Consider the following 72089-nt stretch of genomic DNA (forward strand, 5'->3'; position numbering starts at 1 on the left):
TCTTTACATTAAAAGAGACATTATTTGGTTACTTGTGACAACTTTCTGGATTCCAAATGCAAAATTTGCCAACTTGCATAATCCACGGATTGAATAATTACCCAAGCCTCCTTGACTTTCTAATAATGTTATGCATAATTTTTCTTTTTTCCTACTATGTTATTATCAATGTACAATTTTTAGCAATAATATTGCATTTATATAATTTTTAAAATGATTCAGATATATTTTTATCTCTTTTCCCTTTTTCATTTTCTTCTTTGTCTTTCTTTTACTCATTTTTATCCACTTTCTATTTAGTTACTCTTCTAATTACAATACGTTAAAAAATCGTGGGTCAAGATATTATATCTATTATATTAAATCAATTGATAAATAAAATTCCTCTTTTAAAACTAAAAAAAGACTAAACCTGTCCTCATTCTCATATGAATTCCACCAAAAGCGCTTTCATGTGTCCTATAGTCATATGCACTTAGGAGCAAGAGACGTAGCCTAATGGCCACAACTCCACTCCACTCCAGTCTATCCCACTCCACTCCACCCTACTCCATTTTGCACCATTAAAATGTACTCGGCTCAAATTCAATCTACCTCAATCTGCCACTCCACTTCACTTTAATCTACCCCAGTCTCCCCAAATTTACTTGAAGCTACCCTACTCCACTCCAATCTACCACACCCCACCCCACCCCACTCCAATCTATGACACTTTACTCCAAATTACCTCCACTCCCCTGCAGTCTACCTCAATCCACTCCATTCTACCCCGATCTACCCCACTCTAATCCACCCCAATCTACCACACTTAATTTAGCCCCAACCTATCCCAATCTACCTTGATCCACCCTAATCCACCCCAATGTACACCCACCCCACTCCACTCCAATATACCCCAACCTATCCAACTACACTCCAACCCATCCCACTTCATCCCAATCTTCCCCAGTCTACCACACTCACAGAAGTCCCCACTTTACTACACTCCAAGCTACCCCACTACGTACTACCCCACTTCACTGCAAATGTACCCAGCTCCACATATCACCCCAATCCATCCCACTCCATTCCAATCTCAACTCCAATCCATCTAACTCCAATTCACTTCAATATTGCTCACAGCAGTCCACTCCAATCTACTCCATTGGACTCCACCCTAATATACCAGACTCTACTCCAATTTAGCCCAATGTACCTCTCTCCAATCTACACTGATGAACACCACTCCACTCCAATCTATCCCAGTCTACTCCACTCCAGTCTACCTCACTCCACTCCAATCCATCCCACTCCAATCCACTCTAATATTCCGCACAGCAGTCCACTCCAATCTACCCCATTGGACTTCAACCTAAACTACCCCACTCTACTCCAATTTAGCCCAATGTACCTCACGCCAATCTACCCCAATCTACACCACTCCACTTCAATCTATCCCAGTCTACTCCACTTCACTTCAATCTACTACCTTCCACTCCATCCTCCCCCAATCTACCCCACTCCACTGCAGTCTACCACACTCCACTCCTCTCCAATCTACCCCAGTCTACCAAACTCCACTTCAATCTTCCACTCTTAACTTTAATCTGCCCCACTCTACTCAAATCTATCCAAATCTGCTGCACTCCACTCCAATCTATGCTCATCCAATATACCACAATCTACCCCACTCCACTACAGTCCACCTCAATTTACCTTACTCCGCACCAATCAACCCCATTCCAATCTACTCCAAATTACCTCACTCCACTTGACCCCATCTACCTTACTCCACTCTAATACCCCAATCTACCCTACTTCACTCCAATCTACCCCACTCCAGTCTGCCCCACTCCACTCCAATCTACCCCACTCCACTCAACTCCAGTACATCCCAATGTACCCCACTGCACTCCAATCTACCCTAATCTACACCACTCCTCTCAAATCCATGCCAAGTGTACCCACTTCTCTCCACTCTAATCTATCCCAACCTACCACACTCAGTTCTACCCCACTGCACTCCAGTCTAGTCTACCCCAACCCACCCCACTCTGCCGCAATCTACCCCACTCAATTCCAATCTACCCTGCTCAACTCCAATCCAATATTACCCAATCTATCCTTTTCCACTCCAATCTATCCTGCTCCACCCCAATCTACCCCACTCCAATCTATGTCGCTCCACTCTGCTATAACCCACTCCCCTCTGATGTAGCAGAAATAGCATTAGGGGTGCAATATAATCGCATGTAGATCGCACTCGCATGTAATCTTTTGTTGTTTTATTATAGAGTCTAGAATCATGAAACGTGTTAATAATGAAACGTGATGTATTTTAGGCAATTGAAAAGTAACATGGAGAATCAACGTAGAAGGTGAATGTAACTAGCAGAAGACATTAACGTGAAAAACGTGTGATGTGAAATCGACAATTGTTCATGTACTAAATTTGGTTATTGTGTCATTTTACATGCAGGTAAATGGCATTGATTGTCTTTTCTATGCAAATTCGTAAAGCTTATACGATATTTTCTTATGTTAGCTGGATTTGTAGGCCTGAAATTCACTTCCCTGGAAACTCTGGCTTTATAATTAAAAGTTTGAATTTCACGTGTGCCTTGGAATTTGTTCTTTCTCACATTTTGTGTTGCAGGTGAAAGAAGTGCTCTTGTTAGCTAGAATAATGTATTTGTTTTATTAGTTAGGCAAGGAGAGAAGAAGCTATAATCGTGTGGCATGAGCCGATAAAGGAAGGTCATTGTGCTTCACATAGGAGAAGGCCTGGGAAACAAGGACAAAATGTATCAAGGAAAGAACTCCATTGTCCCGTGGAAAAACACCTTCAGGATCATACCTAGAGCAGATACTGTGACTTGCAATAGATTCTGGGAATGTAACCTACTAATAATGTATTGTTGGAAGTAGGAAGAGGGCTCACTTCTCTTTTGAATTCGGAGAGAGAGCATCTTAGAACAAGCTCTGTCTATGTAGCTTTTGCTACATGGCCCATTGACTGTGGAGCGAGTTCTTAGGAATACTCCACATGCTGACACATTTTATCCTCCTTCCTGAAAATGCTTAAGTAGGATGTCATTTTAGTGTTAGTGTAGGGATAGATTTAATGATGTTCACTCACCAACCCTCGATGCGAGGAAAATTGGACTCATACTCTGATCTTTTGCATCCTACTTCTTGAACTAATTGTATTACTTATGTTGCATCATCTAAACCGGATACATAGATTTAGCTTCAAGGTAATTCCGATGTCTCGAGGTGCCTTATATTCATTTATTTTTGGGTTTGTAATAGACAAACTAACCTCACCTAGTGGTCTGTGGTTACTATGTGTCACAGAGGATTATTGACAAACTGACTTCATGACTTTTCTCCCCTTTACACTTTCATGCTGCGTAAAAAAAGGGCCATCGGATAGATCTAGAACTAATGGGCCTGGCCCTTTCACCTCCAACCTACCGTACTTCAATAAACCCCACGCCACTCCAATCTTTCCCATTCCAATCCAATCTAGCACGCTCCACCCCACTCTACCCCATTCCAATGTACCTCACTCCACTCCAATCTCCACTACACATCTACCCCATTACACTCCACTCCAATACATCCCACTTTACACCAGCCCAATCAACTCCACTCCACTCCAGTCTACCCAATATACCCCCCACTCCACTCTACCCCAATCTGCACCATTCCACTCCAATCTACCCTACTCCAATCTACCCCAATCCACTTCACTCCAATCTCCACTACACTCCATCTACCCCATTTCACGCCACTCCAATATGCCCAATTTCCCTCCACTCCATTCTAATCTGCTCCACTCTTCTCCAACCTCCAATGAACCCCACTCCATTCCAACCTCTTCTACCCCCACATCACCAAATTACAATTTACTGCTCTCCACTCCACTCTCTCCAATCTACCCTATTCTAATCCAATCTACCCCACTTTACTCCAATCTACCTCACTCCACTCCATTACAATCTACTGAAATCAACTCCAATCTACCCCACACCATTCCATTCTACCCTACTCCACTGCAGTCTAATCCAATCCATCCCAATTTACCCAACTCCACTTCACTTTTCTGTAAACTGCCCCACCATACTTCACCCCACCCCAAACCACCCGTCTTCAATCAACCCCACTCCACTCTATTCCACTCCAATCCACTCTAATCTACCCCACTCCACTCCAATCTACCCACTCCACGCTACCCTGATCAACCCTACTCCACTCTACCCTAGTCTACCCCACTCCACTCCAATATACCCCAATTAATACCACTCCAATCCACCCCACTCCACTCAACCCACTCCACTCCAATGTACCCCACTCTACCCCAATCTACCCACTCCACTCCAATCTATCCCACATCCACTCTAATCTACCTAAATCTACGCCAATCCCATTCCAATCTACCCCTCTCCATACCAATCTATCCCAATCTACCCCACTCCATTCCATTATCTCTACCCCACTCTACTCCAATCTGCTCTTTTGTTATTATTCACTGAACTCTTTGCTGTTGCCCCTCGCTGTTAACCCTCTTAATTACCCTTCGATCTTATCCTTTTCTGAAGCTGTTGCCCTGTGTGAAAGCAGGGGCGTAACACAGGCCCCCGCAGATCCCGCGGTGCGGGGGGGCCCAAGCTCCAGGGGCCCCCCTCGTCACTGCACTCTGGCCAGAGAGCTCCAGATTGAGCCTGGAGGGGACCCCTCTTTGTACCGTGCAGGGAGGCCCCCTCAATTTTCGTTACGACAGTGTGTGAAAGTCCTCTCAGTTGCCTCTCGCTGTTGTCCACTGACAGTTATCCTTCAATCTTATCCCTAGCTTAACCTGTTTTCTCTCCGGGGAACCCCTCTTTGTTTCCTCTACATTCGCTTTGATGCTCATGGTTGCCCCTTGATCGTACCCTTTACCTTACCCTGGTAATCAATTACAGCTTGCTGAACCCTTCACTATTACCTCTCACTGATACTTTTTACTGACTTATTGTTATGACCCCCACACTTAAACCCTTGTTGTTACCAATCACTAGTAGTGCTTACAGATACAGCTTATCTTACCCCTTACTAAACCCTTTGTCCCCTCGCAGATCTCCTCACTGCTACCCCTTGCATATAATTCTTTATTGAATCCCTTGTTGATTCCCTGTTGCTCCCGGTGGGACACTTCACAATTAGCTGGCACTGACACTGTTTGCTTCTCCTAGTTGCCCCTTGATCTTATCCCTTGCATAACTCCTGCTGCCCTTCTCTGAACTCTTGCTACCTGTTGCTGTTACCTCCTGGTGAACCGCTCGCTGTTACCCCTTGCTGGCATCTTGTTGCTACCCTAACTCCTTTTTAGGTCTCGCCTGCGTTGCAATGCAGCTGCTCGCTTGCGAGATCTATAGTCGTTGATTTTCTGTCTGTCTTCTTTAGAAGTGGGGTAGGTGAACATCCTGTCTCCCTTAGACCTCACCCACCCGACGTTTGTTGCTCGTCGTGTGTGCTGCGTCTCTAGCGTCCCCGCCCTCCCTGCTCCAGCCACTCTAAAAAAGCACCCCTGCACTCGCTCCTCGGCTCTACCCACCCTCACCCCGGGCACTCTCTCTCCCGATGCAGGGTTAAACAAGTTTGATGGATCCGCGTGCTGCCACCTCTGCAGTCATTCGTTGCCTCCTTTGTCTCCTCACAAACACCTATTTTCTGCCTGGAGAGGCCATTTCTTCCCTCTCAGGCTGCCCATCAGCGCAGCGGCTGTCGGTTTCATTCTGTCTCTCACCTTCATGCCTGCGATGGCTAAGCCCCTTCACCCCCTCCCGTGTAGCGCGGCACCGCTTTAAGGACACTGCGCTTGGTTTCTTTATCTATTTTTTAACTTTAATACTAAGCGCAGCGCCCGCTTCAAGGACACCGCGCTCAGTGTTAAAGTTAAAAAAATAAACCGAGCGCGGGCCGCCCTGGTTTTTAGGTCTCGCTGAGACAGCGAAAGCTGTCTCTTTGAGACATTTTGTAAGTGGGTTTTCAAAAGTGCTACCCACATGATTTTGCTGGCCTAGAGCTCGAGTGCACGATGGCGTGCACGTACACAGCTGCTCCTCTGCTTCTTGCATTCCCCCCTCCCTTCTTACCCAGCCCTTTGATGCTCTGCTCGCATTTCCCTCCTCCCTGGGCATGAAGGGAGACAGAGCCATCCTGCTTGATTAATGGCTTTACATTCACATGTGTTCCCGCAGTAAACATGCCCGAGGCGCCAGCCGAGCACAAGGCACACGGAGACATTCTCTTTACCCTCGTTAGTCCCTGTATCTCTATTTTTTCCCTTAGTTCTTTCTGTTCTTTAAAACTGTCCCCTTCTCTTCTCAATTCGCCCCAGTTATCCTCCCGGCGCTGATATATACATAGCCTTTCCCTGCTTGCTTTCTGGTATCCCTGCTTCCGCCCGCCACTTTCAAAAAAAATATTTCACCAAGTCAAACGCATTTGTTACATCTTTATTTAATGGACCGCAAAGTTATTGGCCACTCTGTGTAACATGATAGCAGCGCCATTACTAAGGCTGCAGGAGCCAAACTGTGCTGAGTTTTTTTCCTGACACTTTTTTTTTAACTATTGCATGCCTTTCGCTTGCGCGTGGAATGCATTTAGTACTAGTGTCTTTAACTTAATGTTTTTGGGGGGAGATTACGATTATTTTATTAACGTGTGGTATGCATTTTTTTTTATTTAACGTTCCGTGCTCTCTGATGCATTTCCTGTTGCTGACCAGACCGAGAGTTGGTTGCGGTGTCAATGATGTGGCTACAAATGTACATGGCGGTGGTAGTGTACAGAAAGGTACCTTTGTGAGGCTTGTTTGTGTTTGCTCCCGAGCTGCGTCATTCGATGTAAACCCCAGCCAAGGCACAGTTGTGCTCAGTGAAAGAATAGCCACCCCCCATCTCCTCCCCGATCCATTAAGCAACCCTGCTCCTCCTTTTGTTGGCCTTGCTGTGCTTTCACTTCTGCTCTTTTCGTTTAGAGCTGCTGCCCTGGGGCAGTGACACAGATGTCCCTCGGAGACAGAGGCATGGTTTCATCTTCAGAGCCTGTCTGTGCTGCTCTGTCCCACTCCGTTATTAGCACTGTTTTCCTCAAGAGATCATGACCCCCACCTTTTGTCCTGCACAGACCACTACTACACTATTCCCTGATGCTCCCGTGGCCCATCGTGAAATATTGCCACATTTTACATCTGCACAATGGTAATAGCTCATTCTCTCACTTGTATCGGGGTATGCAAATAGCGGGACGTCTTTGCGTTTGCAGTTTCTTTATTTTACAACTAGAGGAACACTGGAGGGGCACTAATCGTGAGCCACCTAAGAAGTTGGAAACTGGTAATGCACCCTTGGGAGGTTTTGAAGAAGGCCGCAGCAGAGCTCTTGATTCTCGGACGTTGTTAGTCAGAGAAGAAACATCACACATGGGTCCCAGTGCCCCCACCAATGGTAGTTGGGTCCACCTCCAGTAAAAGGTGTCGCAATGGTTCAAAGACTTCTCCTCCCATCTTTTATTGCAGAACTGTCCCCAGTGCCAAGCCAAGTAAGAACAAGCATTGGCATAGCCAATAGGTCTCGCTTTTGGGACCTTATAAGTGTTTAGCCATGCAACAGTTGCATAACTAAATACTTATAAGGTCCCAAAAGCGAGACCTATTGGCTATGCCAATGCTTGTTTAGGTTGGTTCGGGTTCCTGATGGTGAGGGAGAAGGAGAAGCTACCTCAAATACAGATTTCCAGTGTTCCAAGATTAAAGGCCCCGGTGCTTTGTTCGAATACCACAAGATTAGTTTCCTAGGAGATGGATGTCCATTGCTATAGGCACCGGGGGCCAGGAATTAGGATTGTGTTTTTTTCATCTTGATCACGCAAACCGGTGCTCATGCTCCACAATTAAAGCGTCCGTTTACAAAACCCGGCAGGAAAGCTGAAGAGCGGATTGCTACATGGAATTTATTTTTCTCTTCGCTCGTTTCCATTTACACAGCCCTCCCATTGGCCCTGCTCCCCCACCCACAAACATGCAATACGGGAAGAAATCAGGAGGAAGCACGACAGAAAAAGCTGTAACAGCAACCCCATGGCGTCCGCACTGTACGTCCTCGGGATGTCCCTGGAGCGGGGATTTCCAGGCCACAACCTTGCTGTGTCTTGCCTTGTTTTAAAAGGGAATTCTGGGAGTCCTATTCATGTAGTATAGTCGTTATCGGTGAGGGCCCAAGGCATGCATGCAGGCAAACATTTTAGAAGAGGAAAGTGGAATGTTTAAAAAAGAAATAATATTCGTGAGAATGTCTTTTTACCCCATTGATTTCAATTGGAACCGAGGCAATTCCAGGATAAATGTTAAGAAAGGCCATAAAACAGTGTAATCTGCCTCAGTAGCACCCTGTTTAAGCTGGTGCAGAGTGCACGTTTTAATTGAAATCTGCTGTCTCTGGCATCAGACATCCTTCTCTCAGCTCGGGCTCGATGGGCGGTGCTGGTTTGCTGGTTGGGCCACAGTATTTTTGCAACAGGCACGCAGAATTGTCTTGGTGTCACCAGGGCTGTAAGTGGAAGCGTTTTCAATATTATATACAAGCTGTAGTTGCTGCTTATTTATCTTATGCAACTAACAACTATTGAAAAAGCCAGCAGTCCTGACTTGTTGTAGGTGTGTTGTTATTTGTTGTATCATATATCTGGAGGCAATAACAGGATCAGCAAAATACAAGTCGGGCGGCACGCTATGCTAAGCACAGATTTTTAGCTTACGGGTTTTTAAGCCACGCCCTTAATGACATTGGCCACGCCCCTTTGAGAGACCACCCAGTTTTTTCATCACACTTAAAGCCCTGGATATTGTGGTACTCATTCTTTGCAGCAGGCAGCAGGCATATGACCCACCCACTCAATAGAGAGTTTATTTAAAACAGGCACTAGAGAAAACTCCAATCTCTCTCTATGGGGTCTTTGACTGGCTTGTTGCCTCAGGCTGGCGCTGTTGCTTTAACTGCAGTCTGTGGCATCACACTCATTGCAGACAGCTGCACTGCTGTACAGAGTTCGGGTGGGCATGCATAGTGGTAGATGACGCTCTTCTCTTCAGTAGTACCAGTCAGAGTGAGAGCTCATGATGTGGCACTCTGACTTCAGAGCTGTGGCGTCTCATACTCATAGTCACTCATACTCAGCGCCTGTTCTCAACGTGAGTGGACAACCCCCCGGAATTCGAGGAGGAGAGGAAGACAGGACTTGTCCTTAATGTATTTAATTCTGGCTTGCATGCACCGGCCAGGAGGCAGCAGTAATTCCTTGGGGCCCGGGCTGGCAGGAATTTAAAATGAAAACATCCTGTCTGCTGCCATACCGACTGGACCATTTAGGTAGAGTCTATAGCCAGTTAGAATTAGTGCTGCAACCGGGCACCGAACTTGAGTAAACAGTACACTGAATCCACGAAAAGTCAAACATAAGCAATCTGAACCCTTGGCAGGTATGTCTTTTAGGCATCTTTTGTGGTAATATACAAAGCAGTGACCGATGGGTGAATTCTGACCAATATCCTTTGCCAGCACATTTCTCATTAACAAACTCCTCTGTGCCCAGTTCTTGATCAGAGTCTGACTCTAAACTACAACAGAGAAAGTAAACACAGCTTGCTACCCCACAGGCAGAGAAGACGAATTATTTTGGCTGTCACTCCAGCCCAGCCAAAAGAATTGTCTTCTGTGCCTGTGGGGCAGCGAGCCCTGTTTACTTTCGCTGAAAGCTTTCTTTGAAATTGGAAGTTGAATCTGTGAGGCTGAACCTTGCAGGGCTGGCTCTCTCATGTGCTTGCAAGGCTGAAACCTCCCGGGGAACTCGTGGGCTATTCGGCAGAGTAGGGAGTACCGAGCCTCGGACTGCTGCAGTGTTAAGGGCAGGATATGCACAGCAGCAGGATTGCGGAAAAAGAGTCCTTAATGCTTGGCAGCCTCTCTCATCAATATGTGCACCACTGAGCCAAAGGTATTTAATCTAATGACAGTCTGCAAGAAGCTCCGGCGAGTCGCGGTGTGCCCCAGTGAGTCCCAGTGGGAGCTGAACCAGCGGCAGCAGAGCCGCGGGGTTCAAAAACCGCGCTCCGAAGAACCAGGAAGAGCTGGGCTGGCTGAATCCACACCAGGTTTTCCGGGGACCCAGGTGCTGCTTGCTGACCAGCGCCCGGGACCTGCCAGCAGACGTCGGCTGGTGTCCTGCCGAGCAGAGTTTCAAAGCTAGTGCAGAAGCTCTGCCCTGGTGAGCAGGCTGTGCGGGCAGGCTAGACACCCCGGCGGATCCCCTCCAAGATTGACGGTCTGCCTAGTGGGCCTGATTGAGGGTGTTGATGAGGATGGTGGCTGAGGACCCAAGGCCTAGGCTGGAGCAGTAGCGAGAGACGCAGCTACCGGGGAACACCCTGCGTCACTCCGTTCATTCGGGACCTGATTGCCAGCCTACAGTCACGGTGAGCAGCGAGCGCCTTTGTATCTACCCAACAAAAGCGTCTTTCACCATCCCCCACTGTTAATACCTGCGGCGCATAAGACTTTGTATTGCTTATTGGCCTCGTCTACTGGCGAAGTGCGAACATGGGTGTCCCTGCTGGGAAGAATTGAGCAGACTAAGGTGCACGGATTTGGCCTGAAGCCTGTAGTGCACGCAGGGTGATAGTCGCTGAAGTGTGCCATTACAAGCCCAGCAATTGGTCACTACACCTAGCAGCGATCAGAACTGATACCCCCAGGGAGGTTGTTTGTTCTTGCTTGCCACGCCGGTTTGCTGTTGGTAGGGATGCCTGAGAGACCGGGGGTACTCCGCATCTTCTGGAGAACTTGGCACCATCACCACGGTCTCCCTTTGCTGTTCCCTGTAGCGGCCACACTCTGGTGGGACTCGGTGTCCCAGAGTGTAACACGCCAACTCTGCCAGTCACAAAACCACCCGCAGCTGCTAAGGGCGGAGGCGTCACCATCGTGCTATAAAGTGCTGCCACACACCCCACTGCGCGGGACGTGCCGGGCCAAGGGCCAAGGGTCTGAGACTGATCGAGGCTGGGCCACCCCCCTTTTATCTCCCTCTTATGAGCCTAATGTTTGTGTATTAGTCCCCACGGAGCATTGTTAAACTTGTTAAACTTGGGATAGACTTGGGGGGGCTCTTTAGAGTATAACCCCAGATACAAAACTATTTTAAGATTTGTGGGGAGACTGTTTGCCCTATTTTATTGATTAACATTAGCTGGTCCCGTTGGGGTTTGAGGAGGCCTTAATATCTAATAATTATGGGAAAAAGTTCCCCCCACACACAAGGCCGACTACTAGGCAGAAAGCCCCAATTCGAACCCCTATTGCTCAACCCATTGCCCAACCAACTGCCATCGACAGAATGCTGCAGCAGGCTATTGGAGCAGTCTCCAGTGAAATAGAACGCACTGAGAGACACCTCTCAATAACACCAATGATCCCAAGTATCTCACAATCTACAGATCCAGAGGCTTTCCATTCACCCCAACCAATAGTTGTTCCTACCATTCTAAACTTGTCGTCTACACAAGAAACCATAGCTGCAGGTAATGCTAGTAAGACTGGTACGGGTGGGGGGGGGGGCAAAAAGAAAAGGAGCACCACGGAAGCAAAATGATCGAAAGGGAGGGAAATATGCGAAACACATTACTGGGGTGGCGACAAACCAACAGCAAGGGAGTTATATTGCTGATGAAAGTAGTATCAAATCCTCGGGGCCTCCAGTAAGGGTATCGCATTTGCCACGGAGCTCAAAGCACATCTCGAACAGTTTATAAAATCTGAAGTCGAGGATGCATTGAGATGTATCGATAAGTTGAACACACTGATGGAATCATGGGGGACTAAAATCAATACTGTTCTCCATACCATTGAATCTGGTAAATCCCCAAATTGGTTAACTGCTCCCCAACAATTAATGGCATCTCCAGTTGTCCCTTCTCAGCATCCCCTCCCTGAAGAGCAAGCATTGACTGTTCAAACCAACTCGTCCACCAGGACGGATTTTTCAGCCCAACAAAATCAGGGCCCAAATATTCTTGAACATAGAGTGCCTCATCTTTTTAATAACGACCAAGATTCTAGGGTTATGGCAACTACCCCCGGTCTGACAACTAAAAAACAGGTAGAAAGAACTTGTGAGGCAGACATTAGGAATATTCCCTATTCTAAGCAAAAGGAAACCAATTCTATACTTCCCTGTATAAACTTGCCTCCAGCCTCCATACCTTATGTCGTTTTACTAGCAGGAGTACCAGAGTTGTCATCAGGTCGAGGGGAGACATATCTTGAACTCAAAAACAAAGTCACTTATTGGTTAAATAAAAACAGACCACTCCCCCACTCAATCTACAGTGAAATTCTATTCACCCGTAGGGTTAGTTGGTTGGGGCTGAGGCGAAAAGACATTTTGGGGGATTGTGTCTTGATCAACTTTAGGGATAGAAGGGCGGTTAAACACATCCTCGAATGGGAATCCCCCAGGGAGATAGGAGGTATCCAGACACTTCCCCTGGGTTATTTCTATCCCTCTAGTCCCTTGCTAGATAGAGTAGGAAGCGTGTATAAAAAATGGAAATCGAGAGCACAAAGTAGCAATTTGTCAAATATGGGCCAGGGTTGTGAAAACATCATGACATTTAACATCCCTGTCAGCAATAGATTTTGTTCCCTCGACCTGGTCGATTGACTAAATCCTACTTGTAAATATTTGATCCCCACTAACAATCAGCAACCCGCGCCCCAAAATTGTGGAAGAACTGACAAGGCTGTTCAACTCTCTGAGAATATCTATGAGGTTATTCCAGCACCAAGTACTCCTAGTGTATATGTTAAGATACTAGGGGACCCAGACTGCACCCCTCGGGATGAGTCTGGGGCTCATGATCAGGCTAAAATTCTGTACCAAGGTGTACAACAGGACGGGTGCTCTATACAGAACACTAAGATCCTATCCTGGAATATAGCAGGCCTTAGCTCAAAAATGGATCTCCCAGATTGGGGAGAGTATATAGATACCCATGAGTTATGCCTCTTCCAGGAAACCTGGTCATGGCTAGATATGCACAGAGTGGGTTATGTGGCATATTGTATTCCAGCTGTTCAGGGGCCAAGGGGGAGACCATCAGGGGGTCTTTGTACCTGGGTCGGTATACATCTGGGTTGTATCATCAAAATGATAGATACCCCTTCTCCTGATATTTTGTGTATCCTTCTCACCTTCCATAATACTTTGAAAATTGCTATTATTAACATCTATTCACGTCCAGTGAGGCAGGGGCAAACTTCACAGACTGTAGATTGTCTGTCTACCTTTCTTCATACTTTGCCCGAGCTCACATATGTAATTACTGGCGGGGACTTTAATTGTCATTTTGAACCATTAAATGGTCTAACCACCACCATCACTAGTGAGGAAGATTCGGTTTGTTCAATTCCCGAAAGTAACGCTTACCAAGTAAGGGGATGGACCCCATTAGTTCTGCAGATGAGCTCACTCACTTTTAGCCACTTACTTAGGGCATGTAATGGTCGGTTCTCTTCTGATGGTCCGGGTAATTTTACGTTTAATAAGCAGGGTTATGCATCTATAATTAATTACGTTTTGGTAGACGTTGAGTTATGGCATAGAATTAGTGATTTTTCTGTCCAACCTCGCTGCGAAAGCGACCATAACCCACTGGTGCTAGAAATTGTTTTCCCACAGCCCAAAGACCACCAGAATTTACCCACCCAACCTGTCCCAAATTTCATAGCAACTGAAGGTGGTAGAAGAGAACGCTGGGGAACATTTATACAGTCAAAGGAAAAAGTGGCCTTCTTGTACGAACAAATTACTCCCTTCTTAGAATCTGCATTTCGAGTGTCTGTAAATAGTCAAGGTTCTGAATCTCTGTTGGTATTAGGCAAAAATCACGAGGACATGTTTTCAAAACTGGCAGAATTTTTCTATAATGGTGATAATAATAATGGCGTAGACTCTAAACCCAAATATCCCTGGTACAACAAAGCGTGCAGGGAAGCTAAACACGCCCTATTACTGGGGATAAAAAATAATGACACCCCACATATTAAAGAAATCAGGGCTCAATATAAAAAAATGCTAGCTGAAGCTAAATCATCGTGGGAGATAGATAAATGGGAAGCAATTAAAAAAGCTTTAGACAATAGAGACATGAGAGGCTTTTGGAATCTAGTGAAAACTGGAAAAACTGAAGGCAACTCAGCAATTGAGCCAAACTTAGGGGAAGAAGTTTGGAGATCCCATTTTAAAATGTTATATTTGAGGTCCTTAGATGGAGACGTAGTGGCTAGGGAATCTGCAATAAATAAAACCCCCCTAAATACTAGTGCACCCACCTGTATGATGATAGAGTTCACTGCGGCATTGGGCAAATTGCTTCCAGCAAAGGCACTGGGTCTGGATAGAATTCCCGGTGACCTATTTAGGAATGAACAATTAGTGTGGGCACCTTATCTATGGTTATTTTTTAACGCTGTCCTCCAAGGTATGATGCTGCCTCCGACTTGGGCAGGAGCAGAAATCATTCCCATTTATAAAAAAGGCTCCCTGCTCAACCCGGCAAATTAACGCCCAATAAGTCTTATTAATGTTACTCAAAAGATATTTGCCCGTGTTCTCCTGGGCCGATTGCAATCATGGATGGATGAAAAGAAAGTCTTAACACCTTTACAAGCTGGTTTTAGGGCCAAAATTTCAACAATTGACCAGATTTTCAGATTGCAACTGATCCATTGGAAAACAGTAATTTTGGAGGGTGGTAGCCTATATCCAACCTTCATGGATCTTAAATCCGCTTTCGATACGGTGCAGCGCGATCAGCTATGGGGCCTACTCCATGACATGGAAGTACCAACTTATTTATGCCACCAGCTGAAGCGCTTACACCAGGATACGCACACGAGAGTAAGATATGGCAAGAAAGGGGAATTGACAGCTCCTTTCCCTGTAGAGAAAGAGGTGAGACAGGGATGTGTCTTAGCCCAGACCCTGTTCTCCCTCTTTTTAAATGGTCTAATTGAAACCTTAGTGGCAGTGAAAGATATAGACTCACTGAGGGTAGCGAACCGCAAAATACCAGCTTTAATGTTTGCGGACGATACGCTGCTACTGTCTAAGACTCCTATGGGTATGCAGCGGGTACTGGAGGAGTTCTGCACATTTTGCAGGAATAGGAAACTGGAGATAAACCTCCAGAAAACAAAGTATATTGTTTTCCACGCTAACACTAGCAATTGCCCACACCCTCAAATGGATGGCAGGCCCCTTGAAAGGGTGTCATTTTTTGACTACTTGGGTCTCACTCGTAATGATAAGATGGATTGGGGAACCCAAGTAAAAAAAGCTAATCTAAAACTGACACAGTCTATAGGGGGCATTTTAAAAGTATATAAAAATAGCACTCAAAAAGTGGTAGGCCCACCCGTAGAAATATATAAAATACAGGCAAGGGGAGTGTCATTATATGGAGCAGAGCTTTGGGGGCACTGCCCATCTAACACCTTATCTATTATAGAGAACACTTTCCTTAGGCAGCTCTTGGGTCTTCCCAAAAGCTCACCTCTAACACCACTAAGGATAGACCTTGGCGTTGGCCTAATTGCTGGTATAATTGCCTGCTGACCACTTTTGTTCTGGCGCCGTTTATGGAGCACGCCTGAGCTAGCAATTTATAGGGAGGAACTGAAGGATGTTATGACCATTTTGGGAGCAGGGAATATACCATGGCTGTCCCATATTAGGAATACTTGACAAGCATTGGGGAGGGCAAACATATGGTTAACACCCGAATAGACTTGCCCCTCTATTCCTAAAAAGTCCTTGTTCCTCGCCTACAAAGAGAATAAATTTGCCCAATTATCGCAGAGCATCAACTCATCAAGTCTGACTTCCAGGTTTCTGGAAGTCAAACAGCAATACAAATTAGAGTTGGCTCTGGATAACATTCGACCCTTTCTCGCAAAGAAATAATTTTTACAATTTAGACACGGGGTGCTTCCACTCCGTGCACTTACTAACAAATGGAAAGGAGATACAAAATTAGACTGTCCTCGGTGTACTAAGACCGAAGAAACAGAACTCCATGTTCTTCTCTTCTGTCCTGCCTACAGAAGGTCACGGTCTAAGTGGGTGCTCCAGCTCTGCAGAAAAGTGGGGATCAGAGACCACACTGAGGCCTTTAGGTTACTAAAATACGAGATACACCCTTTATTTGTCTTTGCTACCTGCAGATTTTTATTTGCGATGTGGAATATACATAGAGGCATTATAAAGAAAAAAGAGCTCGGAAATTACCCAACTGTGCCCATTTGTTAATTATCTTGCTAATTTAAATTTGCACATCTCCCTGCCATCAAAACTGTCTTGAAATTTCCCCCTTCAGCTACTTTACTATTTTTATTTTCTTTTTAATCCTATTTATACTAGTTGGTTTTAAATGTTTTTTAATCTTCTAAATTATGTTAATAGATCTCCCGATCACGATTGATACCTAAGACTGTAATTTATAGGGTGACGAGTAGTAGTGGTGCCGGTAAACACTTCATGAAATTGTAGTACATCATTTCTTGCCGGTTTTGAATGATATTCTGTATTACTATTAATTCCATAAATTGTTGTGTTTTATAATTTTTTGTAATTTATGAACTATTGTTATATTTAATTGTGCTTTTATGGCTGTACAGCCGAAATAAAGTGTTTTTTGACTTGACTAATGACAGTCATTCACTCAGGTGCGACCTGCATTACTCGCGGTCGTGTCTCCTCTTAGGGTGGCCGCCTTACAGGAAGCAAAAACAACAGTTGATGGACAGAATGCAGAACAATGTCATACATTCACCCCAGTACAGAGATCTGGGCCTAAATCCATCGTTTTTGTGCTCACCATGCCATTCCAGCTTGGACCTAGCCATATGCAAATCAGTCTTGACCCTGTGCCTCATGGGAACAGTCCAGCCCGAACTACCAAGCCAGGTCCTCCCTGGACTGGAAACAAGCATCCTAGGACCGGTTTCGGGATTTCACTCCTCTTCAGAACAGGATAGCTTGATTCCAGTGGCATGGAGAGACTGTGGGTGAATGTTTTGATTTGTTCTGCATTCCATCCATCAATTGTGTGTCTTTTGCTTTCTCGCCCTAAGTGTGCCAGGTATGCTGAGACGTGAGTCCTAGGCTCACTGTGCCACTGGAATTAAGCTATCCTGGCTGAAGAGGGGGGAAACCCCGAAACCGGTCCTAGGATGCTTGTTTCCGGTCCAGGGAGGACCTGGCTTGGCAGATCAGGCTGGAATGTTCCCATGAGGCACAGGGTCAAGACTGATTTGCATATAGCCAGGTCTAAACTGGGATGGCATGGTGAGCAAAAGAATGATGGATTTAACCCAGATCTCTTGACTGGGGGTGAATGTTTTGATTTGTTCTGCATTCCATCCATCAATTGTGTGTCTTTTGCTTTCTCGCCCTAAGCGCGCCAAACATGCTCAGACATGAGTCCTGGGCTCACTGTGCCACTGGAATCAAGTTATCCTGGCTGAAGAGGGGTGAAACCCCGAAACCGGTCCTAGGATGCTTGTTTCCGGTCCAGGGAGGACCTGGCTTGGCAGTTCGGGCTGGACTGTTCCCATGAGGCACAGGGTCGAGACTGATTTGCATATAGCCAGGTCGTTGCAGAGAGGTGGTGCAGGCCGTGCCCCTTTTTACATCTCTCTGCTAAGGTGCTCTGTGGCGCTTACTGGATGTACCTAGTGGGCTAGTTGGACTATAGGGACCCTCAGGATTGAAGGGGAATTATTTCCCCAATTTAAAACGCGCCACAGGGCATGTTTGCATTGTGGTGAAGGGAGGGGATGGTGTAGGAAAGTGGCTCTATGTATACTGTAACGAAGTAAAATCAGCCGAACGATTAATTCCGATTTACTCATCTGTTATCAGGAGAGACCTCAGTGCTGCATCTTTGAGCCCAGTACTGATCCTGAAAAGTAATTCTAACCATACTTACCAGTAACTTGAATTTCCTTCCATAGGCTAACATTGACTGGTTTCACTTGGAATTTCTTCTAAGTGTGGAGTTTTGGAATTTACAAATATTCCTCTAAAATCAGCCGAACTACGAATTCCGATTTACTTACCTGTTATCAGGAGAGACCTTTATGCTGCGTCTTTGAGCCCAGTACTGATCCTGAAAAGTTATTCTAACCTTACTTACCAGTAACTTGTATTTTCTTCCATAGGAATCCATTGTCTGGTTTTCACCAGAAAAGTTTCTAAGTGTCTATTTTCACAATCTACAAATATTCCTAAAAAATCGCCTGTATGACTTAAACACATTCTTTCAACTGTTTACAGGAGATACACCAGTGCTGGATCCAGGATCCACCACTGAGTAAGAAAAGGTAACGATAATACTACTAACCTGCTAAGTGAACTCCCTCCCAGAGGACTTTAAAAATACAATAATATTCCTTAAAAATCACTACTGTCACCAAAACGCTTTTACTCAATTGTTTACAGGAGATGTCCCAGGACTGAATCTAGGATCCAGTCCTGTGCTTAGAAAAGTAATCCATAAAGTAACTAATTGCATTTAACTAGAAATTCACATTGAGCTCAATGTTGCATTGTGTTTGAAATTGTGTTCCCCATTGCAACAACTGTATCTACTGTACTTAAAGGTCTATTGCCTATTTGCAAAGTATTTAAACTAAAGTAATTCATTCTGAGAAAGTATATTTTGTAATGTAATGTATAATATAATTATATTGTAATTTAAAAAATGAAATATCTAAAAATAAATAGTTTTAAAAAATGTAGTAAATCAGTATCAAAAAAATAAATATAACAATTAATACATTTAAAAATTGTCATTTACAAAACCTTTGAAATTCACTGAAAAAAACATAGGTTTCAGGGGCGTTATAGTTAGGAATTAGCATTTAAAAAACCTTAGAAATTCACTGAAAAAACCATAGGTTTCAGGGGTGTTATAGTTAGCTGGACATTTCACTTGTACAAAACCATCGAAATTCCTCGGTTACAGTTAGTTCTACTAACTATAACTCACGCGCCCGCAATCCACTACTGATGATGTCACATATTACATCATTCATGACATGGTCAGTGACATCAGTGATGACATCTCAAATTACATCATCCAGTGAATGTGGTTTATTTTGAAATTTAAATATGTTTTATGTATACATAGCAATCTGCATTCAAGAATGAGTGGATATATAAATATAAATATCTGGATGGACGATTTAGTACCAGTGTGATTGACTGTTTACTTGACTAATTTATAGTGTCTCACTAAATATATTGGCTAGTGACTAAACTGTGTGACTATCTGTATCACTTTGTCAGTTGTTGTGTAAACTGCTGCACCAGTTGGTTACTAGCTACGTGAAAGTCTATATTAGTTGTTGATTAGTTAATTGAGTATTTGTATGGGAGAGTGAATGTGTGTGTGGTTCGGTGGTGGGTGTGTGACTGCCCAAAGATGTGTGAATATTTGATTCAGTAGGTATATGAGGTTAAGACTACATGTTATAACAGTTGTTTGGGAGTGGATATCTTCATGGGTGCGGTGATGAACAAATATGTCTCTCAATGGTACATGTCCAACAAACTAGAAAAATAAAAAGCAGTGTCTGTGACAGTTGTTGTATATAAATAAGTATACATAAGACTCAGTGATTGTATGAGTGGCTGTATGGATAACTGTTTACTTGTAATAGTGATTTTATAACACACTAAGTATTAGTTACTGAGTAAATTAAGTGGTGTTTGTATAAGTGTGTAGCTGAGTAAATGTAAGTATGATCCATTGTTTGCATAAGTGAGTAGGATGACTGCATAAGTGAATAGGATGTGTGCTGGTGTGTAATGTCGATATAGGTGTATAAGTATATTTGATAGTGTTCTATTGATCATTGACATCATGTATGACTGAATCTATAGGTAAGTGATTAGGTGTGTGTGTAGATCTAGGAATCACTGAGTGGGTTTTAGAAACTTGTACTGTTGTGTAAATGGATTCATATATGGTACTCTGTATTTTACAGTAAGTGATGAAAGGTTATATTAGTGTATGATGAGGTGTATCTGATTGTCACGTGGATGATGTCATCAGTGATGTCATTAGAGATGTCATCAGTGATGTCATCAGTGATGTCACTGACCATGTCATGAATAATGGAATATGTGACATCATCAGCAGTGGATTGTGTGCGCGCGAGTTATAGTTAGTAGAACTAACTATAACAGAGGAATTTCTATAGTTATGTACGAGTGAAATGTCCAGCTAACTATAACACGCCTGAAACCTATGGTTTTTTCAGTGAGTTTCTAAGGTTCTTTAAATGCTAATTCCTAACTATAACATACCTGAAACCTATGTTTTTTTCAGTGAATATATCTATCTATATATATATATATATATATATATATATATATATATATATTTACATACATACTCGCAGCAAAAATAAAGATTTGAGAAAGATAATAGGTGTTGAAACAATGCAATTGGTTGATTGCATACAAAATGACACTTAGTTGTAGTTATGTTCTGCCATTCTCTATTTTATTAAGCAAAATTACATCAAAATTATAAAAAATTCAATAAGCCTGTAGTCAGGCAAAGAAAAGAAAGGGTCTTTGCGGACAAAGGTTTATTTTATGATGTTTGTTTAGCACACCAAAAAAATAACTCATCAGGTTCGGATACCGATTTTCCTCGGGTTTCCTTGTTTTCCCACTCTTCTTCTTTGCAGCTTAGGGCTTCTCAAGAGACTCTTCTTCTCTACTTGGTTCATTCGTACCTTAGCATAAAGAAGAGGACGTCAGGTCAGTATCTGTGCTTGTTCTCTTCTTTCCTCTTCACCACACTGTGTGTTTTATACCCTAAAGTTTAATGCCTCGTGCTCTGGTGCCAGTGAGTGTACTATTTTTAGTCCTGAGGAGTTTCAAGAGGACCCCTTGGCCTTCCCTCCCACCAAAGCTTGAGAGAGAAGTACTGGAAAAAAGGCACTTGCCTGAAGCCCCGGCCCTCCGGGGTCATGGCAGGGGTTATTTTGGTGCCCTCAGGGGCTGGTGGATGTAGCCTCCCGGAAACCCTTCGCTCCCTCGAGGAGTACACTGCTGCCTCCTGGTGAGAACGGAGGTGTCCTATCTGCCTCAGCTGTCCTGCTCGCATTGCATTCTTCCTCATCCTATGTCTCCAAGTCACCGTTGCTTTCTTCCTTCACACATCTACTCTCCTCATGCAGGCCGGTCAACTCCTGTTTCATGTGCGATTTAGCCGATTACATCACTTCTTGCCAGTCTCCTATTGATCCAGCTCCAGACGTCATGCTGATGCGCATGTCAAAAGCTAGACCGTTTTTGCCTTGAGTATGTGTTGGACTTGGCCCTTTTTCCAAGAAATTTTTCGCTTTTATGGGAAACCGCATGTTACGTGAATGCATGTGAAATGCAATGATTGAATGTGTGCAGACTGAGTTTCCCCATTTAAAAAATGTAACTTAAAATGGATGCCATAGCTGTGTGGTTGCGCCGTTTGACTGAGCTGGGTTGACAGTCTAGGCGTTATTTCCCAGCAACCCCAGCTTTTGGAGGGAAGCCTGGCACCCAGTGTGATCTACCCCTCCCCCTAGGCCAGTTAGAGCCAGTTTCCCCAGACGCTTCTAGAAGCTTCTGGCACTGTCTGGAAGGTGGGGTGAGGGGCGTGTAAAGGGCTACCCCCCCCTACTGTCCACAGGGCGAGGGAAAGATATAGTTGTGGCAACGCAGACCTGGAGAAGCCTTTGCAGGAGTTAAGGCGGTAGGATTAGTCAGGGACCTATGCCTCTGAAAGTGACAGGGCTTAGGTGCTGCCTTTCAAGTGAGTGAGGGATCCTGAACTACCCACTGATCTGGCCCGGCGAGAGGAGAATCCAGGGACGACAGGCAGAGACTAATTAGTCCGCCTTCAGCCACCAACGCAATTTCCCCCCCTCAAGAAACCCTCAGGCAAGGGGCAGGAACCAGAGAGCTCTATTTACAAGCTGCCCCTGGAAGGAGAGCGCTATTTACAAAGGAGAGCGCTATTTCCAAGCTGCCCCTGGAAGGAGAGCGCTATTTACAAAGGAGAGCGCTATTTCCAAGCTGCCCCTGCAAGGAGAGCGCTATTTACAAAGGAGAGCGCTATTTACAAGCTGCCCCTGGAAGGAGAGCGCTAAATCTGGTGAGCGCTACACTGGAACTGACTGTGCTCTGCCGGTGAGAGTGGTAATCCCAGCTGCCTGATGCCCCTGGAGCTGAGGAGGCTGCCTAGTGCCTGGGAAGCGCCCTTTCTACGGCCCCAGTAGCGCTGTTTGGAGGGAAGGACTGGTTCATGTGGAAGCGCCGCGTGGGGGCCACCTCACAGCGTCTACAAAGCCAGCGGGAGGCCACCCCGTGACTCGGGCACATTTGAACTTATGTAAAGCGGAGCGGGAGCCCCCCCCGCGTGTGTGCCGCCTGTGAATGTTTATTCATTATTTTGGGGTAGTGTCCTTATGGGTAGCCAGCCATGTGAGGGGGCATGGTCAGTGAGAAGGATAAAAGAGCAACCTAGTAGATAGTATTGGAGGGCTTCCATGGCCCATTTTTTTGCCAGACACTCTTTTTCCATTGTGGCGTAATGGGTTTCTTGAGGACACAGCTTCCGGCTGAGAAACAGGACTGTTCGTAGATCTCCCTGATGGTCGGGTTGTGAAAGAATGGCTCCCTGACCTCGACCGGAGGCGTCAGTTTGAAGGATGAATACCATCTTAAAACCAGGACATATTAAGAAAGGGGCATGAGCAAGAACGTTTTTCAACTGAATAAAACTTTCTCCTAGGGATGCTGTTCATATTATTTTTTGTACTGTGGTATGTTTGAGACAGGAGGTCTGTGAGGGGACTGGCTATTTCTGAAAACCAGGGTGTAAAGCAGCGGTAATAGCCTATGAGACCTAAAAAGGATCGTACCTCTCTTTTTGTTGTAGGGCGGGAATGTTTTGTATAGCCTTGAGTTTATTGAGTTGTGGCTAGAGACCAGACGCGGAAAACTGTCTAATGGGTGTAGAATTTTTTGCTTTTGCTCAGGGTTTACTTTAGGTCCTAATTTTGCCAACTCACCAGAAGAAACTGAAGGTGGTTGAGGAAAGATTTCTAAGGACTGGGTAAGGATTACATGATTTATCTGTAGTTGGTTTGGGTCCTCTGATTCTGGGTGTTCCTCCCACTTCTTTAACAAGCTAATTTGGAAGATTTTTCCCACTTCATGCTTTTGGGGAGTGGCTACCTTATATGTCACTTGTTCAATTATCCTATAAGGACCTGACCAGGTGGGTAGGATTTTTTTTTCTGAGGTGGGTAGAAGAACAAGGACCAACAAACAGTTCCCTTAACCTACTCCCCCTGTCATAGAGGATTTTTTGTTTGTTTTGGGCTTTTTCAAGATTATTATGTGCTTCTTCCCATAGGGTGGTTCGGGTTTCTTTTAAGGACTCACTATGGCCAAAAGGGGATTCCTATCGCCTTCTTCTTCGGTCCACTGTTCGGCTGCCGTACCAAGCAAGGTTCTGGGCTTCTGACCAAACAACAGCTCGAAGAGGGGGGTAAAAACTGTTGATTTTTGTTTGTGTGTTCGAATAGCAAGCAGAACTAGGGGTAGCTTCAAGTCTCAATCCCTTCAGTTCTCTGCAACTAACTTTTTTAGCATGGTCTTAATGTTTTTATTATAGCGTTCTACTGGTCCGTCCATTTGGGGGTGGTATACAGCGGTACGGATCTGTCATACCCCTAGGATCTTATACACTTCCTTCATCATTTGGGACATGAATGGGGAGACCTGATTGGTTAGGATCTCATGAGAAAATCCTACCCAGGAAAGGAATGAGATCATAGCTTGTGCCACAGCTGACATGGTAGCGCTGGAGAGGCGTATAGCTTCGGGGTATCGGGTGGCATAGTCAATGAGCACCAATATTTATTGGTACCCTCCTGTCAACGGGTGTAAGGGCCCTTCCAGATCCATCCCAACCCTTTGCAAAGGGGTCTCAATAACGGGCCGGGGGTATAAGGGATCTTTCCTTATTCCAGGGGAATTTATGAGTTGACATCTAGGACAGGCAGCACAGTACTTAGCAACTTCTTGATAGACACCAGGCCAATACAATCTCTCAAGGAGGTATTCAAGGGTGTGTTCTTGACCATAGTGTCCTCCCGTGCTTTATTGTGAGCAAGAAGTAAAACCTGGGGACGAAAAGCGAAGGGAACCAAGAGTTGTTCTGTTTGGTGGGGTAGAAAAAAGGCCTACCTTGTCAGGGTCTTCTTGTGTTTGTTCCCAGGCATGGCATAACGTGCTGTCTTCCCTGTGTGCCATCCTGAAATTCCTTGGAGTTGGGGATTTTGTCTAATAAAAAATAATAGGGATTGGAATCTCTCATCAGCTGATACTGCTTTTTTTCGCTACACTTCTCTGTTTTTGTTTTGTGTCTTTTCTCTGGGGTAGCAGCTATTTCAGCTTGGGAGAAAGAGGCCACTCCTAACCAACCAGTTATTTTATGTTCTTTGGCCAGCCGAACTAAATAATGATTAAAGTGCGGAAGGTCAGTTCCTAGTACCATCTCTTCTCGAAAAGGACCTACCCCTACTTTGTGTACCCATCTATTTCTAACAGTACTTATGCCAAAGGATAGGAGTTGATGTCACTGTGTACAAAAGATACCCTCACTAGTTCTTTGTCTTCAATCTGCACCAGGGTTATAAGGTCCCTGCTGACTATGGTATGATGACATTCTGTATCAAGCAAAGCATCTAAGGGTCTGCTATTAAGATGGACCCTCTTCTTGTAACTCTCCCGATTCCCTACTGTGACTAGAAGTTGGCTCTTTGAGAGGCCTATTTCCATAGATTCTGTAGTTTCAGACTTCATGGGGCACTCTTGTGCTATGTGTACCCACTCAGCACAACAAAAGGACTGTAGACCTTGCTTTTGGGAGGGATTATGGGGATGTGGTTCTATTCCTGGATGCTGTGTCAATGGGAGACGGCTTTTGCCTGTGGGGGTGTAAATCGTTGGCCTGTTTTTTCTGTCAGAGTGGTGGGTTTTTGGGCATGCAGTCTGAAGTTAGAGGACCGGTGGTATGGGCATGCTAGTTTGATGGTAGTAGAAACTGTCAGGTTTGGATGTTGTTTTACCAAGGTCCGGGTATTTGGAGGCAAAGACTCTAGATACTGTTCTAGGTAGATCTGTTCCGTGACTCCTTCTATACTACTTGTGGTAGGTTGTAACCAACGGTTTCTGAGAACCTAATACAAAAATATAGGGCTCGGGGATTGTCTCCTACAGTCTATTTTTCTTTCCAGAAACTGGTACGATAATATTCAGGATTATATCCAAGACTCTTGGTGGAATTAAACTTTTTTGCTGCCATATTACACGTGCTTCACATATTATTATGTTAGCATTTATGTAGCTAATTAATGTTTTAGTCTTATTGTATATGTTTGCAATCAATAAGTATAGATGTGGTGTGAATTAACGTTAGCATTTGTGCTACCATCTTGGCTTTAGTGGACGCCATCTTGTATTTTCATCGAAACAGCTACTTGATTATTTACGACAAATGGCCCCTAGTAGGTTTCGTTTCTTCATGTTCTGTTTTGGCTCTTTTTACTTGCAAGTGTTCTCATTAACACATGCCTTTCCTGTTAGATAGAGGCCTTCTCCCAACTGCTTGGTGGTGAGGATAAACTAGATGACCTTGGGCAGTAGATTGCTTGTGCCCGGCTAAGGAATCGAAACCCATGCTCTGTACCCCCATTGTATTATGACATTTACCAGTACTTTTCCATGGTAGGCAGGTCTTTGAGGGCTCCGCAACACACATAATGTAACTTTATGCTTGTTAGAGTCAGTCCATCGTCAGCCATCACAGGAGACTGGTCAGACTGGACTCCACTGCAGTGTATTTTCTAATAAACCAGTTAGTTTGTATTCTCTACTGTGTCATCTACTCTTCATTGTTAGGAAGGCTATAGGAGGTCATGAGTGACCCGGGTGGCCCATTTACGGGTCACTTCCTTCACTCTCCAATATGGCCTTCTTTATTTCGGGATAGTGTTTTCTTCCAGAAGGGTTGGCCGCTTGGTAAGCCACCTGGAGTTCCCCAGGAAAGAGCAGTGCTATGTATTGGCCCCACCTCTCTGGATTCCATGTGGCAGTAGAAGCAACCCTTTCAAAGTTCATAAAAAAATGAGTCAGGATTGTCTTGAAACTTCTGCAGCACAGTTCCTGGGCTGGTGGGATTTACACGGGCGCTTGATATGGCATCAGTTAATCTTAAAATTGCAGTGTACTTTTCCTGTTGGTTCGCTGTTAGTAGAGCTGCCTGTCCCTTGAAGGCGGTTTGAAAGGCCTCCCTTTCCTTCTGAGCATGCTGATTTTGGAGCTCCAGGACTAATTGCAGGTGTCTCTGGCCCTCTGCTAATTGCATGACCATGGCCTCCATGATAATGGGTTGAGTCATGGTGCCCAAGCCCTCAATCCCACTTCTGACACCACTGTAGTCATGCAAAGAAAAGAAAGGGTCTTTGAGGATAAAGGTTTGTTTTATGATGTTTGTTTAGCACACAAAAAAATAACTCATCAGGTTCGGATAACGGTTTCCTTCAGTTTTCCTGGTTTTCACACTCAATTCTTTACAGCTTAGGGCTTCTCAAGACACTCTTCTTCTCTATTTGGTTCATTCATCCCTCGGTATAAAGAAGAGGATGTCAGTTCAGTATCTGTACTCATTCTCTTCTCCCCCTGTCATCACACCATTGTGTTTCATACCCTAAAGTTTAAGGCCTCATGCTCCGGTGCCAGTGAGTATACTGTTTTTACTCCTGAGGAGTTTCAACAGTACCCTGTGGCCTTCCCTCCGACCACTGCTTGAGAGAGAAGTACCAAAAAAGGCACTTGCCTGAAGCCACAACCCTCCGGGGTCATGGAAGGGGCTATTTTGGCATCCTTAGCCCCTCCTGGGCTGGTGAATGTAGCTGCCTGGAAACCCTTCACTCCCTCGAGGAGTACGCTGCAGCCTCCTGATGAGAATGTAGGTGTCCTGTCTGCCTCAGCCTTTCTGCTTGCGTTCCGCTCTTTCTCGTCCTCTATCTCTGAGTCACCGTCGCTTTCTTCCTTCACACACCTCTCCTCTTTTCAGTCAACTCCCATTTCATTTGCGAGTCAGCTGATTGGGTCACTTTTTGCCGGTCTCATATTGGTCCAGCTGCAAATGCCATGCCGACGAGCGTCTCAACAGCTAGACCGTTTTTGCCCGGAGTATGTGAATGCAAGGGTACGGCCATCTGTGAGTCTCGGTGGGTCCACGGTGCTGGATCACAAAGCCAAACCGGAGCTATGAATTTTTAAAGTTTGAATATAAAATTAGCACCAAAAGGCGAAACACATAAGCCATGGTCATCTGGTTTTGCTTGAATGGTACCTACATGCAAGTTAATGCCGACCACGATAGAGCATAGGACGGATACATAAACCAGGTTCAACCCAGTCAGATGTTTTACCTTCAGACTTAGTCTCTGAAATGGAAGTCAAAAATCCTCAGGGGCAAGGAAAGAGGCTATAGCAGAAGAGGGCTCCACAGTTAACCCTCCACGGGGTACCGGTGAAGCCATTGATGTTTCACAGGAAAGTAGGGAGAACATTTAATATTACATCCTAGAAAGGTCCCTCACTAACTGGATACTTTTGATGCCTTCGCCCTGTGAAGGTATTTACCTTCGCACCTAGGCACTTTTTTGGGGCTCTGATTCATCTAGTGGAGCAAGGCTGCATGCTGAGCAGAGCTGAAGAGGGTTCCACAAGGCAGGACACATTCTCCGTAAAGTCTTGCTGAAATGGATTTGCTGCTGTGTGAATTCTCCAAGCAGGAGTGTTCTGAATCTTTGGCCTAGTGGCAACATACCTTCATCAGATTGACTTGGTAGATTGGACCCAGTCTTCTGGAAGCTCCTGAAGCCAAAAAGCTATCTAGGTACCAGGTTTCAGAAGATAACAGTACAATTTGATACCAGCTAAGGGTCAAGGACCATGGGACAGTACTTGGGGGAGTTGGGTCAATCTTCAGTGCAGCAGAGTTCAGCAGTAGGGTCCAGGGCAAGCCAAGGTGGAATAGGTCAGCTGGGAAGTTGCAGAAAACATCTTTTACACCTGGTTGTGTCCTTGTAGCTTGAATAGGAGGTCAGTCGTATGGTCCTTGGAGTCCACTTCTTTGCCCTGAGTGCTTGATGGAAAACAGACAAAGTCATCTAGCCTCTTCTCAGGTTACAGACAGAATGCCCAGTCCTCTTCTGTTCTTCCACAGCTCCAGAAAGTGTTCTGAGACAGGTAATGTGGATGTCACATGTATGCCTACCACCTGTACATAACCAATGGGATAAAAGTTACCTGGTCTAACCCAACCCACTTTTGAAGTGTTTCCTGTGTTTCCTGTTAAAAACTATCCCACAGTGATCCTCTCTGCCAGAGGCTATAGGCAGGGAAATTGTACCTTGCTGAAAGTACTTTTCCAAAACATTTATTAGAAATCCAACTTCACAAGTGAATTGGAATTTTAATATATATTTCAAATAGTCAAGAATGAAACTTAAAGGTGTTTGCTAGCCAGAGATAACATTATTACATTTAATATTACATCACAAATCTATCCTATGGAACAACCAGCCTTGCAACAGTGAAAGTAGCTTTTGGGGCTGTTTCACTGTAAGGACATGTGTAACATTAACCATTTGCATGTCCTACTTTGAAATACCATACACCCTCCCTTACAGTCGATACGGCCTACTTAGCTGTGACTTATTAATATTTCAAAGGAAGGTTTTGACCTGTCAAAAGGGTTTATTTTGTCAGGTCAAATTCATAGGTGAATTAAAATTGCACAGCCAGGCTCCAGTGGTAGGCATGCAATTATGTTTGCAATAGCACTGCAGTGGGTGGCATAATAGGTGCTGCAGCCCATTAGTGACGTCTAACTTACAGGCTCTAGGTACACTTGGCATCATAATCTAGGGGTTCATAGGTAAGTTAAATATCCTAAGCAAGGGTATGGCAATTTCATCTTGTTGAAAATGCAAGCAGAGGCACTTTACACCTGTTAGCACGTGTAAAGTGCACAGAGCGCTATGGCCATCAAAAACAATTAAGGCTTAAATCTGGGGGTACACTACGTAAAAAATAGTAATTTCCAATACATGGCCTTGAAGGGGATCATTTTCCTGACTTGCAGTCATGTAATTAATTAGGGTAAGGGGAGATACAGTGTTGATGGGGGATACTTGCGATGAGGTGGACTACTGAATTTAAGATTAACTGGAGAAGTTTAAGTGATTTTTCAGGACGTTCAAAAGAGCATGTGCTACCATAGTTCAAGCAGGACTGCACCAAAGCTTGTGTAGTAATGATCTGGTGATAGTTATCACTGCAAGTGTTAAAAATTGGGTCTCTAGTTGGCAGAAGTATGCACCCTGCCCAAGTAGGGACCACAATCCTAGTCAGGGTAAGTCACAACACAATCCTAAATTATCCTGTGCTCACCCTCTGGTAGCTTGGCACAGAGCAAGCAGGTTTAACTTAGAAGGCAATGTGTAAAGTATTTGTGCAATAACTCATACAGTAGCACAGTGAAAACAGTACAAAAAAACTGCACAGCAGTTTAGAAAAATGGAAATTATTTATCTGAGTAAAATGAGACCAAAACGACAAAAATCTAATGTGTAGAAGTTGAGATATTGAATTTTGAATACAAAAATGCAGTAAAGCACTTAGAAGCAAGCAGCGCTAAAGTGGTTACTCTAGGTCGTGTTGGACTGGAGCAAAGTCAAAGTTTGGGCCGACTGCGATGGAGCGCCTGTCGACTACTGGACCCATGCATGCCCCAGTGAAAAAATGCCTTTCCTGGTCACAAGCAGTGAGATGCGTCTATCTTCTCAATGCAGTGAAGGCAGTTTCAAAGAAGGGTGCCAGAGTGAAAAGGAGTCGAGCGAAGGCAGTTTCTGCAGTCAAGGGGATGCATCGGTCCCACCAAGCAGCAGCACCTGCGTTACGTGGTCTGATTCGTCGAACTCTGGAGGCAAAGCGCTGGTTCTGAAGCAATGACCCAATTTTACTTCGGCATTCGGGTCGATGATCCAGGTCTGCTACACACAGACAGGAGATGCGTTAAAATCCATGTTGCAAGTGCCTGGGCCGCTTCCAGTGAGTCAGACACAGGAGCAGGGGTAGAGACTTGGATTTCTCTGAGTCTCAAGTGACAGGAGGTAAGCCATCAAGCCCTAGCAGATCACTTGGAAGAAGGCAGACTCCAGCTATTCTTCAACAGTGTCAGAGCAGGCCTTCAAGATCAGCAGTAGGGGTGGGCGGAATTTGCGAAATCCACTTCTGCAAATTATCGCGAAAATGTTTAAAATTATCGCAAACAAGCGGAAATATCGCGAAGATGCGGAAGTTTTTTTCCCGCATGTTCGCGAGATTTTCTGCATGGTTGCGGGTCGCCAACTTACCCATGTGGTTGCTCGCGGGCGCGACCATCTTGTTTTGAGTTGTCTCGTGGTGCATGATCGCGAGAAGAAAGACGTGATCGCGCGACGCATGACGTCACTGCGGGCGCGAACTGTCGCGAGATAGCGCAAATGGCTAAAAACAATACAACATCTCATGGAGAACGCGACCGGATCAAGAAAACTTGTCGGCGAACGCAGGGATTCAGGTAAGGCGATCGCGCGCGCGCGAGAATGTATTATTTTACAGCGCGAGCAAGAAACAAATTATCGCCAAGCTGCGGAAAGCGGAAATTTTGACATTTTCGCGCTCTCCGCGGAGCGCGAAAATGTCAAATTATCGCAATTTCCGCAAACGGAACGAAATTTTCGCCCAGGCCAAATCAGCAGTCCAGTTGAGTCCTTTGAGAACCACAACAGTTCTTCTGATAGAGTCCAGTTGTAGGTCCAGACGTGTCTGATTTGTGTGGGTCAAGGCATCAGTACTTATACCCAAAAGCGCCTTTGAAGTGGAGGTGACATCCAAGGCTGGCCTCTGAAGTGCACACAATCCCTTTCAGCCTGTCTGTAGGGCTAACCCTGGCGGGTAAATCAGTGCTTTTTGTGTGGATAGGAAACTACCTATTGAAGGGCAAGTGTCAGCCCCTCCCATTTCTCCCTGCCCAGGACGACCCATTAGAATGCAGATAAATGCAGATGAGTGCTCAGAATGCAGATTAGCCTCACCTTCTTGTGTTTGTGGCTTTCTAGAGGGAACGCACAAAGTGTGGCAGTCACCCAACTCAGACGTGTATTGGAGACAAGCTGCAAGGCACAAAAGAGCTCAGAGCAGAGAACTGTCCACTTGCTAAAAGTGGCATTTCTAAAACAGTAATGTTAAACCAACTTCACCAGTAAAGAGGATTTATCAAGACCATTCCAAACATATGAAACATGAAAAAGCTACTTCACTCTGATCAGGAATTACAGCTTAAATGTGTATTAAGGAATTCCAAATGCTAGTCCATGAAAGGAGTAGGCCACACTGTAGTGAAAAATGAAATAGGCTGTTTGTCACTACCAGGACTTGTAAAACATAAAAGTACAAGTCCAACCTTTAACTCACATAGCACATGCCTTTTTGTTACCAAAGGCCTTCCTTAGGGGTGACTAATATGTAATAAAAGGAGAGTTTAAGGCTTGGCAAGCAGTTTTAAATGCAAAGTGAAAGTGACAGTAAACTGCACACACAAGCCCTGAAATGGCAGGCCTGAGATAGGTTTGAAAGGCTTCTTGTGTGGGTGGCACAATCACTGCTGCATGGTATACCACTTTACAATGGACTTACATGTAAATTAAATATACTAAACAGATGTAAGTAAATAATAACATGTTTAAGTGAGAGAGCAAGAGCACTTTAGCACTGGTTAGCAGTGAAAAAAAAATAATCAGAGTCCTAAAACCAGAAAAAACTAGGTCAGAAAAGTGGATGGAGTCAGACAAAAAGTCGAGGTTAAGACCACCCAAATGCTTTCAGGTCTAACGTGTGTCACTCCCAGCTGAAAGTGGGGAGAGCTACCCATTCCCTTCACTAAGGAGGAAGAATCTGGAGAGGCCATCGGCACTGGCGTGGTCCGTCCCCGGGCAATGCTCCACCATAAAGTCCATTCCCTGTAGGGAAGTTGACCACCTCAGCAATTTGGGATTTTAACCCCTCATCTTCATGAGTCATCTGAGGGACCTGTGGTCTTTCTGAACCAGGAAGTGAGTCCCAAAGATAGGTATGGTCTCAACTTCTTCAGAGCTCTGAGCACAGCAAATGCTTCTCTTTCAGTCCTGTACACTTTACCAAAAATACACAAAGATAAAAATAATCCCCCAGGGAGACCAATTTTTATCTTATCTGGATGTGGATCGGTTATGGAACCACTGGGACATTACATTAACAGTTTCATCAAAGAATATGTTCCAAATTTGCCTACCTATGTGAGGGATAGCACCCACATGATTAATCTAGTGGAGGGTATGGAATTTGACCCCAGAAGAGAAACCATGGTAACCATGGATATAAATTCCTTATACACTAATATCCCCCAACAACAAAGTATAGAGGTTATACAAGAAATATTGAACAGTCGACCAGCACCGGTGATGAACTTAGAGGTACCAACTAAGTTCATCACTGATTTATTGACAATTGCCCTAACAAAAAACTACTTCAAATTTAATGCGGATTATTATCAACAATGCTCAGGAACATCCATGGGGGCAATTTTTGCTCCAAATCTAGCGAATCTATTTGTAGGAGATCTGGAGGATAAATATATTAACAACACCAACAACCCCTTCCACACAAATATACGATGTTGGAAAAGATACATCGATGACATTTTTTTAATTTGGGTAGGAAGTGAGGAAGACCTCGATCAATTTGTCATCTATTTACACACATGCCAAACTGCGTTAACTTTTACATACCATAAAGACAAAGAGATGGTACCTTTTTTGGATTTAAAAATAAGATGCAGTGGAAATCGTCTGAATGTGACATTATATCGGAAACCAACAGATAGGAACACGTTACTTCAGTACACGAGCTTTCACCCAAGGTCCCTTAAAGATGGCCTTCCTTATGGCCAATTTTTGAGATTAAGGCGCAACTGCACAGAGAAAGCCGATTTTTTCATGGAGGCCGAGATTTTAAGTTCCGGGGCTATCCCAAGAGATTGATAAAGACTTCAATGAAAAGAGCCTGGTTTAGTCCCCGGGAGGTGTTACTTGAAAAAACCACGAGAGAAAGTGTAAAGAGAACTGTATGTGTCACCACCTTCTGTCCATTAAGTACACAAATACAGAAGATCATTAAACGACACTGGTCTACTTTAAACACCCTAGAATGTTGTCGCGAACCACCTATGTTTTCTTTTAAAAAAGGAAAAAACATAAGAGATCATTTGGTTCGCTCAGACACCAGTATACATCAGAAAAACAAAGAAACTATACAAGATCTATGGTCACTACCGGCCATTACAGGCCATTACAAATGCGGAAACTGCATAGCATGTAAATTTACCAAGGAAACGCAATTTTTTACACATGGAAATGTGAATATCAAACTGCAAACTTTGACTAACTGCGCCACGATGAATGTGATCTACTGCATTTGGTGTCCATGCAAACTGATATATATTGGACAAACTACTCAACCCGTGAGAGCACGCATTGGTCAACACAGGAGTCGTATTAGATGTCAGGTGGCAAACGCTCCTCTAGTTGACCATTATGTAGAGAAAGGCCACTCTGCTGATGAGGTACAGTGGCAAGTGGTGGAGAAAGCCAAGATTCCTCCCAGAGGAGGTGATATGTCTCTCATCCTTCAAACATTGGAATGTAAATGGATTGACAAATGTGGATCTATCCATAATGGGTTGAATAGTCTTGAAGAGTGGCGTAGGTTCATAAGTTTGCATTGACTAATGACCGGCAGTTCAGTGTTCTTTCTATAATATGGCAGAGCTCCCCCTTGACATTCATAATAATATACTTGAAATGCCCTAATAAGGATATTTTTCGTGTGTAAGAGATAAGGAAGATGAATGATCACGTGTAAAGTTTTTAATAAACCTGTATTGTCATGTTCAGAAGATGAGAAAATGAGAAGTTCCAAAGTGTATGGGGCAATATATGACATGATCTAAGGTTATATACATTGTATCACACTGTGCCCATGGGAAAAATTCATTTTTTTACTTTTCTTCTCATCTTCTTTTCTTCTTTTTATTCCCCATCCCCCCTTCTTTTCCTTTATGCTTCCTCTCAACTAATCAATGATAAACACACATTTAAATAATCCCTAAGAACACCTCCTAATTATTCTTAACTCAATTCGGAGGCAGTACTAATGTGGTACGCATATTATCTATGATACAACTGAAAACGTCGTGTAGGGTCATCTTTCCCTCCAAATAGGATGTATCTTAAGAGCGTGGCTATACTTCTAAACCCGTCTCGCAATAGACCCGAGATAAAATGTTTTTGAGTTTAGGTATGGTTTGCCCGTTCCAAGATGGCTGCCATTCAGCCGTCTTCTATCTCTCTGAGCGCGACTATAATTAATGAGATAGATCACTTCCGGGTAACCGCGGTATTCGACGGATTGCGTCCCGCATGGTTACATCTTTTTCTGGCTATCGTCCTCATTAAAGTGAGTAATTGATCTACGGAGCCTGAGTTACCTATATAATTTTGTGTCATGAATATCCCTTAGTCAACTGTTTATTTTATTTTATATCTTTTTACTTTATTAGATTCCCCAGTGATAGACGCCCCAGTCGCTACGGGAGTAATCCAGCTCATCAGCGAGATCTCTCCTTATGCGAAATTAAAAGATGCTAAGTAAGTTTCATTCAATTATACGGATGTGTATGTTGTATATGATACACATAAGACGGGCTAACCTTTGTAAAAAAAACACTTACAGAAATTACCGATTGAGAGGTTATATTACCATTGGAAACACACTGGAATATTACGATCCGTGTCTTGGCCGTCACTAGTGAGACAGTGAACTGAAGTAAGTTTCTCTCCTTATCACATGGGTGAGCACTGTTACACAAATTGTAGCGCGTGCACTCAACCTGTGTATCCTTAATTATAGGTTGAGAGTATCCTTCCTTACCACTTCATACGGGATCCATTGGACTCGAGTGTATACATCTGGGTAAGAGACCTCCCTTGCCTTCCTAAGCCCAATTTCACTTATTTACTATATCACCAAGGTCACTAACATTAGTCCATATGTTTCAGTCCCCAGAAATACAGTCCTGAAGAGACCCGGTATCTAGAGTGGGTCGAAACGCCGTCGACAACACATATAATAGAGACAGTTTCGGGTTGAATCATTTACAAATTATAAAATCTGTCCTTATATATATCACCAATAACCCTTTTAATTATTTTTTCTTGTTTATACATATGTAATGTAATAGGTTATGGTTTTTTTCACTTGGGGTCACACATCACTGTAAATATTGAATTGTGTATATATGTTCAACTTTAGAAATGTATATATTTTTCTGATATAGCCTTTATGAAACAAATGAACTTTTGAATAAAATAAACCCCTACCTCGGCTGAGGTTAGGTTTTACAAATAAAGGTATAGGCCTTGGTGTGGGCTTATTATGAAAGTGGACGTGAAATTGATTTGATTAAATTAGAGTGACATATTTAGTCACAAATTGTGTATTATGATTACAAGTGAGTTCCTTGTGGATATTGTTTTGTACTCAGTACCTACCCGGTTCACAAGGACATAAGGGTTGCTCTTGTTGTTTTGAATATTGCTAATGAACTCGGCCAGTTGGTCTAGGCCCTAGTCATTATGTGGTGCCAAGACTACCCCTAGGCTTGCACTGAAGTGTCCATCAGTACGATGAACTCCTTGGAGCTATCAGGGGCTTTGACCACAGGTGCTGTGCACATGTCTTCCTTAAGAGAATCAAAGACTTTCTGGCATGCCTCTTTCCAGATCAGAAATCTAGGCTGCTTCTTAGAAGTCAGCTCAGGTAAGGGGGCAACAATGGTGCCATACTCTTTAAGAACTCTGCGGTAAAGCCAGTGAGGTCTAGGGAGGCTCTCTATTCTGTTTGGGTTTTAGGTGGTTCCCAGGCCATGATGTTTTCAATCTTGATCTGGAGGGGCTGCACCTTGTCTCCATCTACCAGGTGTAACAACTAAAACATGGAACTTTGCCCAACCCAACACTTACTGGCCTTGGTTGTCAGTCCTGCATGTTGCAGGGCCTGAAGCACCTCCTGGAAGTGGTGCAGGTGTTACTCCCAGCTGGGACTGTAGACAACAATGTCATCTAAGTTGCCGGCACAGAAAGCCTCCTTACCAGCCAGAACCCTGTTAACCAACCATAGGAAGGTAGCAGGGCATTCTTCAATCCAAAGGGCATCACCCAGAGATGGTAATGTCCCTCTAGTGTTGAGAATGCTGACCTTCCTTTGGCACCCTCAGGTAAGGTGATCTGCCAGTGCCCTGATGTCAAATCAAAGGTACTGAGGAATTCGGCAGCGCCCAACTGATCAATGAGCTCATCAGCTCTGGGAATGGGTTGTGCGTCACAGTCCGGGTGACAGATTTGAGACCTCAGTAGTCCATGCAGAACCAGAATTCTGGTTTGGCACCCGGTTGGGCCGCCTTTGGTACCAATACTGCTGGGCTGGACCAGGGACTGTTAGATGATTCAATCATCACTAAAGCTAACATCTTGGAGACTTCCTCCTTATTGCTGGCTCTCATCCTGTCTAACAATCTGTAAATGTTGTTCTTTACATGAAGACTGTCTCCTCTGTCAACATCATGGGCGTACAGATGTGTCACTCCAGGGGTGAGTGAGAACGGTCCCAGCAACTGGCATCAGTCATCTCACTTCTCTGGGGTCATGGTAGAAGAGAGGTTGACACATTCCACTGACCCATTGTATTCCTGTACAGAGAGGGGGTCATAGAGAGATTCACCCTCCTCTTCCACTCCCTCATCTTTCACTAGGAGCATTCTCATTTCGGACCTCTGAAGCAAGGCTTCAACCTGTTCACACAGAGCACCCTTAGGGGATTCCCAAGGGTATGAAGGTCAACCAGGTAGGTGGCCTCCCCCTTCTGCTCCTTGATCTCATATGAACCAGTCAGACATCCTGGAGTGCTCTGGGCTCTACTGGTTCCATGACCCATACCTCTTGGCCAGGCTGAAACTCTACCAGTGCGGCCTTCTGGTCGTACCAGAGTTTCACCACCTCTTGGAGTGCCTCCAGGTTACTTTTAGCCTTCATCTAGAAGCGATGCATCTGGTTCTAAGGGTCCATCATGTAGCTGACCACATCCTGGTGGGGGCTTCCTGGGAGCTTGCTCTCCCCTCCTTGATGAGGCTTAGAGGTCCCCTAACAGGATGTCCATGGAAAAGTGCAAAGGGACTGAACCCTACTCGTTTTTGTGGTACCTTCCTGTAGGCAAGGAGAAGGTATGACAAGAGGATGTTCCACTTACGCCTCATTGGCTCAGGCGGGCTGATATTCATGTCCTTCAAGGTCTTGTTGAATCTTTCAACCAGACAACTGGTTTGGGGGTAATAGGTTGTGGTGAAATGTAAGTTACACCATACTCATCCCACATGGACTTCATGTAAGCGGACAGGAAGTTAGTGCCTCTGCCTGACACTACCTCCTTGGAGACCCAAGCTTGGGTAAAGATCCCCATCAGAGCTCTTGCCACCATGGGTGCAGTCACTGTCCTCAGAGGGATGGTCACTGGGTAGCGGGTGGTATGGTCTACTAAAGCAAACCTGTTGCCTAGGGCTGTCTTGGAGTCCAAAGGTCCAATGGCATTGATACGCACCATTTCAAAGGGGGTGCCAATGAAGGGAAGTGGGATCAGGGGAGCTGTGATTTGTTTCCCTGTTTTCCCACTGTCCTGGCAGGTGGGACAGTTCAAGCAGACTGTATCTGAGGCTGTCTTCATTCGGGGCCAGAAAAGTGGGAGACAAACCTGTCAAAGGTCTTGTCTTACACCAAATGTCCTGCCAGGGGGATGTTATGACCCAAACCCAGTAGGAAGGACCAGTAACACTGGGGGACCACCAGCACACGGGCTGCCCCAGCACCAGTAACCTTAGGCACACTATATAGGAGATTGTTCTCCCAATAGAAGAGGCGATCCCCACAAGCTTCACCTACTGCATGCGCTGAGTCCTGGTACCTCAAACCCTAAAGAGTGGGCCACTCTTTCTGCGTGTGGCATAATTCCTCCCTAGTGGGCCCACCACTAACCTGCCAGTTGGCAAGCTCGGGTAGTTCACCTAGGGTAACAATGTCTTCTCAAGTTCACTGAGGTGCCTTCTCTTCAGGGATCCCGTCAACCTCCACTGTGGGAACCTCAGGAACTTGTTTCACCACACCCCTTGACTCTCTCCTTGGCAGCTGTCTGGGCCATTGCTCTAGACTCCCTTGACTCCCTTTCCGGGCAGCGATGGTTAGTGTGGTCGCACAGATCCACACAGGCAATCACCCATCATCTCCAAGTGAGACCTGAGTTCTACCTCCCTCCAGGCAGTACGCTCCAGATCACAGTGCCGTAACGAAAGTTGAGGGAGGCCCCCTGCAAGGTACAGGGAGGGGCCTCCTTTCCAGATTTAATCCGGAGCTCTCAGGCCTGAGTACTGTGCTGAGGGCACCCCCTGCAGCTCGGAGCCCCCGCACCGTGGGGCTGCAGGGGCCTCTATTACGCCACTGCCAGGTCATTGCCTAACAGACATTCTACACTTGTCACTTTTCATGGTATATGCATTATTACCCATGCTAACAGTATTTTTATTATGCATTTGTTTTCTAATTGCGGCACGTATACTGCATTTCAGAGCACGATAGTTTGAATAAATATGCTAAACTTCTTTTGTGTGTCTTTGTTATTTTATTGTGGACCAGTATGAGTGAGAGTGTGAAAGGGTGTGTCCTGTTACCGCGATCCCTGAGCGGGTGGGGAGTGCTGTGTTCTACGGGTGCCAATTCACTTGTTTCTCTGGTATGGTTAGGAGGGCTAGTCAGACTCGGGCACATGGATACTGAGGTGATATGATGACTCAGTCCCTACATGATGATGTTCCATGGTCCCAAGCATAGTTCTGTTCCAGAGCAGAATCCCTGCAACACCATATCTCCCCTTGACTACACTGCATTTTAAATCATTTACGACAGATAGAGCCACCGACTCTGTGCAGTGGCCAGCTCTGAACACTGCGTGCAAAGGATGGATAAGTTTGCTGGATTCAACAAAAGCTTGGAGTTATTGAACACATTTGCTAGTACCTTGTCTGATTTTTTATTTTAAACCATATTAATTGAGTTTTGATAATATGCACTACAACAGTCATCATCAATAACCCAAGAAGTCACTGGAGATGTGCAATCTAAGCTCCACCCATATACATCACAGAAGCACAATATTTATGTGCCTTAGAATAATATATTTGGTGTGTCTTAATCCTATTAATATGGAATTAAACATTAAACCTACTACTGGAGTGTATTCATTATGGAAAGTAGTAAATCTTATAAGTGCCTGTTCTAATACCTTCCTTATTTATTTTATTTTTAAAAAAACAATTTTATTGAGTTTGCAATTGCATCTTACATTAACAAGGTTGTAGAAACTGACACACTTTACATATTTTCACTGCGTAACCGAGCGTGGGCGCTGCGTGCAGATCTGCCTCATCTCGTCAGGATGCTGTCAGGATTAGCCTGTTGTGAGGTATAGGGGTATTCGCTGTGCAGCCGGCCTGTGGGTTAGGCTGTGTTGATGCATCTTGACCTGGGGTCCCAGTCGCATCAGTGTGTGGTTGTGTTTGCTGAGTGCTTACTGCAATTAGTGCAGCAGTGCAGCCCATTCCACGGATATGTGCTTTTTACATGATCCTTAAACCTCCTCCCGGTTGATTATGTCCTCCTCAGCTAAGCTCTATTTACTGACTGCCCCTGTCCAAGTTACCAGCGGGGGCCCCTCTGGGGCTCTCCAATAAATTGTGGTCCCTCTCTTTGCCAGTAGAAGGGCCAGGGAGGCAAAGCGCATCTGAAACTTGAGGGTCTTCCATCTGCGGAATATCCCAATTCCACTGGCCTCCCAGGTGTGGATATCTGCGAGCCCTTTTAAGTCCTGCAGTGCCTTGTGTATTGTATTCCAATAGGGTTGTATCGTGGGAATTGACCAAAACATGTGCATAAATGCTGCTTCTGGGGATTGGCATCTTAGGCAGAGGAATTGCATGTCTGGGTAGAACAGCTGGAGCTGCGTCGGGATGAGGTAGACCCGGTGTAGTATGGAGAGATGTATGTTTTTAAAACGAGCATTGCGGGATACTTTCTTCGGGTATTTTAGAGCTTGTTCCCATTCTTTGTCATAAAATGGGCGCCCTATCTCCTCTTCCAATTTCTGTCATAACGCAGTGGGTGTAGTAGCCGTGAGTTCTTTATTGCTTTATGAAGCCATATGATATGATTAGATGTAGGCCCGTGCCCATATTAAGTATTGTGTGGAGTACCGGGTGCGTAGCTGGTTCCCCCTCTGAGAGGTCCCAAAACCAGCAGCAGCTTAGGATAAGTTGCCTGTGGAGTAGGAACTGCCCTTGCGGAAGTTCTGTCTCCTCCGCGAGCCAATCAAATGCAAGCAGCTGACCCTCCATGAAAAGGGTTCCCACCTCCAGGACCGAATGTCTGGTCCAGATGTGCAGGGTTCGGGTAGTGTAATATACTCCATTTCTGGGGAGTCCTGCTAATGGAAGCAGGGGAGTGTAGAGGGAGGTCTCACACGACATGCGATGGATACGTGTCATGCTTGCACGCGCTATCGCCACTTGATTGGGGCATGTCGACTTCAGGAAGGTGCCCGGGAGGAGCCAGAGGCATATAGCCTGTTCTGTCATCTGCCCTGTTTTCAAGGTGGTTTCCTCTCGATGCCTGCCCGCCGTCCATCGGGACATCCATTGAAACTGAGCCGCAAGAAAGTAGGCCTCAAAGGATGGTGTCCCCAGCCCCCCTTGGTCTGTTGGAAGTTGCAGCTTTGAAAGGGCTACTCTCCGGTGTCCATATCTCCATATAAGGGAGTCCAACAGAGTATCCAGCTCGTGGAAGAAGCACGAGGCTGAATGACAGGGGTATTAGTAAAGTAATAGAAAAATTGTGGCACCAGGATCATCTTGGCTAAGGCTATCCTTTCTATTGGGGCCAGCGGTAGGGTCTTCCATAAAGTTACTTGGGCTGTGGTTCCAGCAAGAGCCCTGTGGTGGTTACCCTCAAACAAGTCTGCGGGGCGATGATAGGGCCCAATGCCAAGGTATCGCGTGGCACTGGCATTCCAGGTGATGTACGAGTCTCCGACCTTTATCACTTATGGAGGAAGATCTGGGCTCAGGGGGGATATTGTGGATTTGCCTATTAGACCTTGAGCCCTGCTGTGAAATCCAATAGCATGTTCCATATGGGGCTGAGATCTGCTGTGATGTCCCGCATATACAGCAGCAGGCCATTTGCATATAGGGACATGATATGTGTGATACCCGCTATTGGGATGCCCCACTCCTCTACCTCCCGACGCAGTTGTATCATGAGAGGCTCCATGGCCATAGCGAATAACAGAGAGGAGAGAGGGCAACCCTGTCGGGTGCCTCTCCCTATCTGGAAGGGCGATGAAATACGATTGCCCAGACGCACCCTAGAGGTGAGGTTCATATATAATAGCTGCACCTGCGCTCTAAAGGTGGGGCCCAGCCCCATCTGTTGCAGTGTCTCAAATAGGTATGGCCAGGTTAGGGTTTCGAATGCCTTTTCCAGGTCCAGGACCTGGCAAGCCACCCGAGGGTAACAATCCAGCTCCGGATCCTTAACCTGAAAGAGCCTACAGATATTTTGGGAGGTATTCCTGACCGGCTCAAACCTGTTCTGGTTCAGGTGTATCAATGGCAGGAACATTGGGCCCAGTCGGTCTGCCAGTATCTTGCCTAGGATCTTGCAGTCTGCTGATAATAATGTTAATGGCCTATACGAAGTCAGCAGCATTGCGTCTCGCTCAGGCTTCAGAAGGGAGACTATAAGAGTTTCTTGCAGTGAACTGGGCAACTGCCCCTCCTCCAGCACCGCGTCATACATGTCCCTCAGGTTTGCACCAGTAACGTGGCAAAGACGCTGTAGTATTCAAACGGTTGGTCGTCTAGTCCAGGGGACTTGTTCCGGGCCTGGGCCTGTATTGCTTGCTTCACATCTGTGGGTGTGATTGCTGCCTCAAGGAGATCTCTATCCTCACTTGGAATTTGAGGAAATGTGAGTGGCACAAGGAAACAGTTGACTTGTTCCTGGCAGCCTCGCTCAGGGCTCCTGTGAAGCGTTGCGTAATGGTCCTGAAAGAGTACAAGAATATCTGCCTGCAATGTGACCACCCTGACAGCAGGGCCCATGATCTCTGTGATTGGTTGCGCATTCTGGTTCTGGTGGGGGAGCCAGGCCAGGAGTGGCCCTGATATATCCCCCTCCCTGTGCCTCCTGATTGCGTATTGTTTGAAATTGTATCTGCATAGGTCTACCAACACTTCCGCGTACGCTGTCTTGGCTTCCGTGACTTGTAGTGGGATTGCCAGGCCCGCATCTGCCGCCTTGGTCACAGTCGCCAATTTCAGCTCTGCTTTCTGTAAACTGTGGTCAAGTGTCCACCGAACTCCCTCTATCTGCCTAATGCAGGCCCCTCTAACGACCACCTTAAAGGCATCCCACTTCAGTATCCTGGTAGATGCCATATTGGTATTTTTCGCAAAATATTCCTCTATACTATTTGCTTGGTTGTGGCGGAAGACTGGGTCTTCCAGGCATCTCCGTTGCAATTTCCAAGCAGGGACTGGTGGATAAGGTGGTCGCAATTGGAGGGTTAGGAGATGTGCATCGTGATCAGAGACCACCTGTCCTAGGTCATCTACTGGTTGGGCCATGAGGAATATTGTCAGCGAGCATAGAAATCGATCAAGGCACACCTGCAAATTGTGGGGTATCGAGTGAAAGGAATGCAACCTAGAGGATGGGTTCCGGTTCCACTACACATCTTTTAAAGCCCACTGTTGTGCCCATGATCGGAACTGCCCAGTCTGTGCTTTAGCTGGGGAGCCAACATTTGGGGGTTGTGACCGGTCAAAGGATAAATCGAGCACGCAATTGTAGTCTCCGCCCAGTATCCAGGGTGATGTTGTGAACTGTGTCAAGGTTATGGATAGGGAGTCCCAGAACTTCCCCTTGTTCTGAGTTCGGGGTGTATATACTGCCCAAGAATAGGGGCTGCCCATCTAGAAGTCAGTCCATGAGGGCGTACCGCCCTTCTTTGTCCACTACCCTGCGGGTTTCCCAGAATGAGACCCCTGGCCTAAGCCAAATCAGCGCTTCAAGTGCAAACACAGAGAATGTGGTGGCGCTGATTGTCTCGCCAGTGCTTTTGCACACGCTCCAGTACAACTCTTGTGAGGTGGGTCTCTTGTAACAGTGTTATCTGCGCTTTCTGGTGTTTAGCATATGAGTAGACCGCATATTGTTTACGTGCCGTGTGCATTCCCTGAACATTGAGGGATAAGATATTAGTGTCTGCAGACATTGTCATACCCGTGTGCGCACTGTGTTTGGGGGGAGTGGATATGGGACACCTTGCTCTGTGCCCCCCTGGTTCTTGTTATGTGATATCGCACGATGGAGATTCATGCTCTGGAGGAGATTACTTTCGTGGGAAGATGGGATATCTGAAGGGGAATATAAACCTTTCAGGGGGACCAGGCCCCATCATTTCTGACCTATCACAACTGGTGATATGTCCAAACTGTGCAGAAAGCCACCATTCTAGTGTGTAATATGGGGGCTGTGTGTCTGGGCTGCTATCTATAGCGTCCTGTGTTCCCAGGTATGCCTATGCTCTCCCTCAGGCATGGGTAATTTGGGTATCCTGGCCAGTTGAAGGTGAGAAAGTGAGAAGGGGGCTGTGTTCCTGAACGACATGTTCCCTCAAATCAGTGTGTCTGCTGTTTGAGAGGTCACCAGGGGAGGGGTCGCTGAGTCTGCCCCGGAGATACTTGTGCCCCTGGAGTCTTTTTCAGAGGAGAAAATGTGCATGCCATCCTCTCTTTCCGAACCCCCCTGCGCCAGGTCCAGATTCGCCGCCACCTGGATGGCTCTCCTCTGCTCCGCTATCTTCTCTTCAAGGTTGGACGACCTACCTGCGGGCTCTGGTGGCTCAGTTCACACAGCTGGGATGTTCCGCGGCTCTCAAGTGCCAGGGGCCACCTCCCCGGAGGTGCCATCCATCACATCCAGTTCCATCCAGTCAAACACTGTCTTTTAGTCAACAAAGAATTTAGTGTCCCCATCATGTATGATTCTGAGGCAGGCTCGGAAAAGGAATGAGTACTGAATTCCTTTCTACCGGAGCATCCGCTTCGCTTCCCGGAAAGAGGCTAGTTGCCACTGCACTGCCCTGGAATAGTCGAGGAAGATCATCGCTCATTTCTCTTCCACCTGAAGTGGCCCGTATTGTCTGGCCATTCTCAGTACAGCGTCCCTGTCCCTAAAGTGGAGCAACTTCAGGAGCAGCGGTCGCAGGGGCATACCAGGAGGGGGTAGCAGGGCTGAGACCCTGTGGTCTCTCTCCACAGAGAAGAAGGCCGTGAGTTAGGCATCTAAGGTGAAGGACCTGAACCATGTCTCCACTTGATTGGTTCCTTCAGCCCCCACGGTAGATTGATCACTCAAATGTTGCTGCGTCTGGACCACCCCTCTAGGTCATCCACTCTCTCCTCAAGCCTGTGCAAGCGGGTTGTGAGGTCTCACAAATTTTGATGCTGTGGTTTTGCTAATGGCTGGAGGGTGGCTAGTGTCTTTTCCCCATCTGTTACCCTATCTGCAAGCTTTCGGTGGTCATCTCGCAGTAGGCCAAGGTCCAAGGAGAGAGCTCCTTACCTGTCTTCCATAGTGGTCCATGATTGTTCAATTGCTGCTAGCACTTTGTCTAGCTTGTCGGACATTGACTGCCAGGTAACTGGCTCAGCCGCTGAGGGTTGGTTGGAACCCATCTGGGGTTGATGTCGGTCAGGAGCTGGCGTCTGTGATCCTGCGGTTTGATGCGGGTGCCCCATGACGTGCGCAGTGGTGTGGTACGTCATCTCACTTATGTGATTCCCGGGATAGCCTGATGACATCTGCAGTTTGTGACACAGGCTGGATGCTGCTGGGGGCTTCTGATGAGTCCTTTCTTTGTTTTGCTTGTCGGTGTCTACCTGCGTGATTGGTCTGGCCTCTGTCAAGGGAGTGGTTCCTGGGAAGGAGGGGCGAGCAGAAGTAGGAAGGACTCTGATTTAGTCCTCTGCTCAATAGCCCTGGGTCTGGGGTGCTCTGGTCAGAAGTACCCCTGACGTCACCAGCTTCAGAGTTGCATCATACGCCAGTCCAAGGCTCCCTTTTCGCTGTTCGTTCCAAGGGTGGTACAGTCGAAGCGTCGCTGAGTTCTCTCTGTCTCACGTGTGAATTACATCCAGGCTTCGGTCAGCGCGGTGCCGATGGCTTCTTAACTCCTCTTTGTCGGGCTGGGATATGCGGAGTACTTCAACAGGCTTTCTTAGCCTCCTCTCACAGGACAGATGTGTTCCTTCACATCAACGTCCAGGTGCGCCATTTTGCTAGCTGGGAGCTTTTGGGTTGGCCTTGTCGTCTGGATCAAGTATGTTCTCCACCGTGGGTTTCTCCCTCGGGGCAGGCCAGTGGTCTTCTCCCTCCTCCAAGTGGGCTCATCTTCTTGTCACCTTATATCTCCTTGGTGTGTCTGTGGCTCTTGAGGATCCTTGACCTTTGCCTGGCCGACCACCCGGGCGTTCCTTCAGCGGGGTGCCAAGGGTCTGAATACAGCAGTGGAGAGTTGTATTCTTGCCTCTGTCCAGATCAACCCCAGGGGGGGTCCCCTCTTCAGGCAGCAAGAGGGAAGAGAGATGCAGGGACCCCGCACACCTATCCCCGATGCACAACCCCACGCTGCCATCAAGCTCACAGCCAGGAGATCGCCAAGTCCCAGGCAATGGGGGCGCCCCACACCAATCTGCCGTTGGCCGGCAGGGGATAGCACACCTATTTCTCTGTCACTCCACTTCATGGTGGCAAATGTCCCCTTGTTAGGATCTCCCAGGCTGCTTATTTGCCATCTACCAGTGCACCATCAGCCTCGGTTCAGTGCAACCCACAGCTCCTTGATACACCTTGCTAGTACCTTGTCTGAGAATGATAACAGAGATGTCGGCTAGAAGATGTTTGGGTTTCTAGGAAAAGAGAAGGTTCCTTAAGGATAGGTTTCCTCCTGGGCGCCTTCTACTCGTCAGGGACCTTAACCTGCATAGGTGAAGAACTGCAAAGCACTAATATTTCTGTTACAGGGATCAGGCTACCTGTTTGGTAAATGAGGCAGGGCAGGGTTGCTGAGGTGAACTGGAGAGTTCAGCTTTGATTATGTCCTCCAGAACTTCTGAAGTTGAAATTTCACTGAAAGTTAAATTCTTTGCTGAAATTCATCTCCAGCACACACTTGGTGGAGGATTATTTCTCTATGGAGGTATCGGACAGGGATGTGCTATCTTTTTATTGTGCCCCTTATATGGACTACTACTCAATAAATAATTTTGAAAGTGTATCACAAAGGTTTTCTATCACCATGTTTACAAAAGGAGCTGTGAGCTGTTTAGTTAGCACATGCACAGCGTTTTTTGGAAGAAAATATTTAGGCAATTTACCTCTCATATCTTTAGGTCCCCGTTGGAAAATGTAAGCATACACTGATTTTTTTAATAGCTGTTTGCCTGTGGAATGACAAATATTTTGGTGTAATTTTGCCAGTGTTTACCAAACGTGCTCTTGTTTACAGGACATGGATTACTGCAGGCAAGGCTGGACCAGGAGCCCAATGCATCCCTGGCAGATGTGTCCTTACCAGACCCTGTGCTGCACTGCATAACCTTGCAGAGCTGCAAACTTGATCACTCTGGGGAATTATCTTGCTAACACTTTTGCTTTTTATAAAAATGCAACATACTTTTTATCATATGCTATTGCTTCAGTGGAAGCTTAGAGGATGCAGGTAATGACGTCTGGAGGCAGCCAAGTATGCATGTTGAAATACTTATCATAATATAGATTAGCACAGCAGTTAGATAATCAGGTATATGAGTCAGTACCCGGCAAGAAGCCTGATGTTATCAGATCCTGGTGTTATCAGATCGCTCCTTGGTGGTTTCTCCAAATTTCAATTGTTAGGCACAGAATCCTGAGCAATCATGACCACTCACAGAACCAAGGCTAGACATAACACCAGAACAAGGAAGGGACCAAGAGGCAGACACAAGATACAACACTTCCCCTGTTTTTAAAAACAATCAACATAACAAAGCACCCCACTCTCAAACACACTAATGCACAACTGAAACCACAATTCAACAAATATAGTGCAAGCGAAGACTGTTACAACCAGGATGAAAAACTCTTCTCTGCTGAGCAGCCTAGACCCATGCAAATATTCACTCCCACCGCATGCAGCAAATCTTTGAATCTGCACACCTTTTCTAAAAGCAAACAGACAATCACCACTCCTCAAAAACTGCCACAGTGTGTTAGATAATGCCTCCTAACATGCAGCTCCTATTTATCAATGCCTCCTTCCAAAGCATTGTAGTAGGACATGCACATAAGATGTAGAAGGACATGCACAAAAGATGTAGTAGGACATGTGCTTACAACGGAGGGAGGGGGGGAAGGAAGGAAGGAAGGAAGGAAGGAAGGAAGGAAGGAAGGAAGGAAGGAAGGAAGGAAGGAAGGAAGGAAGGAAGGAAGGAAGGAAGGAAGGAAGGAAGGAAGGAAGGAAGGAAGGAAGGAAGGAAGGAAGGAAGGAAGGAAGGAAGGAAGGAAGGAAGGAAGGAAGGAAGGAAGGAAGGAAGGAAGGAAGGAAGGAAGGAAGGAAGGAAGGAAGGAAGGAAGGAAGGAAGGAAGCCTAAACATTCTTCAGGAAAATATACAATTTAACATACAAATCGATGCTCACACCTTGCCCGTCCACCACTTAGAGCTTCTCCTGAGTACCCAGATGACATCACATAAAGAACCATGATAAGACATGTTATCAGGAAAAGTCCGACACAAGATACAACACTTCTCCTTTAAGATTTTGGTGTAATCTGCTCCTTTAATTATTGTTGGATCAGTAGAATACTAATCATGTCAGTATCAAAACGCTGTGACTTCAGTAGATGACATTCAGTTGTAGCGTTCAGCTGCTGGACATGGATCTCCTGGTGGGTGTACAATAAACTCAACTTGAAGTCTCCACGGATTGTACCTCGTTTTATTAGATTTGTATTTCAATTTTTTGAATTAAGTCTTCCAAACGCGGCTGCTGTGCCCAGCAGATATATTTTAATACATCACAGAGATGTATCAAAGTATATTTCTTATTGAGATGGTTTGTGAAAGGCGGTGTCACTGTCAGTGACTACCTGTACTTATTTCTCAGTAGTTAACATGTGTGTGTTTTTGTGTGTGTGTCTGAGCAAGAGAATGTGGTTGACGGTTACTGGCCCTGTCTGTCTCACTTAACAGCAGAAGTATATGGTCTAGACATGCAGTAAAAATGATGTGAGTTCCAATCCAGGGAGGGAAGTAAATGTGTGGTGTTTTTTGCGTGTGTCTGATAGCTTGTGTGGTATGGAGCGACTACGTGTCACATGTAAGATTATGAGATTGTGTCAGCCATGTGAGTGCAACACAAGTTTTCCAGTCCTCCGTTTTTCCAGATAACATCTCCCAGAATGCACTGGTTTCCAAAGTAAAACACAGATCCTGAAAATGTGGCATGGCCTCTGTGAAATAAAAGACAACACTGTGGGAAGCTTAAACGTCTAACACGCTTTCAATGCACAATCGCCAGTAAGCAAACAGCTGTTGTCTTTTTTGTAGGGTTTTCTCACTAGAAGCACAAAAGAAACATGAACACGAGACTACAACTATTACTTTGGACTTTGGACTTAGCTAGCTGAGCAGCAGGCATCACCTTTTCATGAGAAAGATTGTGAGAAGTCCTTGAAGACTAGATATTGAAATATAAACAAGCTTCTCTCTATAATTCAGGCTTTATGCAGCGAATCCTCATAACGAGGCTACACTTACTGAACAGTGCCGACAATGTGTAATTGTACAACGCCAATTAAAATGGCCTTTAGGCCTCAGAAATACATGAAGCTTCACAGTCATATTAAGGTTAATATGCATATTAGTTTAATATAAAAACGATATTGCAGTCCAGTCATGAAATATGTCAGTACCTGTTAAGGCATGCATGAGCATTGCCATATTCGTGCAGTGCTGGCCTTAAGGCACAGAAATACATGATTCTGCTTTCTCATCTGCTGCATGCCTTGCCACAGAAAACAGTCTTTAACCTAGGCTGACGCTGGTCAATTACCATATAATAGTGCTCGTGGTCACAATAGTTTTAATTGCTACAGCCCCACTGCCTGCAATAGATTCATGTAAAAGCATAAGTTAAGGCCTCCTGCCCATCCATGTGCAGCCGGATGTGAAGGTTTGCTTGAAGTGCTCCACTTCTCCCTGGCAAAGGACAGTCAGCAGAGAAGGTTTTGCGACTTATATGGGACGACTGGGGATGGCGGGTGGTGCAGGAGTAAGATCCAGGTGATGTAAGTGAACACGTTATTGTGCAGGCATGTCTTTCATGCCACGCCCATTTGTCTGCATGTGCACCACTGAAGGCCTGTGCCTCTCTCAGGCCATTGGCTGCCAGTTGAGTACCTCGCTACAAGCACCCTACACCCTGTGGGACAAGTGAAGCAGCCGCGGCCTGTGCAGGTAAGAGAGGTGGGGCCAGGTGGGGGGGGGGGGGGTACGAAGGACGATGACGACGGAAAATTAATTATTTTTTAATTTTCACTCGGCAAAAACCCCCCGCACCACCCCACCACTCTTACCTGCAGGGGCCGCAACTGAAGTGAAGTAACACATCAATGTAAAATTGATCAGGCGGTCTATGTGAGCATGTAGGGCTCGCCCCACAGTCTGTATTTTAATGTACTTAAATTAGTACTACAGTAGTACTACTCACTTACTACAAAATGCAATTATAAAATTTGGGAGTGTAAATCACGACTATCACCTCTCCTGTATTACCTATGGGGATATTTCCACAGGTTACTCTACAACGTAGTAGCAAATGTGGGAGGGAGCAAGGGGAGGAGAGGGAAAATGTTCTCCAGACCGGCCAAAGTGTAAGTTCAGAACCACACATGGCCACTAACAGGTCACAACACACTCTCTTAGAAAATTATGAAAGCTTCATTGGAAATAATGTTGAAATAAAATAATGTATTTTTGACTTTTTAAAAATATATGCAAGTTTAACTGAATGTTAAAAATATATGAATAACAAATAAATATTATTTATTTCAAGATATTGTAAAGTTTTTATTTTAAAACTAACTTTAATGTTTTTATAATTAAATTAAATTAATTCAACTTAATTCTATGCATACCTTATAGCAATTGTAATATATGGTAAATAAATGCTTAATTGGAAATTACGTTAATAATGCTGTAGTGTTTTCAATCAATTAATCAATCAGTCAATCAATTATATTAGTATAGTGCTGCACTGTCATGCCTAGGGTTATCTGGGCCCTGAGGGTGCCACGTCTTTGTCAAAGAGCCAGGACTTGAGTTGATTTCTGAAGTCCGCCAGGGAGGGTGCTGTTCAGAGGTGGAGGGGAAACTCGTTCCAGGTCTTGGTGGCAATCTAGGAGAAGGAGCCTCCCCTGCTGCTGCGAGTGGTGTGCGAGGGCAGGTGAGGCAGAGCGCAGGTGTCTTGTGGGCAGGTGGAGGTTTAGTAGATGGTTAATGTAGGATGGTCCTAGGTTGTGTAGCACCTTGTATGTGTGCATAAGAACCTTGAAAGTGCAAATCCTCTGGATGAGAAGCCAGTGGAGGTCCAGGATGAGTTTGGCTGTGGTGTTCTGTATGGTCTGAAGTCTCTTCATGTGTCTGGTTGAGATTCCGGCGTAGTGGGCGTTGCCATAGTCTAGGCGGCTGGTGACAAGGGCCTGTGTGATGGTCTTCCTGGTGTTGATGCGGATTCATATGAATAGTTTGCGGAGCACGCACAGGGTGTTGAGGCATGAAGAGGCATTTTTGTTTACTTGGCGTTTCTTGGTTAGTTGGCTGCGTACGATGATGCTGAGTTTGTGTGCATGGTCTTTGGGTGTGAGTGTTGGTCCGAGTTCTGCTGGCCAATAGCTGTGGTCCTATGCGGAGCTGTTTTTTCCAAAGATCAGTACTTCTGTTTAATCGGAGTTTAGTTTGAGTCAGCTGTCTCTCATCCATTTGGCTACATCATCATTGCATGCAGAAGTAGATTTTTGCGTTGGATGGGTCCTCCGTGAGTGAGAAGATGAGATGGGTGTCATCAGCATAAGACATTATGTTGAGTTAGGGGGATCTTACAACATCTGTGAGGGGGGCCATGTGGGTGTTGAGCAGGTGGGGCTGAGGAATGATCCTTGGGGTATGCCGTATATTATGCCCTTGGGTGTTGAGGTGAAGGGAGGTAGTAGGTGTTCTGTGGGCATCCTTAGAGGAAGGAGGTGATTTACTTGAGGGGGTGCTGCAAAATAAATAAGATTGGCACAACGAGAGGTGAAGTCAGGAGACGTCGGTGGACTTTTACCAAGAGTGGTTACCCGGGATTGAAACAGAGTATTCTGGCTTCTGGTGGAATTTGGGCTGATGAGGCTGTCGCAGGAGTGGTTGAAGAGCAGCACACTGGACCAGGAGGTCTAGGGATGCTCACAGGGGCCACACAGTGGCCTCCAGTTGTAGTCCTGGAAGGTGGGAGGGGCTTGCCTGGAGGCCGGAGGGTGGGGAGTGAGAGAGGCGAGAGCAGGAAAAGGCAGTAGTGAGAGGGGGCAGTGAATGCAGCGAGTCACCTTCTGTTGGCACAGAAAGGCAAAAATAAGGGCACAAATAAGGAGAAATAAAAAACACAAAACATCAGAAATAAGCTAAACAAATAGAGCGAAATAAAGAAGGAAAAGCGAAATAAATAAGATGGGAACAACGAGAGGTGAAGTCAGGGGAGGTTGGAGTGACGTCAGCCAGGAGCTATCACCCGGGATCGAATCAGTGTCTTCTGACTTCTGGCTGAGTGCAGGCTGACAAGCCTGTTGGCAGAAGTGGCTGGAAAGCAGCGCACTGGACCGGGTGGTCTAGGACAGCTTCTATTTTGTTATACATTTAAAATAAATATAGAATGTTATTTGACATTAATATTTAACATAAAAATATATTCACTATTGGTTTTTTAAAAATTTTATAACGTTTTAAAATGTTCCCTATATTTTACTATAGGGAGATCCGCGCCCTGTTGTTGGAGATCTCCATGTACATGTGAAAAGATACGAGTAGTACATTCACACTTACAAATTTAGCTCCAGTGCCTGTTCCAGGGGACGGAGACATGTAGGTCTACAATTTGTAGTAATTTTACCCTCAGAAATGGTGAATTTCCCAAAAGTAATACATGTGATTAAAAAAAGAGTAAAAGCACATTTACATGTTTAGATTAACTCATGTGTACATTTAACTTTGTGCTTGGTGAATAGACCCCAATAGTTTTAAGTGTTACTGCAACCAGGTATTGACTGTGCCTAGCACCCTGCTGATTGCACACAGCTCATTCATTTGCTCTCCTACTTCTTTGAATCAGATGTGTTGAACTTACAGTGGCAGATTGTGTGCATGCACTGGACTTGGAGGTCTGGCAAAGTGAATGAGCGAGGTGTTCAGCATGATAGGATTGATGATGAGATTGCCAGCTACAGCCTGTCTGCGGGAAAGTTACAGTCATCCCACTCCTTGCAGTCTGATAGAAGTTATTGCTGTAAGACACAAGGTACTATTATGAGTCACATGTGCATTCCCGCTGCAACAACAAGACCTGGGGTACTATCGAAACAGGGAAGTGAGAGGACCATCAAAACTGTTCTCAATGTGTCTAGATGCAATGTGATGGCCTTCTTGGAAGTACAGGAAGTAACAATCCAAGATGGCCAGGTATCACTATTGGCTTCAGTAGGTGTAGCTAGAGCTTTTGCCGCCCGGGGTCTATCCTTGAGTTTGCCGCCCAGTGATGGCTGGTGCAGGTAAGAGTGTGAGGGAGTGGAGGGTGCACGACAACAATTGGGGGGGGAGGCACCACATGATGAGGGAGAATACCATTTTCAAAAAAAGAAACCTTACCTTGCCCTCACCACAGCCCCCAAACAAGAGCCGCCTGGCCGGCCCCCACCAGCCCCCCCCAACTATGCCACTGATTGGCTTTGCCAGTGCTTCCGGCCAAACGTACAAGCAATGGGAAAGACTATACCCTGAGCAAAAAAGCACTGGCAAAGCGACACCTATTGGCTTTGCCAAATCTTGTTTTCACTGTTTCTGGCCAGCTCACTAAATATTCTTAGAATGAATTGCAATAAGGATTAGCCAGTAAGTCAATTTCAATGGTGAGATCCCCAATTATTTGAATGAGACTGCTTGCTCACGGGAAGAATTGTCCAAATACAGGGCAGTACAATGTGTGAGGTGTTCTTGTTAATCTTGTCAGGGTGAAGGAATTCCCTATTGGCCTACATTGCCAGACCTGCTAATAAGCACTCCATGTCCCTAAATGTATTTAAAAATAGAGTACAAATTTGAAAACTGGCTTCTGACTCCATCGTTTAGTCAGCTCATGAGGTCAGTTGGCAAAGTCAGGATGTAAACAATAAGAAAACATCACGTGACTAAGGGCACCTTACATGAGGACTTGATGAATATGACTAATGCATTACCAATGCATTGCAAGAATGTGCTTATTGTATCTCGTACACCATAAACCAAATCGCTTGAAGGTGCCTAGGATGATTTAAAAATATAAATAAAGGTCCGAGTAAAGATTGCTGAATAAGGCCCCCCACAACAAGTGGGGTGATACATTCCACTATGTGTGATAACTCTTGTAGCTGCAGATGTAAGAAGTATGAGTTTAACGTTTTTTATCACACCCGGTTCATACTAGGTGCGATTAAAACCCCCCCTCCCCCCACCCCCAGATTGAAATGAGTTGGCCAAAGCGGCCAATATTTATCGGAGGTAAACATGCAGGTAAATACCGAGGAATATTTATTTTGGATTGGCAAGCAGAAATACCGGCATGTTATGTCGGGTAGGGCAACATTTCGTAATAGGGGCTATTTCTGGCACCTAATGAATAATGTTGTTTACCATGCACAATAAATATTGTACAAAACACCAGGCCACTCAGAATGATGCCCTATTGGAAATTAAATAGGATTCTTCTGTGGTAGCACAGGTTTCCCTGCACTGAGGACAAGATGGCATGAATAAAATTATGTAGGGAGTGCATGGCTTTTTCACACTCAAAAATGTTTTAGAGCTCTCTGAGTTCCTGCAGCCCTGCAGTTTCTTCCACTCCCCTTACCTGATCACCCCCACTCGTCCTGCCTACAGGGAATTTGAAAGTGTCGAGGCCTAAATATCTGTCCTAATTTGAAATAAAAAGAACAAAGCAACTATGTCATAATTCCCCCCTTAGGGAGTTCAGTGGGACTCTCCACCAAGACAATGTTGAAACAAACAGTGGCAAAGCCAAACGCTCTGCACTTTTATAAAAATTACTGATTGCAAACTCACATCATGTTTTTTCTTATACAAACACATGCAGCATTGATAACATACAATGAACGTATCAACATGTTCACACCAGGACGTGATGTGATAGTCCTGGTAGCAGTGGTAGTAATGGTGGTAGTGATCCAGCTAAAAGCCATGGACAAGACACCTCACAATCAACTGAAAATTTCAATGGGCTTATATACAACAATCAGATTTCCTGGTTGTTTTGCTGTGGGTCAAGTTTTGTAATTCACTTTGATCTCGATTAGTTAACTCAATGGAAATTCAATTTTCTTCTGATTAATCTTTATTCATTGTCTAACTAATCTTCACAGATCAACTCACTTCCTTTGGTCGATGGATCATTAGTTGAGTAGTTGATGGTGAAGTGAACAAATTAACTGAACTTACAGATCTTAGTGAAATAAAACACAGACTCTGGGTAAGATTCAATAAGTTTATCTAAATCTCCGTCATAATTGAGTGCTCATTAATACAAGTTCACAGTGCAAACACCATCAAATTTTCAGAGAAGAGAAAATTCCTTTGACAACGTACATTCAATTTACAGACTCATTCAACAAATCAATGCATTAAGAATGGATAGGTGAAGAGACAGAAGGCATAATAAATCATACATTTGCAAAAGGTATGCAAATTTGAGACAGAATATAATTACCCAAAGGGGATTATGGAAACCCAACTCTCTGACAAAAAAGGGTTGGTGGTGGTCTCTTGATTAAGATTCAGGAGACAAAGGTTATAGGACAGGCTCAGGACAAAAAAAAACTACTTACTAAACTTCTCTATAGACCCGACGCACTGTGACACATCCCTCGCTTACACTCTCTCCCTCCTCGATATTCTTCTAGAATCTTCAATCTAATCAAGTATCTTTCACAGGTGAATCTTCCCAGTCTGTTCTCTCTTTCCTCAGCAGCAACAGCTCTCGCCTCTTTCTCTCTCAGCACCTTCAGTCAGACTCTTTCTTAAGTCACCCTAATTATATTCATTAATTCTGCATGTCCCACCCTCAAAAGTTACAAATATTGATGTAGGACGGACTTTGATTGGGCAGGGGACTTGATGTCACCTCATGCTGTCATATTCTTTTATTTATCCTTCTTTGTTTGGCAAACCCTTCCCCTTTTTGCTCATTCACAAATTTTATGTTATTTAATTCCCATGCATCTATTGTTGCAAATTAAATAACATTTTCCGCAGTTGAGGGCTTCTTTCACACTCTCGTCCTTGAATCTTGGCAGCCATTCAGCCACACGGTCAGCAGGTCACATCATGATTTCACGGCGCATGCGTGGCTTTTCTCCATTTCACAGCCATTTTACTTTCATTAGGCGTACCAATAGGCCCAAACGTACTCTATTAATAAAGGAATCATAAACAAATGTTAATTTCTCAATTACATAATTTTCACTGTTCACCACCCACTTCTACTCTATCCCATGTTACTTTCTTCTTTGTTAAGAAAAAGCATTAGCAGCGACAGCTCTCTTTAAATTCAGGCAAGCATATGCCAGTCACGCGGTACCTCAAGACTCAATGTTAGTCATTTCTGCGCATGCGTGAGAGTTTTCCCTCTCAAAACGGGTTAGTCGCGTTACTACTTACGTAATTCTAATTCGCACATGCGCAAAAGCGGTTTCCAGTTTAAAGCGAGTTTTAGCTGCGTTGCCTTCTATTTTCATTAATTTAGCATGCGTAAAGCTCTTATTCCCATATGCAAATGTTGTGCGTGTATATTAATTTAGTTTTTCTTTACTATTTTTGATATTAGTACTGTTAATGAGGGAATGCTCCGAGCAAGTTTCGTTTTCTTGAATCCTTGCTCCATCAGTAGTAGTGTTGATGGTATTAGCGACGGTAGTAGCAGTGGTGATAGTGAAGATATGCTAGTGCTGGATGCGGTAGTGCTAAAGGTGCTGACAATAGTGGTGATGTTGGCAATAGCTGTGGTGATGTTGGTAATACTGGAAATGGTCGTGACTGTGATAGTGGTGGTGACGATGATGGCAAAAGTGGTAGCAGTAGTGGTGTGATAGTTGTTGTAGTGATGGTAGTGTTTTGAAAATAGTAGTGGTCATGATGGTGGTGATAGTGATCCTGGTGGAGATAGCAGGGGTAGTCATAGTGGTAAACAAATAGTGGTGTTGTTAGCGCTGGTAGGTGGTTTTGCTCACAGTATTGATAGTAATGGTGGAACATTAGTAATGGTGGTGGTAATAATGGTATTAATTGTAGTGGTAATAGTGGAAGTAGTGACACCGGAGGTGGTGATAAAAGCAATGGAGATAAAGGGGCACTTCAAGATCTCAAGAGGCTAGGCACTGGCACTGTATAAATTCTAAGTGGTGCACAGTCAGTACTCCCACTGACAGATACATTACCTCTTCTCCTGCATCTGTAATACAGCACGGGCTCAGAGGCAAGGTGGTATAGCAGAAGGTGCAGGCATATGGTCATTGCGCTTTGGGGGTACTTAGTGTCATATGATCTCAGTACTTGGAGTAATGACCAAAAATGGTCAGTATTCAGAACATCGTTCAACAATTTTGGGGTGATTATACACTGTTTAAGAAGTGAAAAAACAGCACAGCAACGGTGCCCGAATGTTGAATTTTTGCACATTGGTCTCATGAATGAGAGTAAAGCTTTAGTGAAATACGGAGGAAATGTTTTATTGTTCACAAATGCTGCAGACTAAGGTGTATATTTTCAAGAATTGTTACTAAGCAAAATTAGCGTTTGTTTGTGGCAATTTTTGTAACGCTGTGCATTGCCGAAAACTATCGGTATGTTAGTGACAGATTTACAATATGTCGGTACATGGTGATAGGATCAGATAGCGGCAGTGACTGTTGCCGCAAACACTAGTGTCACACGGATAAAAATCTTTACGCTAATGTGGAAAAAGTGCCAGCCGGGCAATTAGCAGCCACAAAACTCACGTTAGCCGCACAACACTTTACAAAAGTGAAATACAAAAAGAAAATACTAACTGAAAGCAAAATTGAGCATGCTGGACCTAGGTCAGCGGCAGACAACAACCCTCCTAACCCCCTTAATAGCCAGGATGACCAGTCAGAGTCCAAAGGAAAGAGTAAGAGGAAAATAAGATTCAGTCAGGAGGAAAAGGAGGAACTGATTGTGGAGGTGACAGAGAATCAACACCAGCTCTTCGTCAGCTCCAGAGTGTAATTGGGGACCAAACTATCCATTTGGCAGTCCGTTGTGAGCAAGGTGAACGCAGTAGCAGAACTCAAGAGGACAATGACTGATTGTAAGAAACGCTGGCATGATGCCAAGTGCAAGACTAAGAAGAAACTGGCCAGCAATAGACAGGCAGCACTGCAGACCGGAGGTGGGAGTCCAGCTCCAAAGGAGAAGCTTGATGCCTTGGAGGAACAGGTGTCCGCAGTCATCTGTGAGAAGTCAGTGGTTGTAGTAGAGGGACAGGATAGTGCTGAGTATTACCAGCTACATCAGCAAAAGGGTAAGTAACAACCAGGGACATGGGGTGGGGAGTAATGTTGTTTCCATCCATCCAACTACGTCTCAGTGCCCACCCACACGGTGTGCAGATCGAATGCCAGCTACTTAGGTACTTGGGGGTAAATTTGCATGTCCCTTGAGCTGTTGGCATCATTAACAAATACATAGAAAGACACATAACAGTGGTGCAAGGGACTTGTAATCCAGCACACATGCATATATACAACATCAAATGACCGGTTATGTGTCTCCTAACTCTGGAATCCAAAAGAGGAACCTAGAGCTTTTGACGAGGTCCTGCACAATGCTCCAAAGGAATACCAAAGACAACAGAATGTGCAGCTCCTCACAAGGGGAGGGGGAAGCAAGTCTCTTATTGAATGCCCTCACACACCTAGCAAGGTGTCATGCTTCATCATTGGACTGTGCTCCTCGTCGGGCCGGCGCTGCAATGCCCGACGGGCTCCCGCGAAGGGGCTCTTTGCCGGAGATCTTTTAAGAGACAGCCATTTGGTGCATGAGGGTGAGTGGTCTATGTACTGAGTGAGTGTGAAGGGTGGTTTAAAATAGGTTTAGCACTGCCCTGAGGGAATTAATTTTATTCACGGGGTGTGCTACCCTAATTAAAATGTGTGGGCCCTGTATGGAATTACAATGATCTACAGGGTCTAGTACGTGTGCGTGGTCAGCATGTTTCTTGCCTGTTGCTCCTAGCGGGTCACTCGGCAATTCTTCAGGACCAATATCTAAAGAATAAGTGCTCAAGAACTATAACACTACTACAATGCCGGTGCAGAAAAATTATTTTATATCACCAGCTTTGTAAATTGAAGATCCAGGGAATGTGAAAGACCTGGATAGTAGAGACCTGCAATAGAATAAAAATGAAATCACAACAATTTGAAGTAATTCATCTCGCATGAATAGAGAGAACAACAATATCCTCCAATGGTGTAATGATGCTCGTGCAAGATCAATAGTTCCCCGAGGCACGGTGGCCATGGGCAAACTGGTGAAAAGTGAGTATTAAAAACCGGAGAGACTCAAAGAACGTAACGTCCCATGTGACAAAAACATAAAAGCTGCATAGTCACATGATAATGACATACATACATGCAAAATGATCAAAACGCGCCCTGTGAGTGCGCTCAGATGTCGATCAATGTCAACACTGCCTTGTAAATATTGTAAAGCATGGTTTTCCTCAGTAAAGTAAAACACAGGGGTGGTCCTGTTGCAATAGTGCCTTTGAAATATGCCACAAGCATTTGTAATGGCTTTACTGCTGCTTTTATGTGTGCAGCCGAATGCAGCACACATAACCACCTCTTAAAATGTTGGAGAAAACGTTTTCAAGTTGAATCACTCTTGTTGTCTACATAAAAGGCTGCACATCTCTTCCAGCACCCTGCATTAATGTTGTGCACATTCTATAATTACAGAAATATACATACTGGAGGGGCAAGGTGCAGTCTACGTTTTGTGAAAAGGGCCTGCATGTTAAGTATAGTGTAAGATCCCAGCATTGTAGAAATGTGTGCCGTAAAATATCAACATGCCTGTTCTGGTTGCAATGCACCTTGAACCACATATTCCCCGTTCCGTCCATGCTAAGTGAAGGTTGAGAATCAACCTCATTCACAAGGTTGCAATAAGGCATGTTATTTGGCCACACCTTGCCTTGCTAAAATACCTCAAAATGCAGTTATCCACATTAAAGTATCCTATTGTGATTTTTCGTTGGCAGTATGTTATTGTCATGATGGACCTGGTTTTGGAGGGCCAAGACACATATTGACATGCATGGAAACTGGGACTTAGGTAAAGTCAACAGTAGCAGTTATAAAATGCATAGCAATTGATGTCTGAAAACATCCTTCCAGTAACAAATCTATCAAATTAACATGACCACGACAGCATGTATCATCTATGTGCCCATCTCTGTGATGTCCAATAAAGGTCTGCTGTGCATCAATGCACCAATCTTAGAAGCCTGCCTCAAAGTCCTATGTCCTCCTGCTTGCATTAAGTGATCATTGTCACTGCTGTGGAAAACCCAAGGAGAGGTCACACACATCTTAACCCTGCCCCAGTCATGTGTCTGTAGGCACATGCTGCCATGAACACTTTAAGTTGTTATGGCACCATTTCCATTCAAAATCTGGTCTCAGGAGTATATGTACTGAAATCACGCCATCAAGACAAGAAAGGCATTCGCTGGTGTGCTGCTTGATACGTGTCACTGTCTAACACATTGCAACATCTTTCGGTTGTAGCAACCTATCAAATAAGCAAGAGTAGTAGCCACATGAAAAAAAATCATCAACATGGTCACATAACTGTGTGGTAGTCAATTTTTTGTCCTTACCTCAGTCTCAAAAGAACAAAGGGATCAATAGACACACACACGTGTTCAGAAGACATACCTAAGCTGACTCACATCATGCTCCACAGCTACAACAGAAACAATGCTACACAAAGGATGTCAGTGATATACATATTAAAAGTTGTTCATTATGTAGTGACTTTGAAGGAGCTGAAGCATAGAAAGGTGAAGTGTGTGTTCAAGTTCAGATTGCGTTTCTTCAAAGTACGGTACCTCTGCACACATAGAACATCGAGGCCTGCATTTGGACACGGAGGCCCTCCTTGAATCCCCACTGACATCTGCAGTGGACCTTCTTCCATCGTTGTTTTACTTACATCTTTCAGAGATTTTATCGTTCTTCCATCAAAGTCTGAACTTCGTAAATTTTATAACCGTATCGAGCTGTTGCCATAAACATTTGGCATACTTTTTGGCCATCACCGCTGTCTGTTTAAAGGAATTCATCGCGGGTTGATTCAATTACATTCTCAACATGCACATTCAGTACCGTCCCGGGCATCTAGCCAAAACATCAGTCTATCCACAAGGTTGCCTATTGATACCATACGATACGCTACCTATAAACTTACTGTCATTACCAGTTTCAGCTCAACGCTTGTGAGTTAGATGATATCCTACATCTAACAAGACTCACATGGCTACCTGATGGAGGGATACCGCCAAAACGCACATAGACACAGATTACGTTAGCCATAACCACATTGTTTGGTTGTTTATTATCATTATCATTTATGTATTGAGTGGTTTGTTTTGAATTTATTTCATTTTGCTAATTTATGTCTAAGTAACACAACATCATGTCTGACATACCTTAACAAAATATGATTCATCATTAGGCCATGTAGGAATAGATTAACATGTGCAAATAATATTAAATATCATCTTATATTTAACCTGTACTACATACATAGGTAAAGAGAAAAATTGTATGTCTACCCAATTTTTCATTGATGTTATGCTTTATTATCCCCAATTTAAAAGTAAAAATGTTTAAACACTTTTTTGTATAAAACAATAAATAAAATAATATATATATTTGATATTTAATCCTTTCTGGTCACATATTGTTTTTGTTTAGCATAGGTCCACTTGTTATTCATTTCCTAAATGTTTATTTGCATATAATATTTCAACCCTAATTCAGGAAATCGTTTCAGGGGTACCCCTATTTTCACACATAAGTTCAGATTGCAAAAAATGAAAAATCATGCTCCTGTACTAATTAGAAAAAAAAAATACACCCCTGCCTTCAATACTGTGCCTGTCGGTATTGAAGTTACCATGCGTCAATACAGGCACCCTTTTATAAGAGTGCAAGGGTGTCTGGATAGAGGCAATGATAGTTAATGAGCAGGAAGGTGCTCCTCCCTCCACATAAACATCCATTTCTAGGATTGACCTGTATCAATGTGTGTTGCCCACCTTAAAACACATATTGTGATCTCATATTTGGGGAATCCAAGCACATCTCCTTGTTTCATCAACGTGGACATCACTGTATCCCTTGTCTCACATGCATGAGTGTCCTCCTCATTATGCCACACTAAAAAATAGGTGGCAGTGCCAACATCAATGGGGCGTGCAGTCAAATGTCTACCACAAAATCTAGTGACCAACAGTCATACTCAAACTTGACTGTGTAAGGGTCCATGATCCACAATGCAGTGTTAAGCAAGGAGAAACAACCAGCACCACAGGAAGATCTGAATAGATGATGCAACAGGTGCAGCAGGTGCTTATGAATATGACCCTCACTGTTGGCATACAGGGCAACTGTCCAAATCAATGAACAACTTAAATGTAACAGTCATGGACTTTCTACATTGACATTCAAAGCTGTGTGTAACAGGTGTACCATGTAACACATGTGAATGGAATATGTCATGCACTCTGACTGTCAAATGCTAAAATGCATGCAGAAATTGGACATATACATACAACAGTATCTGCTCTTTACATTGCAGAGAATGAAACATCACCTTCTGGTCAGCAGCTTGTCCCACGGTTCAATGATGAAGAAGAAGAAGAGCTCACAACCATTGACCAGGACCCCCTCCAAGAGCTGCTCAACTCCAAAGGCAGCTCATTTCCAGAAGCGGGGAGATCCAGCAGCGTCGTGGCATCTGCACATGCCCCACAAAACATCCAGCAGGCACCACCTACCACCACAGCTATCAACCTGCACTCTGAGAACCCACTGATAAAAGTTCAATGCAGTGCAGTAGGAGTCCAGCGTGAAATGGCAGACCAGCTGTGGGTGGTGTTGGAGAGCCTGGCAGCCAAACTGGATGGGATCTGAGGGTGCCTCAGTCCCCTTAGGGACCACCTAGATGCCATCAGAGGCTTACACAGTCCTCTCTGTGCCCTCCAGCACTCCATGGGTGACGTCACTGGTGTCCTGACTCAGAGACAAGAACAACTGTCCTATCAAAGTGGCACCAGCGAGGTGGCCAAAGAGTTGGGGGTAATGCGCAAGATTCTGGAGGACATGGAGCAGTAGCAGGATTCCCACTTGGCTGTCATGGCTGCCTACTACCATGGCATTGCTGAAGTCCTGCAAGCCCTGCAGCTCACCCTCGCTGCAGTGATGCCTCATCTGGTGGCACAGATGAATGCTGCTGTACCTACAGCATCCACCTCTTTTGCCCCTGGTGCGTCTGTGTCTCCCTCTGCTGCTGCTAATCCACTATTACCCTCACAGGAGGCACCAGGCACATCAGAGGAAGAAGATGTAGAAGGTACAACTTTTCCAAGGAAAACCCTGCGGTAGCATTCATCTGCGCTAAATGGCTAATTTCCACTTAGCCCAGTGCTTACCATCATGGCTTGGAACATCACCTGTCACTGTCCTCAGATTGAGTGTGCTACGTTCACCTTGGACACTTAATAAGCTGTCAATGTGGCCATTGATCCCCAATGACACTGCAATCATCCTCCTGACTGAAGTTATCTGATTCTTCTACATGTCTCAGGACATGTTCCCTCACAAGGACTCTGTCTGGTCCTCCACTGGCTAGATACACAATGTGGGGGTTGTTGTAAAAAGGACTGGTCCAATTCCTAAAAAGCACTTGTAAATAAAAGCACTAAAATTACAAAGATGTGTGTTGCCATTGACCATCAAACTTGAGACGTATCAAAAATGCATAAGCAGTGTAGCACAACTAATCCAGAGGGCGTTCCCAAATAGGTGGTCTGCTGAATCTGTATGTCTGATAGGTAGTGAGATGACAGGACATGTATGAATTACCCTACGGGTCAAATCTCCAATCCAACAATGCCACTGGAATGTAACATTTCCCTACGCTCAGCTGGGGATAGGGCTTGGATCAATGCATACTTTGACTCTATACTAATTGTTAATGGGATGGACAATGGTTGTTGTGATGGGTGTAATGGCATTACTCATTTATAGATAGAGCCCTCACCACATTCACCAAAGATGCTGTAGCAATGTTGCTGTAAGTAGAGGAATGCCGTAGAAGATTTTGTAATTATGGGGCTGTTACTACATTTTTGGGTGTTGCAGCAGAACGCCCACCACAATACCCATTGCCCTACACTTTTAAGCTAAGTATAGCATGAATTTGTACGTAATGTATGAGGCAGCGTCAATACACGTTAAGTGGCTAAATGCTGCTGTGTAAAAAAGATGAAGCCCATGTTGCCAGCACAACTTCATGAAAAGTGAAGTTGGAGTGGGGATAGGGGCTAGTAAATATGCCCCTAAATCTCAACCAACATACCTACAACATGGAACCAATAATGTAGGTCCTCAATGCTTCCATTGCCTAATGTGTTTTTCCACACGGAAAGTTCCCTTTAACATGATAACTAATTCAGCAAACTATCCCTATGCAATCTCAAAAGCGAACTTTGCTAGCCTACATATCATGCATGTTTGTAAATCACAATCAAATAGCAGTATGACTATAGCCAGTTTGTAGAAGATGGCGTCACTCCAGTCTTAGATATTCAAAAGATTTTTGGGGGAATGGATCTGATGTATCCAAATTCTAACTCACCAGTTCATCAATTCACATGAAACATCAGATATTTTTAATGAAATATACTAACTCACCTAAACCTAATACTAATAAACTATCCTAACCTACACTAATCTAACTTATGCTAATTAATAAACACTAAATGAGCTACCTTACCTTATATTATACACTTAAGAACATATATTAAACATCAACACACCTCTCCCCTTAAGGCACAGGCACATCTGTAGATCGGACCAAGACAGCTTAACCTAGACATGAACTATATATATATCTATATCGATATTCACTGAAAAAAACATCGGTTTCAGGCCTGATATAGTTAGGAATTAGCATTTAAAAAACCTTAGAAATTCACTGAAAATCAATAGGTTTTAGGGGTGTTATAGTTAGCTGGACATTTCACTCGAACAAAACCATTGAAATTCCTCCGATATAGTTAGTTGTACTAACTACATCTCGCGCGCCCGCAATCCACTGCTGATGATGTCACATATTACATCATTCATGACATGGTCAGTGACATCACTGATGACATCTCAAATTACATCAAATAGGCAATAGACTTTTAAGTACATTAGTTACAGTTGTTGCAATGGGCAACACAATTTCAAACACAAAGCAACATTGAGCTCAATGTGAATTTCTAGTCAAATGCAATTAGTTACTTTATGGATTACTTTTCTAACCACAGGACTGGATGCTAGATTCAGACATCTCCTGTAAACAGTTGAGTAAAAGTGTTTTGGTTACAGTAGTGATTTTTAAGGATTATTATTGTATTTTAAAAAATGACACAGAAACTTTTTCACATAGAATCACCAATGTTATCCTATGGCAGAAAATTCACTTAGCAGGTAAGTAGTGTTATTGTTACTTTTTCTTACTCAGTGGTGGATCCTGGATCCAGCACAGGTGAATCTCCCGTAAACAGTTGAAAGAATGTGTTTAAGTCATACAGACGATTTTTTAGAAATATTTTTAGTTTGTGAAAATAGACACTTAGAAACTTTTCTACTTAAAAGCACACAATGGATTCCTATGGAAGGAATTACAAGTTACTGTTAAGTACGCTTAGAATTACTTTTCAGGGTCAGTGCTGGTCTAAAAGATGCAGCCCTGGGTTCTCTCCTGATAACAGGTGAGTAAATCGGAGTTCGTAGTTCGGCTGATTTTAGAGGAATATTTGTAAGTTTCAAAAATGGACACAAAAACTTTTCTGCTGAAAACCACACAATGGATTCCTATGGAAGGACATACAACTTACTGGTAATTATGCTTAGAATTACTTTTCAGGGTCAGTGCTGGTCTAAAAGATGCAGCCCTGGGTTCTCCCCTGATAACAGGTGAGTAAATCGGAATTCGTAGTTCGGCTGATTTTAGAGGAATATATGTACGTTTCAAAAATGAACACTTTGAAACTTTTCTGCTGAAAACCACACAATGGATTCCTTTGGAAGGAAGTACAAGTTACTGGTAAGTATGCTTAGAATTACTTTTCAGGGTCAGTGCTGGTCTAAAAGATGCAGCCCTGGGTTCTCTCCTGATAACAGGTGAGTAAATCGGAATTCGTAGTTCGGCTGATTTTAGAGGAATATTTGTACGTTTCAAAAATGGACACTTAGAAACTTTTCTGCTGAAAACCACACAATGGATTCCTACGGAAAGAAATACAAGTTACTGGTAAGTACGCTTAGAATTACTTTTCAGGGTCAGTGCTGGGCTAAAAGATGCAGCCCTGGGTTCTCTCCTGATAACAGGTGAGTAAATTGGAATTCGTAGTTCGGCTGATTTTAGAGGAATATTTGTACGTTTTAAAAATGGACACTTTGAAACTTTTCTGCTGAAAACCACACAATGGATTCCTTTGGAAGGAAGTACAAGTTACTGGTAAGTATGCTTAGAATTACTTTTCAGGGTCAGTGCTGGTCTAAAAGATGCAGCCCTGGGTTCTCTCCTGATAACAGGTGAGTAAATCGGAATTCGTAGTTCGGCTGATTTTAGAGGAATATTTGTACGTTTCAAAAATGGACACTTAGAAACTTTTCTGCTGAAAACCACACAATGGACTCCTATGGAAAGAAATACAAGTTACTGGTAAGTACGCTTAGAATTACTTTTCAGGGTCAGTGCTGGGCTAAAAGATGCAGCCCTGGGTTCTCTCCTGATAACAGGTGAGTAAATTGGAATTCGTAGTTCGGCTGATTTTAGAGGATTATTTGTACGTTTCAAAAATGGACACTTTGAAACTTTTCTGCTGAAAACCACTCAATGGATTCCTTTGGAAGGAAGTACAAGTTACTGGTAAGTATGCTTAGAATAACGTTTCAGGGTCAGTGCTGGTCTAAAAGATGCAGCCCTGGGTTCTCTCCTGATAACAGGTGAGTAAATCGGAATTCGTAGTTCGGCTGATTTTAGAGGAATATTTGTACGTTTCAAAAATGGACACTTAGAAACTTTTCTGCTGAAAACCACACAATGGATTCCTATGAAAAGAAATACAAGTTACTGGTAAGTACGCTTAGAATTACTTTTCAGGGTCAGTGCTGGGCTAAAAGATGCAGCCCTGGGTTCTCTCCTGATAACAGGTGAGTACATTGGAATTCGTAGTTCGGCTGATTTTAGAGGAATATCTGTACGTTTCAAAAATGGACACTTTGAAACTTTTCTGCTGAAAACCACACAATGGATTCCTATGGAAAGAAATACAAGTTACTGGTAAGTACGCTTAGAATTACTTTTCAGGGTCAGTGCTGGGCTAAAAGATGCAGCCCTGGGTTCTCTGCTGATAACAGGTGAGTAAATTAGAATTCGTAGTTCGGCTGATTTTAGAGGATTATTTGTACGTTTCAAAAATGGACACTTTGAAACTTTGCTGCTGAAAACCACCCAATGGATTCCTATGGAAGGAAGTACAAGCTACTGGTAAGTATGCTTAGAATAACGTTTCAGGGTCAGTGCTCGTCTAAAAGATGCAGCCCTGGGTTCTCTCCTGATAACAGGTGAGTAAATCGGAATTCGTAGTTCGGCTGATCTTAGAGGAATATTTGTACGTTTCAAAAATGGACACTTAGAAACTTTTCTGCTGAAAACCACACAATGGACTCCTATGGAAAGAAATACAAGTTACTGGTAAGTACGCTTAGAATTACTTTTCAGGGTCAGTGCTGGGCTAAAAGATGCAGCCCTGGGTTCTCTCCTGATAACAGGTGAGTAAATTGGAATTCGTAGTTCGGCTGATTTTAGAGGATTATTTGTACGTTTCAAAAATGGACACTTTGAAACTTTTCTGCTGAAAACCACTCAATGGATTCCTTTGGAAGGAAGTACAAGTTACTGGTAAGTATGCTTAGAATAACGTTTCAGGGTCAGTGCTGGTCTAAAAGATGCAGCCCTGGGTTCTCTCCTGATAACAGGTGAGTAAATCGGAATTCGTAGTTCGGCTGATTTTAGAGGAATATTTGTACGTTTCAAAAATGGACACTTAGAAACTTTTCTGCTGAAAACCACACAATGGATTCCTATGAAAAGAAATACAAGTTACTGGTAAGTACGCTTAGAATTACTTTTCAGGGTCAGTGCTGGGCTAAAAGATGCAGCCCTGGGTTCTCTCCTGATAACAGGTGAGTACATTGGAATTCGTAGTTCGGCTGATTTTAGAGGAATATCTGTACGTTTCAAAAATGGACACTTTGAAACTTTTCTGCTGAAAACCACACAATGGATTCCTATGGAAAGAAATACAAGTTACTGGTAAGTACGCTTAGAATTACTTTTCAGGGTCAGTGCTGGGCTAAAAGATGCAGCCGTGGGTTCTCTGCTGATAACAGGTGAGTAAATTAGAATTCGTAGTTCGGCTGATTTTAGAGGATTATTTGTACGTTTCAAAAATGGACACTTTGAAACTTTTCTGCTGAAAACCACCCAATGGATTCCTATGGAAGGAAGTACAAGCTACTGGTAAGTATGCTTAGAATAACGTTTCAGGGTCAGTGCTCGTCTAAAAGATGCAGCCCTGGGTTCTCTCCTGATAACAGGTGAGTAAATCGGAATTCGTAGTTCGGCTGATCTTAGAGGAATATTTGTACGTTTCAAAAATGGACACTTAGAAACTTTTCTGCTGAAAACCACACAATGGATTCCTATAGAAAGAAATACAAGTTACTGGTAAGTACGGTTAGAATTATCTTTCAGGGTCAGTGCTGGGCTAAAAGATGCAGCCCTGGGTTCTCTCCTGATAACAGGTGAGTAAATCGGAATTCGTAGTTCGGCTGATTTTAGAGGAATATTTGTACAATGGTAAAGGAAGGGGGCGGGGCCTGAGGTGACGTGTGCAAACATGCCCTGTGGTGCGTTTTAAATTGGGGAAGTAATTCCTCTTCAATCCTGCGGTCCCCCGGGGGCCAACTAGCCCACCAGGTACCTCCAGTATGCGTCAGGGAGCTGCGTTGCAGAGCAGTGTTCAGAGGCCACCCCCCTTTCTACAACACTCTGCAACGCAGCTCCGTGGCGCTTCCTGGAGGTACCTGGTGGGCTAGTTGGCCCCTAGGGGACCTCCGAATTGAAGAGGAATGAATTCCCCAACTTAAAACGCGCCACAGGGCGTGTTTGCACAGTATCACCACAGGCCCCACCCCCTACCTTCACCACTGTGCAAACGTGCCCCGTGGCACGTTTTAAGTTGGGGGATTAAGTCTCCTTGAATCCTGAGGTCCCCTAGCGGCCAACTAGGCCACCAGGTACCTCCAGTAAGCGCCACGTAGCTGCTTTGCAGAGAGGTGTAAAAAGGGGCGTGGCCTCATTACACCGCTCTGCAACACTGCCCCCTGGCGCATACTAGAGGTTCCTGGTGGGCTAGTTGGCCCCCAGGGACCCCCAGTATTCAAGGGGAATTAGTTCCCCCTCTGCAAACGCACCAGGGGGCGCGTTTGCAGAGTGGTGTAAGGAGGGGGCGTGGCCTCCGGCCCGATCCCGGTCTTTTTTTTCTTTTCTTTTTTTTTTAGAAGGGGGGCTGTGTAGCTCCCCTGCTTTTTCAATTTTTTTGGCCCTGGGGACCCCATCCCCCAGGGCCTGCCCCCAATTTTTGTTTATAAAAAAAAGAAAAATCGGGAAGGGGGCCGCGTGGCCCCCCTCCTAAGGCCATAATTTGCCCCGGGGACCCCATCCCCCTTGGCATGGCCCTTTTTTGTAATGTTTTTTTTTTTTATGGAGGGGAGCTGCGTAGCCCCCCTCCTCTGGCCACTTTAAGGCCCCGGGGGCCCCATCCCCCGGGCCGGCCATTGTTTTTTTAAATTTATTTATTTTTTAATTGGGGAGGGGGGCCGCGTAGCCCCCCTCCCAGGCCGCTTATGGCCCCGGAGACTCCATCCCCCGGGGCCTGGCCTCTGTTGGGGGCCATGGGGGGTTTCCTAATCCCCCCACGGTCCCAGCCGGCTCCCTGCGTCCTGCGGGAGCCGGCATTGCTTTTCCACATGGGGAGCAGCTAACATGCTGTTCCCCATGTGGAAAAGCAATCAGCTTTGCTTCATTGAAGCAAGAGCAGGTTTCCCTGCTCTCGCTTCAATGAAGCAAAGCAGTTTGCAATGACAGGGCGGGAGCCGCGAGGCTCCCGCCCTGTCATTGCAAACTACAGTGTCCCAGGGGTGGGCACCCCGGGACACTGCAGGAGTCGGCCCTGGGGGGGTGGCGGTCCCCAGGGCCTATTCAAGGCTCCAGGAGAGGCCCCCCTCCCACACTGACAAGTTGCACGGGGGATGGTGGTCCCTGGGGCTGGGGGGGCCTGAGAGCCCCCATCCCAAATAATTTCAATACCCGGGGGGTGGCAGTCCCCGGGGCTGGGGGGGGGTGTGAGCCCCCCCTCATATAGTATCTTTGAGCACCGGAGGTGGCGGTCCCTGGGGCAGTGTGGGGGGGATTGGGACCCCCACACTCTTTTTTAATTCTGCCCCCGGGATTTGGCCCCCCCGGGAGGCCCGCGCTTCTTTTTTTAAATTTTCGGCCAAAATTCGCGCTGGGTGCGCGAATCTCGCTGATTTAAAAAGAAAAATGTTTTTTTTGGCCCTAGGGGTCCTTGTGGGACCCCTGAGCAGGCCTAGGGGGTCAGGGTGTTTCTACACTGCCCCCTTGTCGCGTTTTTCACGTTTGTTTTATAGGTTTTATAGGTTTCTTGTGCCTCGGTAGAACCGAGGCACAAGATAGCTGCCAACACTTCCTGATCTAGAATGTTGACAGCCAATTAGAATACAGCTCAAGCACGGCAGGGTGCGCGCTGGGTGCGGGGAGGGTGCGCCGATCCTCCGAGGCCATAGATATATCTATCTTTTTAACTCTAATTTTCTCAGGAACTGCTGAACGGATTTACACCATTTAAGCAAAAGGCACGAGTCTGAACTGAGGACTACCTCTTTGCCAAATTTGGTGTAATTCCGTTCAGCATTCTGGGAAATGTGGGACTTTAAACAAAGCGAGTCACATGACAGCCTGATTGCATTTAAAAAGCAAGGTTTCATTGAAGCAAATGTTTTTCACCTGTGAGCAAGGCTCATGTTGGAGCCGAAACGTCAGGGAATTCATGTGCTGTCACTAGCACTTTGAATTAAACGCTCTACTGTGCCAGACACTGGGCCTCGGAGTTTTCTTTGGTGTTTTTACTGCTGGCAATTTACTGGGCGCTCCGTCCCTATACTTTCCGAGGCGGCCCTGCGGGGTTGGAGGCTCCTTTAAAGTCAGAGGTCTTTTGGTGTGATATATATATATATATATATATATATATATATATATATATATATATATATATATATATATATATATAGCCGCTTCACTTGCACCAATGTCTCGCACTCTCGAACGTGCGCTGTTCGGCGGGGGGTGCTCCCACCAATATTAACGCTACACGCCTCCTCTCACTCCAGAAAAGACACAGCACTTGCGGGGGAGAGTCAATGGATTTATTTTTGACTCACAACGCTCCAACCAGACGCGTTTCGGCAACGCCTTCCTCGGTGGGAAGGCGTTGCCGAAACGCGTCTGGTTGGAGCGTTGTGAGTCAAAAATAAATCTATTGACTCTCCCCCGCGAGTTCTGTATCTTTTCTGGAGTGAGAGGAGGCATGCAGCATTAATATATATATATATATATATTACCTACTGGCGGTCGCCAGTAGGTAGTTATAGTTAGGACCACGTTTCCATAGGAAAACCTCAACATTCTATTTTGAATAAC

This window comes from Triturus cristatus, chromosome 7 (genome assembly GCF_964204655.1).
Source record: "Triturus cristatus chromosome 7, aTriCri1.1, whole genome shotgun sequence".
Lineage (NCBI taxonomy): Eukaryota > Metazoa > Chordata > Amphibia > Caudata > Salamandridae > Triturus > Triturus cristatus.